This window comes from Carya illinoinensis, chromosome 11 (assembly GCF_018687715.1).
Source record: "Carya illinoinensis cultivar Pawnee chromosome 11, C.illinoinensisPawnee_v1, whole genome shotgun sequence".
NCBI lineage: Eukaryota > Viridiplantae > Streptophyta > Magnoliopsida > Fagales > Juglandaceae > Carya > Carya illinoinensis.
The window spans coordinates 25,048,915-25,121,003 of NC_056762.1; the positions used below are offsets into that span (position 1 = coordinate 25,048,915).

Below are 72,089 nucleotides of genomic sequence, written 5' to 3' on the forward strand. Positions count from 1 at the left end.
GAGAAAAAATAGAGAAAATAAATGCAAGAGAAATGAAGGAAATACATGGTTCTACAGCAAGAGGAACTCGAAAATTAAAGAACTTGAAATGAGGAACCATATTGAATGAAAATGGAGGAAGAAGCTTTAGCACACAGCTTGAAGATGAAGCAAAAATTTCCTAAGGAAGAAGAAGAGCAGTCGGCACAATAGGGAAGGAAAAGGAAACAAATGAAGAAGAAGAAGAATAAAGAAGCAAAAATATTACCAATGAAGAAGAAGAAGCAGCCAGCGTGTAGGAGAAGAGGAGGAAAAGAAATTGAAGAAAGGAGGCGTGTGGCAGAGGAGGAAGAAGGAAGAAGATGAAAAGCCCTAAGCGCAAAACAATGCCGTTTAGAAGATAAAGGGGGCTAGGTTCTTTGAGCAAATGGGCTGGGTCATGAGTTGCAATGGGCTGGGCCCGAAATATGAAGGAATTTGGCCCAAAACAAGAGAAGAACCCACTAAAACAAAGCCTAATTTGAAAATAAGAATCTAAGAAATAAAAAGGCACAATAAAATAAATAAAACACAATTAAAAACCACTACAACTCAATATGAATAAAATAAAATAGTTAAAGCCCAACAATAAAATAATTCAAGTTAGAGAGAAATTTAAATTCGAAATAATTATTAATATCAAGGAAGCACATTATTTAAATCTCATGACTAAAAAAATCATAAAACAATACAACGAGAAATATGTTTAATTTAAAATAAGAGAACCACTAATTATAATAATTTAAATCATCTTTCAATAAAAATATACGTAAATATGAGGTATCACAAATGTGGCCAATATCTGTATGCTTTCTTTACTTTGAATTGCAATGCTGAAAATTACTTCTCCATGGACCCTATTCCTTTTGGTATTCAAAATGTTTATTGCATACGAAAGCCTTACATTTCAGAAACCCAACAAACTTGACTGAAGTAAAATATTATAGACTCCTACCATTACCTTTTTTTAACAATTAATGTCTTTTACACAATAGTAAAAGGGGAGCAGTCCAATACACATGAACATAACAACTACATATCAGTCACTACAACCTATCATCCACTTCACATGAGACCACCTTAATTCAAGTCATGAATTTAGTAAGGTACACATGATAGTGCATGTTAGTAAGAAAAGCTGAATATAATACAGTAAAAAAAATGGACTGATGATGCAACATTATAATACTAACAAGGGAAGATAGATGTGATTTAAGGGCAATAGCTATGCACAACAAACTTAGGTACATGAGCCCCACGTATTTGTCCAAACAAAGCCCAATCCTTAGTTAGCATATGTACAATTATTTACAGCCTTAGCTGACTGTTAGTTTGTTTGAGCTCTAGTAGATGAATGTCAGTTAAATGCAGCAAGGTATCTACAAATGCAATGACATCGAGCGGTCCATACAAGTAGTTTACATCACTCATTAACAATTTGAAAGCACTAGGAAAATTTCTAAATTTACTCCCTATTAAAATGTGATTTTTATAATATTGTCTGGGTCTAAAATATACATGGTTGAATTGGCAACATTCAATTTTCTTTTTGATGATATTGACGTACACGCATCAAATGGGAGTTGAACTCATGAATGGTCATGATTTCTAAACTGTCCATCATTTCCATCATATTCTTACATGAATCTAATGTACATAATTCTTAGGTATGATCTTTTACTCTAAAGAATTAGTTGTCACATCTTGCTTAAAGAAATAGAGTATTTCCTATAAATATTCATCATTCTGCTACATAGAATCAGTTGTTTGGGCTAGAGGACAGTTGCTTAACGTTAATTACAAATCCACACCATTGCAAAATGCATGGTAGTAAGGTCAATTTCAAACTGACCTTACCACCATTTCTTAGACCCAATGTCTATACAGTTAGGAAACCAGAGTGACCGGTGCAAAACTGCAAGTGCACAGTATCGTAGTTTTATAGTAAAGTAATAAGAAGAGTATCGTCCTCAGGGATTGGTACCTTACTCTTGCCAAATACCAAAATTATACTAATCTCAATTTTATCTAGAGGAATCGCTAAGGTTTTTGTACTTGCAATTAAAACTAGATCAACTCAAAGAGAAATAAGCAAAGAAAATAAAACTGACTTTCAAAGATCAAATTCAATAGGGAAGAAAACTTCTAGGAAATCGATTTCACCTAATTCTTCACTATGTTTTTCTCATCCAGCTAATTTAACTTAAACCTCTTTTGTCTATTAGCAAATCTCTAATTCATCCAAAAGCCTCTTTCGATAGTCAATTGGAATTGACTCTTGGTTATCAATTCACACAAGAATATGCAAATTCAATAATCAATAACGCAATGAGATCAATGATTTAATGACTACATAGGTTCATACAAGTCTTTCGATCTCTATACTTACCTATGCTGAAATATCCAAGATCTACCCTATGATTCCCTCTTTCGATAGCAAATCACAAGATTACTTATCATCTAATCAATGGCCAGTTAATTAGAAGCAATAAATTCAAGATAAATCAGATAAACAAAGAGAGAATTGCATTAAATTAGCATAGACAATCAAGCATAGTTCGGAAATAGGTTACATCGGTTTCCTAGAATGAAGAAAATTTAGCTCATGCTAGAAATGGAATTCAACATAAACGAATTCACCATAATTGTTCTGAGAAGATGGGAAGAAGAAAATAAACACTGAAAAATCCTCCTTGCAGCCTCAACTCGTCGTCAAAAGCTCAGGGGAACGATTCAACGCTTTTCTCTCGTCCGTGCTCGTGTATGATTCCAACGTACGTGCAATAATTGGAATCCCGTCTCCAAAACAAATGAATTGAATCCTTCTAGCTGTGTTTTTCTGTCCCAAAGAGTGTTCTCCAGTCAAAAACTCGCGGCTCTAGAGTGAAAAATGGCTTTTATATGGTCCCACGGTGGAAAATCTAAAATCTGTCAAAATATGATGTTCGCTCGAGCGGGGTGTCGAGCGCACGTCGAGCGTTCGACTCTACCTGATTTCGCTCGAGCGCACATCGAGCGTTCGACTCTGCCTGATTTCGCTCGAGCGATCTTCGTTTTTCAGCAACCCGCTCGAGCTCCCTGTCGAGCGGCAGTCGAGCGTTTGAATCTGCCTGAATTCGCTCGAGCGGCCAAAAGCCTCCGCTCGAGCGAACTTGTAAAATCTGCAATATGAAATTTTGCAAATCATCAAATACCCCCAAACTTACAACTTTGTTTGTCCTCAAACAAAAAGAAAAACAAATGATAGTTTAGGCAATATCAACTCGACCCCAAAGAGAAGTATCATCACTCACCAAGCTTTTATGAATTTAGATTTCATCTCTAGTATCTTACTCTTTTAACATCAAAGATAGCAAGAAAATCAATCAAAAATTTTTGCAATTTGTTAAGTAAGAGTTAGGCGTTTACTTCAACCTAAAGCTAAGACCTTGAGTGTGTGTGTGACATAGTCAATTTAACCTCAAACCACCTGCAAACTCAGATAAAAGTAGAACAACCAAAATCAGAAGAATTCTCTTAAAACTTAACCCCATAAGTCCAATTTTCAGAAATCCTCTCCACTAATGTAGTCAACACCAAAATCAAAAATCAAAAGGTCTTTATTAAGGTTGTAATGATAGGCCACAGGGTGAGGGTTAAGAAAGAACTGGATATGAGAAATTAAATCAAACTGGGAAAATACTTAGTGAAAAGAACATTAAAAGAGAAACTCACATGATTCAAATCATAGCTCTTTCTTGGCAATATGCTCATACTTGTGGCATTATTATTGCTGTAATCACTGATGTAATACCAACACTTCCCTTAACAAAATTTGAGGTAATTCACTTTCCGCTTGGCGACTTCTTTTTCTTTTCTTTTCTTTTTTATTTTTTTATTTTTTTATTTTAATCACTTCCTTTCTTCTTCTTCTTTTTCTTTGATCAAACAGAGCAAACATAATACGTTTCATCATGAAACCAATTTTCTCTTTTAAATGTAACTCTCCACCAAAGTATTTTCTCAAACTATCAACGGTAGATTCATTGTTTTTCAGGCTTAGAGCGGGCATGGTTTATGTAGTTTAAAGAATCAATAAAGGCTCATGAAGGCTCAAGGGGGTTGACTATGGAAACACACCATGTAATGATGGCATGACATTTAGGACAGCTGGGAAAGCTTTTTGGTTATGCCAAAGAAATGCCTAGATCATTTCTCTGATATTTGGTCTCAACTAGGATTTCGCCTCAAGAACCCATCAACGGATTCTAGAGCAAAGCAAAATCGAACCTCCCTCTTTCAATTAATTCAACTTCTTCTCTTCATAAGCAAAATGGAATAAGAGAAAAACGACTATGTACTCAATTGTGTTCAAGGTCAAAGATTTAAACCAAAGTACCCACAAAACTTCACTTGACATAAAAGAAATTTTTGAAAATTTTTCTCAAAACCATCTTCAATCACAAATTTTAGAGTCATAGAGAATTCAATCTTACTCCCATGCATGCTTGGTAAGAGACTCAAACAACCCATCAACAACCCAAGACTTAGAAAACAAGAGGATCAAATGATTATAGGAGTTTACACCCCCAAACTTAAACTAAACAATGTCCTCATTGTGATGCAAAAGTAAAAAGGATTGAAGAAATAAAGGAACTTCCCTGGTTTCATGGTGAACCTTCGGAGGTTTTAAAATTTTCCAGCTCTTTATTCTTGCTAAATAAACCTGCATCAAAAACCAATTTATTAAAACTTAAATAAATAAAGATAATAAAATAAATGAAAGAAATAAAGATAGATCTATGGGTTGCCTCCCATAAGCGCTTGTTTTAAAGTCTACAGCCAGACTTTTCAATGATCATCAATTAGGATCTCCAAGAGGAATAAATGCATAGTTCCTCTCCATTTGCTCTCCATAGTAGTGCTTCAATCTCTGACCATTAACTCTGAAAATATTTCCAGTCTTGTCCTTCAAATCTACTGCTCCAAAAGAGGAAACTTCATGAATTGTATAAGGACCCGTCCATCTTGATTTCAACTTTCCCGGAAAGAGTTTGAGTCGTGAATTGAAGAGTAAAACTTGTTGTCCTGGAGCAAACTCTCACCTAAGAATCTGTTTGTCATGCCACTTCTTCGTCCTTTCTTTATAGATCTTTGCATTTTCATATGCATCATTCCGGAACTCTTCCATCTCATTCAATTGAAGAAGTCGCTTTTCACCTGCTGCCTTCAAATCAAAGTTAAACTTTTTCACAGCCCAATAAGCTCTATGCTCCAACTCTACAGGAAGATGACATGCCTTTCCAAACACTAATCGGTATGGAGACATCCCGATAGGTGTTTTAAAGGCTGTACGGTATGCCCACAAAGCATCATCAAGCTTCTTCGCCCAATCCTTTCTATTGATTTTGACTGTCTTCTCAAGGATGTTCTTGATCTCTCTATTTGAAATTTCAGCTTGACCATTAGTTTGAGGATGGTAAGCAAGTGCTATCTTGTGCTTCACACCATATTTAGATAGAAGATTCTCAAATAACTTGTTGCAAAAGTGAGTCCCTTCATCACTAATAATAGCTCGTGGAGTGCCAAATCTTGTGAATATGTTCTTGTGCAGAAATTTGAGCACTACCTTTGCATCATTTGTTGTTGTAGCAATTGCTTCCACCCATTTTGACACATAGTCAACTGCTAGCAAGATATAAGCAAAACCAAAAGAATGAGGAAAAGGCCCCATAAAATCTATTCCCCAAACATCAAACAACTCAACTTCTAAGATACCTTTCAATGGTAACTCATGACGCCTTGAAATATTTTCCATACGTTGGCACCGGTCACAAGTTTTCACCAAAGTGTAACTATCACGAAAAATGGAAGGCCAAAAGAACCCACTTTGAAGTACCTTAGCTGCTGTACGGGTGGCTCCAAAGTGTCCTCCATATGATGAGGAATGACAATGATGGAGGATGTCTTGCATCTCTTCTTCCGGCACACATCTTCTAATGATTTGATCAGGGCATCTTTTGAACAACAAAGGCTCATCCCAAAGATAGTGATTAACATCATGCAAAAATTTCTTACGTTAATGGTAAGTAAGATCAGGTGGTAAAACTTTACAAGCTAGATAATTAACAATATCAGCATACCACGGAAGCTTGATCTCACATGCAAACAACTGCTCATCAGGGAATGCCTCTTGGACCACTGAATCTAGTCTTTCTTCCTCTTGCTCTAACCGAGAGAGATGGTCAGCCACTAAATTTTCACTTCCCTTCTTGTCTCGAATCTCCAAATCAAATTCTTGAAGAAGGAGGATCCAACGAATTAGTCTAGGCTTAGCATCCTTCTTGCCAAACAAATAGCGAAGTGCTGCATGATCAGTGAACACTATCACTTTTGTACCAATGAGGTAGGACCGAAATTTGTCACAAGCAAACACCACAGCAAGCATCTCCTTCTCAGTTGTTGTATAATTTAACTGAGCTTCATTCAATGTCCGGCTTGCATAATAGATGGCTCTAAACAGCTTGTCTCGCCTTTGCCCCAACACTGCTCCAATTGCAAAGTCACTTGCATCGCACATAACTTCAAAAGGTTGACTCCAATCAGGCACAATCACAATTGGTGCTGAAATTAGCTTCTCCTTGAGTGCATTAAAGGCCTGCAAACAAACAGCATCAAAGTCAAATGCAGAATTTTTCTCAAGAAGATTACATAAAGGTTTAGAGAGTTTAGAAAAATCCTTGATAAATCTTCTATAAAATCCCGCATGTCCCAGAAAACTTCTGATTCCCTTCACATTCTTTGGAGGTGGTAGTTTCTCTATGGTTGCAATTTTGGCTCGATCCACCTCAATTCCTTTGGATGACACTCTATGGCCCAGCACGATCCCTTCTTGAACCATGAAATGACACTTCTCCCAGTTTAGGACTAGATTTTTATCTTCACATCTCTGCAAAACAAGAGCTAAGTTATGCAAACAATGATCAAAAGATGTACCAAAAACTGAAAAGTCATCCATGAATACTTCCATTATATCTTCCACCATGTTAGAAAATATAGCCATCATGCAACGTTGAAATGTTGCAGGGGCGTTGCACAATCCAAAGGGCATCCTCCTAAAAGCAAACGTCCCATAGGGGCATGTGAATGTAGTCTTCTCTTGATCTTCAGGAGCTATAGCAATCTGATTATACCCTGAATAACCATCCAAAAAACAATAGTAGGAGTACCCAGCCAATCGATCCAACATCTGATCAATGAATGGAAGTGGAAAATGATCCTTCCTTGTTGCTTTATTCAACTTGCGGTAATCCATGCATACACGCCATCCCGTGACCGTTCTTGTAGGAATGAACTCATTATTTTCATTTTTCACTACCGCCATTCCACCCTTCTTTGGTACAACTTGCACTGGACTTACCCATGAACTATCTGAAATAGCATATATAATTCCAGCATTAAGGAGTTTCAAAATTTCAGCTCTCACTACTTCCTTCATTGCTGGATTTAATCTTCTTTGGTGCTTAATTGTTGGCTTGTAAAGCTCCTCCATTAAAATCTTGTGCATGCATATGGAGGGACTTATTCCTTTTATGTCAGAAATAGTCCATCCCAAGGCTGTTCTATGCTCCCTCAATACACGCAGCAACTTTTCCTCTTCTTCGGGTGTGAGTGATGTAGCAACAATCACTGGAAAGGTATCACTATCACCCAAGAATGCATAGCGAAGATGCTCAGGTAATTGCTTCAACTCCGGAGTATTTTTCTGCATCTTTTCTTTATCATTTTCAGATTCACTCTTTGGTACCACCGGCTCTAGCTTCCCCACTTCATTACTAAGTGATGTAACCTGCTGCAATGCTCCCAAAGCAAAAACATAGTGGAGAAATTCTTCACTAACAAAAGGCAAGTCAGATTCACAAACAGTAGAATTATTAAAATCAAAAGCATGAGATGAAGAGGTGATACAGTGTTCTAGGTGGTCGGATGGCATATCTTCTTGAAAGGCCTCTTCTACACATTGCTTAATGACATTTACCCGAAAGCAAGTACTTGGATCTTCTAGAAATTTCATGGTTTGGTAGATGTTGAACATAACCTCTTCCTTGTTTACTCTCAATGTCAATTTACCCTTTTGAACATCAATCAAAGCTCTACCCGTGGCCAAGAATGGTCGACCAAGAATTAGTGGGACATCTTCATCTTCCTCCATATCTAACACCACAAAATCAGCAGGGAAAATGAATTTATCCACCTTTACCAATACATCTTCTATGATCCCACGTGGATACTTGATAGATCGATCTGCTAGTTGCAAGGAAATTGTTGTATGCTTCATCTCTCCAAGTCCTAATTTCTTGCAAACAGAAAATGGCATAAGATTAATGCTAGCACCAAGATCACATAAGACTCTATCAAAAAATGAATCTCCAATAGTGCAAGGCAAAGTGAAACTCCCCGGATCTTTCAATTTTTGAGGTAATTTCTTTCGAAGAATGGCACTGCATTCTTCAGAAAGCTTCACTATTTCAAACTCCTCCAACCTTCTCTTCTTGGAAATGATGTCTTTCAGGAATTTGACATAGTTTGGCATTTGTTCCAAGGCATCTGCAAAAGGAATATTAATGTGAATTTTCTTAAAAATATCCAAAAACTTAGAAAATTGCTTATCTAGTTTTTGCTTTTGAAAACGCTGAGGGTAAGGAAGTGAAGGAGCAAGAATAGGAGGATTGTTAGGAAATGAAATTGTGGGAGGCAAGTCGGTCTCCTCTAGTGTATCATTGACAATCTCCTCTTCTTCTACTTGATCTTTGCTTTGGCCATTGTTTGCAGCGGTAGGAGTGGACTTGCTCTCCTTTAATGGTGCCCTCTCAATTTCTTTTCCACTCCTAAGTGTGATGACCTTGCATTGTTCCTTTGGATTCACTTTAGTGTTGCTTGGAAAAGCTCCTCTTTGTTGGGCATTGATGGTAGTGGCTAGTTGCCCAATTTGCACTTCAAGATTCTTCATAGTGGCTCCCATATTACTACAATGAGTCTCAATGTTGTCCAACCTTGAATCAGTCTTCTTAAACCTTGCATTGGTCTCCTGAACAAAGGAAACCATGGCATCCTCAAGTGACATCTTCTTCTCGCTTGGTTGGCTATCAAATCCTGGAGGATGTTGAGGTTGCAACACATTCTTTGTATTTCCATATGAAAGATTCTCATGATTTCTAAGCCCTGGATGATAGTAATTTGGCATAGGATTACCACGATAATTGTAGTTCCGATTGTTGACATATTGAACTTGTTCTTGACTCGCCTCATTGCTTGGAACTATCATACTTGTGGATGCTACATATTCTGTACTTTGTGGTATCCTTTGTGTTGTCAAGGCTGAAATCTGATGAGATAGAGTAGCTACTTGAGCGGAAAGAGCTGCTATCGGCTCCAAGTCATGAATTTCAGCAACCTTCTTAGCCAAAGTCCTCTCAGTTGACCATTGATAGTTGTTTGAGGCTATTTCTTCCAAAAGTGCAGTAGCACCTTCAGCTGTCTTCGACATCAAAGTTCCACCAGAAGCAGCATCAACTATAGTTCGAGTTTGCCCATTTAACCCATTATAGAACATCTGAACTTGCAACCAATCTGGCAATCCATGTTGTGGGCAACGTCGAACCAAGTCTTTATACCTCTCCCAAGCTTCATAAAGTGACTCAAAATCATTTTGCTTGAACTGGCCAATCTCACTCCTGAGTTGGGCTGTTTTTGCAGGAGGGAAAAATTTAGCAAGAAACCTCTCAGCCATGTCCTGCCAACTAACGATGCTTCCCGGTTGTAGAGATTGTAACCAACCTCTAGCCCTGTCCCTCAAAGAGAAAGGAAACAATCTCAGTCTAATGGTGTCTTCAGTAACACCATTGATCTTCACAGTGTCGCAAATCTCCAAGAACATTGCCAAGTGAATATTGGGATCATCAAGTGGCGATCTACTGAATTGAGCCTGCTGCACCATGCTAATCAAAGCTGGTTTGAGCTCAAAGTTGTTGGCATTGATTGGCTGGCGCATTATGCTCAAGTAATTTCCATTCACAACTGGTCTTACATAGTCCTTCAAGGTGCGTGGTAGTACCTCACGATCTTCTTCAGCCATGGCTAGGATCTTATTTCTTCTTAGTGATCTGAGAGTTCTTTCAATATCCGGATCAACAGGAATAATATCACGAGATCTAGTACGGCGCATCCAATGTCAAAAATACACCTGTAGAACAAATTAAAACAAAATTCTAAATTAAAACCAAGATTACTTTGTATCGATATTGACAAAAAGAATAAGAATAAACCAATCACTGGCAACGGTGCCAAAAACTTGACCGGTGCAAAACTGCAAGTGCACAGTATCGTAGTTTTATAGTAAAGTAATAAGAAGAGTATCGTCCTCAGGGATTGGTACCTTACTCTTGCCAAATACCAAAATTATACTAATCTCAATTTTATCTAGAGGAATCGCTAAGGTTTTTGTACTTGCAATTAAAACTAGATCAACTCAAAGAGAAATAAGCAAAGAAAATAAAACTGACTTTCAAAGATCAAATTCAATAGGGAAGAAAACTTCTAGGAAATCGATTTCACCTAATTCTTCACTATGTTTTTCTCATCCAACTAATTTAACTTAAACCTCTTTTGTCTATTAGCAAATCTCTAATTCATCCAAAAGCCTCTTTCGATAGTCAATTGGAATTGACTCTTGGTTATCAATTCACACAAGAATATGCAAATTCAATAATCAATAACGCAATGAGATCAATGATTTAATGACTACATAGGTTCATACAAGTCTTTCGATCTCTATACTTACCTATGCTGAAATATCCAAGATCTACCCTATGATTCCCTCTTTCGATAGCAAATCACAAGATTACTTATTATCTAATCAATGGCCAGTTAATTAGAAGCAATAAATTCAAGATAAATCAGATAAACAAAGAGAGAATTGCATTAAATTAGCATAGACAATCAAGCATAGTTCGGAAATAGGTTACATCGGTTTCCTAGAATGAAGAAAATTTAGCTCATGCTAGAAATGGAATTCAACATAAACGAATTCACCATAATTGTTCTGAGAAGATGGGAAGAAGAAAATAAACACTGAAAAATCCTCCTTGCAGCCTCAACTAGTCGTCAAAAGCTCAGGGGAACGATTCAACGCTTTTCTCTCGTCCGTGCTCATGTATGATTCCAACGTACGTGCAATAATTGGAATCCCGTCTCCAAAACAAATGAATTGAATCCTTCTAGCTGTGTTTTTCTGTCCCAAAGAGTGTTCTCCAGTCAAAAACTCGCGGCTCTAGAGTGAAAAATGGCTTTTATATGGTCCCACGGCGGAAAACCTAAAATCTGTCAAAATACGATGTTCGCTCGAGCGGGGTGTCGAGCGCGCATCGAGCGTTCGACTCTACCTGATTTCGCTCGAGCATCCTATCGAGCACACATCGAGCGTTCGACTCTGCCTGATTTCGCTCGAGCGGCCAATGTCTCTGCTCGAGCGATCTTCGTTTTTTAGCAACCCACTCGAGCTCCCTGTCGAGCGGCAGTCGAGCGTTTGAATCTGCCTGAATTCGCTCGAGCGGCCAAAAGCCTTCGCTCGAGCGAACTTGTAAAATCTGCAATATGAAATTTTGCAAGTCATCACAGAGTATAAATGAATGGATACCACATGTATGGCAAACATCTTCTGTAGAGGAATCATTTTAAATGCACAAGAATGGTCTAAATATACCACTTAAACCACACTGGGTATCTCGATGATGGTATATTTAATAGTGAGTACAGGTCTGTTTGCTTTCCAAGTGCAAAGAGAGGTGGCCATTGTGTATATCACTAATGAACAAAGGGGAAATACTATACTGATGGCCATATATACTCAAAGTTAGTAAAACTTACAATTTCTCACATATATACTCTAAAATTTAATCTTTAACTTGAAAAATAAAGAGTGACACTGAAGTTTAAACTTTCCATACACAATATGTACTTTGGGGGGAATTGATCTCAGTCATGTAATACCATTTTTATTGATGCATGAAGCAAAAATGATGACCTAAACATTTCTATAAGTAAGAGAGATGCAGCCAATCAATGGGAATACATAAATTCTAACTCTGTTTCTCTAGTATTAAAGAAAAGATACATTCATGGATAAGGCTTTGATATGGAAAGTTTTATATATGGAAAGTCCAAGTATTAAAGCAATGGTGGTAAACTTTTCATATTTTACATGATATATGGAAGGTTTGATGCCTATGCTATTTAGGAATAAAGTCCAAGTTTGTTGTAAGACAATGTTGGAAATTATTTACCACCATTGTCAAAGCAGAAGCCAAGTATAAGGTAGAGTGGAATATATAAATGTGGAAATGTAAAAGCTTAGATCAAATAAAGAATTGGAAGTGTGTAACATTTGCATGAAAAGTTAAGTTTGAACAAATGGAAATTTTAGAATATTCTGCACTAATAAAGGGCATGAAAGGGACATGTTAAAAAAAAAACATAAACCAATAACTTATAAATAAGTGATTGCAAGTGATGCAAATAACTTATGAATAAATTACCTTCAATTCCTAAGTAGTGACCTTCAACTCTCACAAGTGTTGCTGTTATTCTTTCACACATGATGTTTTTGTAACCTCGACTCTCACAATAGATCACATGATGATAGTGCATCAGCAAGATATCACTTCAAAGTCAAACATCCCTTAAAATTTACTGGTGTCATTCGTCAATTGCCATGATCCATATCAATTTTGGGTGCAAATTTCTTTCCCAGGTAATCTTTTTGCTAGATGAAGGACTATTTATATACTCTATATAAAAAATGGGAAATGTTTTTCGCATACAGACTAATGTACCTTGTGTTTATGAATTTAATAAAAATCCAGTAAATATTATTAAGTAAAAAATACTAGTGTTTTATACTTTACACACAAAGAGATCAACAAAATTGACTCTTGTAACTGTAAACTGTGAAAAATATAATGTATGGAATGAGTAAACAAGCTTTCCCATTTCCAATACTTCTCAACAGTTTGGATCCAAAGATATATGTTGGCCTGATTTCACCAATTTATCTGAAGGTGCATGTTATAGCAATTTTAATGTTTTATTATTATTATTATATATATTATTATTATTGCATGTTGATTTTTATCATATACTTAACAAAAGAGATTCTTGTGATAAATATATTAATATACAATTCACAGTTGGCCTAGCCCTTAACAAGACCTCTAATGCTTGATGCATCACACAAAATGTGATTTATGACCACATGCTAAGGCATACATGGGAAAGTAACATTTGTAAGAGGTGGGATTTTAAAGCCTGGAGAGTGGGTGAACTCGCACCAGTCTCTAACCTCAAAGTAACAGAAGCTTTACATAAGTTCTTCGTGGGTTCCAAAGGCTAGTCCATACAAGGTGCTCTGGGTTCCAGTAGGCTGAAGGAGTAAGCAAGGAGAAGTGGATTTTGAACTGAATACCAAACTCCCAAGTACGCACATGGTAGTTTCTGATTTTTTGAAGTTTCACCACACAGTTCACCCATTTGGCTGAAGAACTAACCAACGATGACAAGAAAAAGGTACATTTTTTGTAACCATACAATCATATTCTTGCTTTCATGAAGCAAAGACACAATTTCTTGATAGTTTTTCTGTGTGATATAACAATGGCAAAAATCAGGGAATTTCCAAGAGGCATATAGTTTGCTATATTTCTAAATGCTAACTCTAAAGACTAATTTTTCATCTGTGGTAGGAACTTTGACAGATATTGAGGTATAAAAATTGATACTGGGGTTTGCATATAAGGATTATTTAGAAGAAAATAGTGAAAAATATTTGCTTAAAGTTGTCGTTGTTGGCCTAGAAGTACCTTCTATGTACTATATGCATGTTGTTAAGTGTAGTAAACCCAAGGAGTAACAACATACCTGCTGGATGGTGTGTTGCAAACACCTCATTTTTAGTTTATATTTTTTTGTCAAAGTAAAGGGCTTTAGATCAGATATTAATGTTTTCATATCCTTTAAATGTGATAAGTTCTCTGATTTTAAAAAGAGAGTAGAATGTGATAACTCCAGAGTTTTTGTTTTCACTTCCTTTGATGAAGAGGCCAGAATGTTAATGATATTATGATTATACAATGTCATCTCTGGGTTGAAAATAACTTGAAGTTTATGTGTTCACTTGCTTTCATGTGATAAGTGGGTATTAATTGGGCACTAGTGATGAGAAGTTATATTTATGCCACGCAAGGCTAAGATGGCATGTCATTACCAATTATTCAGAATAGATGACATGATTTGTGTTAGGGCCAGGAAAATTTGTAAACATGTTGTTTTTTTGAAAAGGTGACTTGATGTGCACAAGAGCAAAGTGTCCCACCTGCATTTGTATTTTGTAACCTGAGAAAGTGATGTATATTTTCAGGCACATTCACACAGTGATGTTACTTACATAGTTATGGGGGTGGGGAATTAGAAGTAGATAGTAATTATGAAAAAACTAACACAACTTGGTATAGTGTTGATAACTAGTCATATGTGGTTCTGTTCTAGGTTCCATGTTGATTGTTGTATTGTAATTACAGGAAAATACAACAGTGGTGTGATATCTGGAAAAAGAGGATAGAGGGGACGACCTCAACGTCCACTAATTGTATCAAGCCCTATTGACGAAGTTTCAAAATTGGTGCCTCCGACAAGGAGCCTAAGAGATGAGGAGGATCCCATAGTTGATGCCTCACCTGAAGCAGTACCAGAGGTAGGCGTAGAAGAGTCCATCCACGATGTACAACATGATGACAATGAGGGGAATAACGTCACATGTTTGACAGTTAAAGGTTATGATGTTCATTACATATATCTTTACTAGTTTTGTTGTTTATAATCCTTAACCATGCTTCTATGTTAATAATAGGTTTATTAATGTCGTTATGATAGTTCCACCCATTAAAAAATGAGCCCAAGGTCCTGCGAAGGGTAGTGCATTTGAAAGGTGATGACTTGCAAAATTTCGTATTGCAGATTTTACAAGATCGCTCGAGCGGAGGCTTTTGGCCGCTCGAGCGAATTCAGGCAGATTCAAACGCTCGACTGCCGCTCGACAGTGAGCTCGAGCGGGTTGCTAGAAAACAAAGATCTCTCGAGCGGAGACATTGGCCGCTCGAGCGAAATCAGGCAGAGTCGAACGCTCGATGTGCGCTCGACACCCCGCTCGAGCAAACATCGTATTTTGACAGATTTAAGGTTTTCCGTTGTCACACCATATAAAAGGGGGTTTTTCACTCTATGGCCGCGGTTGTTGACTGGAGAACACTTTTTGGGATAGAAAAACACAGCTAGAAGGATTCAATTCATCTGTTTTGGAGAGGGAATTCCATATTTTTCACGTACGTTGGAATCATACACGAGCACAGACGGGAGAAAAGCATTGAATCATTTCCTTGATTTTTTGAAGACGAGTTGCGGCTGCAAGGAGTATTTTTCAGCGTTTATTTTCTTCCAATATTCTCAGAACAATTATGGTAAATTCGTTTATGTTGAATTCCATTTCTAGCATGAGCTAAATTTTATTTATTCTAGGAAAGCAATATAACCTATTTCCGAACTATGCTTGATTGTCTATGCTAATTTAAGGCAATTCTCTGTTTGTTTATCTGATTTATTCTGAGTTTATTGCTTCTAATTAACTGGCCATTGATTAGATGATATTTAATCTTGTGATTTGCTATCGAAAGAGGGAATTATAGGGTAGATCTTGAATATTTCAGCATAGGTAAATATAGAGATCGAAAGACTTGTATGAACCTATGTAGTAATTAAATCATTGATCTTATTGCTTTCTTGATTATTTAATTTGCACATTCTTGTGTGAATTGATAAACAATAGTCATTTCCAATTGACTATCGAAAGAGGCTTTTGGATGAATTAGAGATTTGCTAATAGACGAAAAGAATTAAATTAAATTAGCTGGATGAGAAAAGCATAGTGAAGAATTAGGTGAAATCGATTTCCTAGAAGTTTTCTTTCCCATAAATTTGATCTTTGAACGTCAGTTTTATTTCATTTGCGTATTTCTCTTTGAGTTGATCTTAGTTTAATTTGCAACTACAAAAATCTTAGTGATTCCTCTAGATAAAATCGAGATTAATATAATTTTGGTATTTGAAAAAAGTAAGGTACCAATCCCTGAGGACGATCTTTTCTTATCACTTTATTATAAAACTACGATACTGTGCACTTGCAGTTTTGCACCGATCAAAAGGTTAAGAAAGTTTAGTAAAATCCCTTTCAATATAAAGAATGGGCACAAGGGTCCATAATGTGAAAATGCCACTATATTCAATAGTCGAGTGAGCCGGATAACAGTATATGCGACATGCAAGTTGGAGTGTGCTAGACAACAAAAAGAAGCACGAGCTCATCAATCGAGTTAAAGTAGGGGTTTAACATATATCCCTCGTCATTGTTATTTATGACAATACATGTGATAAAATAGTGACAACAATTATGTGATATGATACAATGCTTTGCAGAGTGACTTTGTATTGGATTGGACAAAAGACAACCATCGTGAAGCTGTAGTAAACACACTCGCTGATAAGTACAATGCATACAACTATGAACTACACAAGCACTACCTTAAATATACATCGTATAAGAAGGCATTAGCTAGTTTGAGATCGTAGGTGGAGCCACATGTTTGGGAGTGGCTATGTGAAAGGTTGGCCAGCAGGACATTCAAGGTAAGTATGAATAGTGTTATATCCATGTTGGGAAAACTGAGTGTTGTTTTTTTTTTCCCCCTCTTACAGCTGTCATTTAGATATATTTAGTTCTGTTGAGGCATTGAGCAATAAGTGTAAGTACATGACAATAAATATTTGGAATTCTTTTAGGAGTAGTCTAGTAGAAACACTAATAATAAGAAAAAATAGAAGGTGAAACATACATGTGGGAGGAAATCCTTTGTTAGGCTTATGGAAGAGAGAGTAAGATATGTAGTGTTTAAAGTGGGTGTTCTTTGTTTTTAGAAAAGAGATTGATTTTGAGCCTTAATTAACATAAATTGTAATTAAAGGATGATGAGGCACCAAATATGATTGCCTTTTACAAAAAAATGCACTGATTAAGGTAGAAGGGGAAATTCATCAATGCAGCAAGTAAACACAATTATGTGAGTTAGCTAATACAGTGATGATTTCTAATTATTTAGTTCAACTATGCATGGCTGACCTGCATGCAATGATATCTTTCTTTATGAAATTTCAAAATATGATGATAGAGAGGTTGAATGAGAAAGACACTAAAGAGGATGTTGATGATGCTGCTGGTGATGTTTTCAAAAAGGTCTTAGGGTATAAATCTAGATATGCACAAGGGCTAGGCCACTGAATCATTCCTGAGCCCTCCCCTTTTATGCAAAAGAGCAAAGCATTTAAACAATTGGCCGAGGAGAATGAGATGAATAAGACTTGTGCAGACATTTACAAGACTTAACTAGAGTCACTTTTGGGTGATATGGCTGATCTGCACAAATAGTTTTCTGAGCATGACAAACAACTGAACATGATAAACTCACAGTTGGAGTCAAGTAGGGAGTCTCAACATGAGACTCAAAGGGATGCTTAGGCATCTCTCAGATGGTTCAGCTTTTTCAGTTGGGGATTTTTGTGTTTTTTATCCCCCCTATGGAAATAGCAGTGTGTTAAATGCCAATGATTTGATGTGCAGTGTGGGCAGGTTGGGGGTGTTTTGATAAAAAGGGTGGAAGGTGGTTATATAAGTGGGCTTTTGTGTTGGGCATCGTAACTTGGTATCTTCTTGGAAGTAGGTTTTTGCAAATATTTGGTGATGGTATGCATCAGGTAATGGTTTTCACAAGCACCAGTGAGTATCTTCTTATATACAATGATAAGTCTGGTTTGTAGGGCTTTGGATATTCTTTACCTAAGTGGGTACAGTTGACAAAAATATATATGTTTTTTTTTCTAGGATATTGGTGCATGCATGTAGGTAGCTACATAGAATGAATGGTCCCAGCAGTGTATAGTTATGTGAGTATCTGGCAACTGTTCCATCACAGTTGATATTGAGATCCAGTTCACCAAGCTAGAGAAGTGAAAAATATAATTGGATATGAGCTCTAGATCCAGTGATGGTATATGTTACTTTCTGAATTTCTTGTTTATTAGTACAGTTCATAGCTCTTGATGTTAGCATATTGAACTTGGAATAGACCACATGTTTGTTTAAAATACATTGGATTTTGGTATTAACTGGTATATTGAAAGAATAAGTAGCTGGAATTAATAGGTGGTTCTGACGTTGGTGGAAGCTATGAGTCAGGTTTTGTCAAAACAATTCCCAACATGGTTGCATTTTTAACTTATTATGTTAATATGTTAATATGTCAATTTTACATCTTTATATATATTTTTAGTTATATATAGGTGATTGAAACAAGAAAGGTAAAAAATTATAAAGTCATGAACTTAAGATCAGTTTACTTTCAATTTTAAAATGAGGATTGTGCAAGAAGAAACTCTGGTCTTTCACGTGTACAGCAAAACGAAGGTGACCTTCATGATGGCCTTACTGCATCGAATACTGGTAGTATGTAATAATGTACTATTTTTGGAATGAGATAGTGGTTGCAGGAAATTATATATTGGAGCTATCATGCATATTCATTGTCCACATATGAATAATTTGTGCCATATTTCATACTGGAATATTGATGCTTATATATATATGGTATATATATTGTTTATAGGATTCCATACTAGCTAAACATGTAATCAACGAATTCCCAACAAATGGTGTTCGTACAACATTTTTCTTTTTTTTTAATCTTGTTAAGCACTCATAAATGCAATTTGATCACTTGTAAATGACCACAGGATTTTATTTAGCTTTAAGTCAGCCTATCTGTTTTGAATAGTGGGAATCATTGATTTGTTCACTTTTGAGGTAGAAAACCAAACCTGAAGTTAGAAATGGGCTATCCCTAGAACCATTGTATGATAAACATTAATTTCTTGGAGCAATAATATTTTGAGTATGATCATACTTCTCTGATTTTGGCCTTTTTACAAATCCTTGATGTTTTTTTCAACTATATCGGGAGCGCGCGCGCACACACACATATCTATATATATGTATGCCATCTACTTTGGAAGAACTTTATTGTATACTAATAATGCAAGAGGTGAAAACAGAATGTGCTATTGATATATTAGGTTTTGGCTAGGGAAATATTGTATTGGCATACTTATTATTTTTATACCCTGATGTTGGATAATTTATATATTGCAGCTAGTATATATTTTCTAGAAAAAAAATGGGCTTTTTGCCATGAAGTTCTCCCTGGGGGAAAGCCCATATTTCTTTTAGTGTTGATCTGTCTAGGTGCAAGTAGTCCGCATCTTCATAAGCATGTCTATTTTATTGATTCTCTATTTGAGACAGTGCCTAGATATTACGTCTTAAGTCTTACTATCAATAATTACATTTTTCATTATTATAATTAAATGTGTTTTATATGAATATTTCAACTTAATTAAACTTAGGCCTGATTTGGATAGTAAGTAGAAATGAGATGAGTTCATGAGATAGTTTGTAAATAGTAGTGAGAAATTTGAGTTGAGATGAGATGAGTTAAAAATAGTTTGAGTTAAAATGTTTTATGAGTTAGAAATGGTTCGAGTTAAAATGTTTTATGAGGTTTTGGGAAATGAGAGAGAAAAAGTTGAATAAAAATATTATAAATTAAAATATTGTTAGAATATAATTTTGTAATATTATTTTTGTTTTGAAATTTGAAAATGTTGAATTTTATTTGTGTTTTATTTGAAAGTTTGGAAAAATTTTAATAATTAAGTAATGGTTAGAGAAAAAGTTGAAGATTTGAAATTGAAAATATTTATATTTTTGGTATTTGGCTATTGAAATGAGATAGGATGAGATCATGAGATAATATGAAATGATATAAGATGAGATGGAAGCCTATCTCTATCCAAACGAGGACTTATTAATATAAAATTATCTAATGGTACTGTATAAAAGTCGAAGACAAAAATAGGTGGGAGACGCGTATATTATGTAGGGAGATTGAGTTCTATTGGTGTGTAATTCATTGATGATGAAAATATATTAAAGTTGATTGAGAAATGTGCTTGAGAGTAATGGATTTCCCTTGAATGTTGTTGAGAAAGTCTGAGAGATAATTGAGTAGTGGGTCAGGAACACCCAAACGAAGCTGAAAAGAGAGACATCAATAAAACCAACCCATTTTTTCAAGAGAAATGCTTTAGCTACAAAAAAAACAATTTTATAAAAATAAACCTACAAACTGACGTAACTTAATATGGTATGTCAGATTGTAAAATTATGTTTATTTTGTAATGTATCATATGAAGTCTTATCAGTTTATAAGTTTATTTTAATGAGATCTCTTTATCGCTGTAACACTTCTTTTTTCTATAATACCAAATTTGTAGAAATTAGCCATCCTAGACATCAACGCTAAAAAAGAAAAAAGTCTTTTTAGCCTTTCCAAGGGACCTCTAACATCTCTATAAATGTTTCAAGTACTCAACACCCAAAGGGCCAAAGCTCATAATGCTTCAGCAAAAGCATTTAAATTTTACATTCTTAGAACATTGTTGAGAATTATGCAAAGCTTGTTATCTTAATTAGATATAAACATGACTGTAGCCTGTAGGTGTATCTGAACAAGTCAGTCATTTATTATATCATGGTCTTTCTTGAGTACATTCCATTTTCTTTCTGTATCTCACTATGATACAAAAGTAGCACATTTTCTGCTGCCATACTAACTTAAGAGAGGTTTCTTTGCACTGTACTCACTTTCTATGTCATCCTGATCTTCATGGTGGTAACCTTCTTTCCCTTTTGCCCACAGGACAGAGTAGAGGCCAATGAACATGAGGAACATGCCAGCAAGGCTGCATTCAACATTCCAATAATGTCACATGTATATTTTCACTAAGCGGCCCCGTATCGAACAGGATGATGACTAGTTATCACTAATTTTAATTACCTTCCAATGTTAACGGTGTCTCCAATGGTGGCCACTGAGAGAATAACCGAGCAGACTGTAGCAATGGGGCTGAAGGTGGAAACAAAGACTGGTCCTCTTTTCTTCATTGCCCATCCGCTGAAGCTTACAGATACTCCATTCACAAATCCTCCCTGTGCATTCAAATGTTTACAAAAGCATTAAATTATACAAGAGCATTAATTACTCTTTCGCAAAAAATGCTGCTTAAATCATGTTTGGCTCAAGTGAAAAATCACAGGGAAAAGAAAAATCAAAGGAAGAAGTGGTATTTACCAGCAGTGAAAATCCAATCAAGCCTCGGACGCTCAGAAGTGGCCAACCCAATTCAATTTTGTGATCTTGAATTAGTTGGACAGCTGCAGTCAAAACCACGCCGATCAAGGATGTTATTGCACACAACGACATTGGTGCAGGAAAATCAATCAATGTTGTTGCCTGTCAATCAATCATTGTTACCTTATTAAAAATTAAAACAAGTAGTATCCCTGTAATTATATTCTCTCACATGATCATGTGTATAATATATAGGTGATCTTATTGAGGTTGTTACCTGCAAAACAACACCGCTGGACAAAGCAAATACTGCAGCAACGAGATAGAGGCAGCCGATGATCTTGTCTTTGTCCAAGGCAATATCAGGTGAGGGAGATGAAATTCGGGCCTCTTTTTCAGCAGTCCCGGAACTGTGCATTATGCTCATTGTGAGAGCACCGACAACGCAGAGCAACGTGCCTATTATCTTCACTTTGCTGTACAAGCAACCCAGTTTCACCCTCTCCATTCTGCAATTTAATTTATTGCATGCAAACTACATCACTAGGCAGATAAATATCATTCTCCACCAAAAAATCATTACTCTTTGTTTTTTATTTTATCATCCCTAATTAATATTGAGCGATGGCGTTACACAGTAAATCATTTCCCAATCTTGTATTACCCAAAAAAAAAAAAGTAAACAAGCCAGCTAGTACCTGAATGTCCAAGCAATGACAAAGATAAAGCCAGGAGCAAGGTTTGGCATGGCTGTAGCCATTGCTGGTGAAGTTAGCTTGATCCCTTTTAGGAAAAGGCTCTGGAATAAGGTCACTCTGTAAACAAACATATCAAAGGATACAAGCATTAGCTGCATGCATGCCACCTTGCTTGCTTTCCATTTCTTTTCTTCAAACCAATATTTTTTGGCAATTTTCGCCAGAAAAGTTTGGACATGAATTCGCATAAATTAAAGAGAAGCACACACTCACAGTACACATGATGAAATTTTTGAATATATATATATATATATGTAATCATGAGCTGAATCAGATCAGTACTACTGATCCCATAATACTTGGCATATTTTCACATATGGCTGTGTTGATGGCTACTATTACTAAAAAAAGTTAAAATTACTCAGACCCTTTTATAGTACGAGGGCTGCAGCTATTATTGTTACTGGTTACTCCGATCGCTTTGGCTGAGAAAAATTGTCACATTAATTATACATATATATTTAATTATTTATACATGCAACATAATTATTATGAGCTTGGAAGTCATGTTAAATGGCATTTCATGTTTTTTCTTTGCTAAAACTTTTGGGCAACAGGCCAACTGAGAGATTCGTAAGATATAATTTGTTAAAGGGTATTTATTAATAAGAAATGTTACAATGAAACTTTACACCAAGTACACATCTCCACCTAACTAACATGTGATTTGTCATTTTTATCCTTCTATTTAAACACACATATTTAAGCATTAAGAGAAAATGACAAAAATAACAAATTACATATTGATTAGGTGGAGGTGTGCAGTAAGTTTCTGTATAGAATTTATCTTTATTAAATAATCAAAGAAAAATTATACTTAGCAGCCCTATGCCACATGCTTGCTCTTATTTTTTTCTCTAAGTAGGTGTGTGGTGTAGGGTTGCTGAATAGAAGAATTCATAACCAACATGTAATTTGTTATTTTTGTCTTTATATTTAAGCACACATATTTTCACATCAATATGTATGTATTTAAATAGAAGAGTAAAAATAATAAATCACATGTTGGTATGTATTGTAGGGAATGACAAGTAAAATTTTTCCTATTGATATATTAATTTTTTCAAATAAATGATAATTTATCATAACATTGAAGTATGCATGCGAACTAAAATTTGCAGGCTAAATGTTTCCTACCTGCCATTTAAAAAAAAAAAATATTAAGTTGTTAGGTAGAGAGAGGAAGATCTTTCTGAAGGTATTCCACCAAAACACACTACCTAAATAAGTCATGTATATAGTCGAACACATACGGCATGGGATGAGTAGTTGCCACTTCAATCAAATTCTGGCCTTCACCTCTCAAACAAGAAATATCATGTTCTACTTTGATTTCATAACGTTTGACCGACAGATGATCATTCACTTCGTATTGTTTGACCAACAGGTGAACGTACATTAAAGTCTATGATCTTCTTTTTCTTTATCTTTTTTCAAGGATCAAGACTTTTAAAATATATTATGCATGCTAGTGCTGATTGATGGGATTATAATCTTGTGTCTTTCTCATAATTTCGTGTTAGGGGGGAGATCGTCAAGAAATAAATAAATAATTAGTGAAAAACATCACAAGAAAACAGCAAACCCAGATGCGTTAGGGGAAAAAAGGGGAAATTTTAGATATTGATGGGGGTTACGGTGCTTACGGGTTTAAAAAATAAAAAAATAATAAAAAAGAAAGAGAGAGAGAGAGAGAGTGTAAAGGACAAAACATGATCGATTCTTTGGTTTCCCCGCCTCCCCCTCAAAATAAAACAAAATCAACTTTCTCAGAGAAATATAATGCATGTAAATCAAAACCAAAAAGAGAAAAAAAACGTATAGTGCTCTCGTTACTCATTTTTTCTACATATTACCACTTTATAATCTGAATGAATGCAGTAGAACTTGTAAATACTGAAATATCTGGATCAAAATTTTCTTACCCTGCAAAAGAGATCAAAAGCAGCTGAGTTATCAATTTCAAGCTGAGTTTCTTGGGCCACTTGCTCCTGCAATTCATGCAAAAAAACTTTCACTTGAGCTCATGAAACCCTATAGGCTATAAATAACAACGAAAAATCGAAATGATCATGCCAAACGTGAGAGAGAGAGAGAGAGAGAGAGAGAGAGAGAGAGAGAGAGAGAGAGAGAACCTTTCAAAATAGATGGAAATGGGAGAGAGGATGAGGAAGGTAGCAAAGGCAGAGAAAATAACAATGGTGAGAGGATTGAGGCCCATAGACATGAGATAACTTAGCAGGACTGAGTTCCCTGCGTACACAAACTGCACCCCTATCAAACCCCCTATTATTCCCAAAGCTTCAAACATTTCCTTCCTCATCGTCAGCTCCATTTTCTATCTTCTTCTTTTGCTACCCGAAATATATACACAAAACTCAATCTTTCTTTTAAGTTCTCTCTCTCCCTTTCGTTACCAGAAACAATTTCCCATTTCTCCCTTTTCCTTCTTTCCTTGTGTGGCGGTGTTTCTATACCCTTTGTCTTCTTGTTCTATATTTCTGTTTCGGTAAGTTTGTAACTTTATTTCCTTCAACAACAACTTTTTTCAGGTTTAAGCTCAGCTAAATTTCATGGGGGCATCCGGCCTCCACATGCTACCAGTCTTTCTCCCGGGCCTCTTGTCCTTTTCTTGGTATGCTTCGGAGACAACGGTAGGTAGCCCTGTTAATTTTATTAAAACTCCGTATAATAATAAATATATAATTTCTAAAAAAAATAAGTAAAATAAAGATATTTTTTTATTAGTGGAGCTATGTTTGCCACCTCCATGTGTTTTTTAATTCAAGCGCACGTTTCATCGGTTGATCGAAGTTTCTAATGATAACTTGCTGATTTGGTTCTTTTGGAGATTTTAAACGTTAAAATATTTAACTCCATTCTTTTTAAGATTAATTACTAAGATATTATATTCCCAGTATTTTGTTTTTACACGGATTAATTCTTGTATTTAATATTTATATTTTGAATGGTTTGGTTGTATTTGGATATTGAGATGATTTGAATTAATTTGTGAATAATAATCTTTTATAGATCCGATTGAAATGTAAATAATTTGAGATATGTGTAAAAAAATAGTGAATCTCATCATGTATCATTTACATTATATAATTTAATTTTTTTAAATTATCTTTTAGATTAAATTATGCCACATAGATGACGTATTAGGTAAAGATCTTTAAATAGAATTTGTTAACGATGTGTTCCGTGCGTCTTTGGGCCAGGTCCTCAGCTATCTGGGTCTTCTGTTTCAGGGGCCTGCAACAACGAAGAAGTTATAGGGAAAGGCGGGCTTAGGGTGGCCTGGAAAACCTTCGATGACTAAGTTAGTCTAGATTTACTAAGCAGTGGGGAATTGAGGAGAACAATGAGTGTTAATGTATTTTTAGCCAAAGGATTCAATCCACTTTCCTGGTAGTCGAATGGACCTTTTATGCTCAACTCGAAGAGTCAAGTAAACATGCCCTACAACCTAGGAGAAGGGGAAATCCTCCCAGAACTAGGTAGTCCTGGCGTCGCTAGGTAGTCCAGTCTCTTCTCCTTGGCGTGATTCTTTTTGTTTCCCCTGACTTGATTTCTCGCACTTCTTCTGCAAATTCTCATATCAATGTGAGCGGTTATGCCCAACCTACACGGGTCATAGATTGATTCTGAACCATTGGGAGATCCCTCACGGGCTAGGGCCAGGCCACCTTAGGCTACCTGGAGTGCAAGGGACATGCTTGATGTTGGGCCTAGGCTAGCCTCCATGGGCTTTGAGGCCCCTGACAAAAATCTCCCGAACAAAATTATTCTAAAAATTTATATCATCCCCTTTAAAAATTAAAAAATCTTTTGTCAAATGGTAACGACCTAGGTGACACTACTTGAGTTGTGGTAGGGTATACTAGGGTATCATCTTGGATTGAGAGTAATGATATACCTACAATTCTTTTATAATTTATTTTTAAATAATCAATAAAATTATGTCACTCCATTAAAAATAAATTTAGTATTAGAAAATCAAGAATTCTATATACAGTCACTTTTGTGTACTCTTTTTCAATTGGTTGTATATTGAAAAAAATTGACATAACAATCACATCAATGGAGTGTATAAAAAATTGACTGACAAGTAAAAAGACTCGTATCCGTTTGCAAAAGATATAAAATATCAAATAATGAAACAGTTATTTTAAAAGTGTTTGTTGAGAAAATATAATTTAATTTAAGAGAAGTTTGAAATTAAATTATATTATAAATTAAATTTTACTATAATAACGGTGTAGAAGATGCTTGTATCCTCTCCACCGTCTTACAAATATAAATTTTTAAAAGATCAGCCTAGAAATATTTATCACGTAGATGGTGTTAAAACAAAGGCTTAAATGTTAAAAAAGTCGCTGGGGTTTGCTTTTCGGACAGATTAATTGTGTGCTAACAGAAGGCCAGGTTGATGCAATTTAAGTAATGCCTTAAATTGCAAGTCAACACGAATATTGGGTGCTATTTGTGATGTTTAAAGTTATAAAATAAAAATAAAAAATAAAATAATAATCTTATAATTATTTTATAATTCTATATGAAATAGAGCAAGGGTAATTTTATAATATTAAAATTTATTTTTAATAGAGTGACATGATTTTATTGGTTTTTTAAAATTCTAACTTTTAATTATAAATATATTATTTATGCAAAGAACTAATGCCGGTATTCATGCCGACATTCTGGACAAAGATGGGCGAGGGTGGCGGAGATGGGCAATGGCGGAGATGTTAGGCGACAGTAGAGATGATGGGCGACAACGGCAAGAGAAAAGGTGATTCAAAACTTTTCAAACGTGAGGGGTCTAGGGCTTGCGAATGTGATTATGTAGATCAATAATCCAGTGTGATGCACCTTCTATAACTTAATATGGAATATGTGATCTGTTAAGGTGTCATTCGTATCTGTTAATACCTTAATAGCAGCCCGACCGCATCAAATTGGGACTGATTTCACAACTCTATATGAAATAGATCAAGGGTAATTTTGTGATATAAAATTTTATTTTTAATAGAGTGATACGATTTTATTGATTATTCAAAATTTGAACTTTTAATTATAAATATATTATTTATGCGAAGAATATGTATTCCACGTTAAATTGTTAATAGAGTTTCACAAGGAAGAAACGAAATTGATGAAGGGAACCAAAGGGGGTTTGCATATAATTTGGTGCAGAAAGGGAGGAACCTTTGAGCGGGGTTTCCGGAATGGATGTCCTCGTGTAGAACAAGCGGTGTTCTTACTTTTCAAACGACGACATGAATATGCCACGCATGTTTTAATTTTGCCACGCTAGCCTTCAATTCCTCAAAAAGTGGGACAGGCAGGAAATTTCAAGTACCAAAATTTGATGTTATTTATTTATAGCCTCACTGATCACGTGATGTTGTTTCCATGCACTAAGGGATAGGAGCGCAGTGACATTATTACTACTACTTTAACATAGTTTAATGGGTTGAACAATATTAGAAAATCGATCTCATGAATATTTTATAGTTGAATAGTTGAAGACGTGGTAAGGTTTGGGTTTGTCGATGTTTACGTAGTCGAAGAAACCTTTTGGTTCTAATGTTCGGTCCAAAAGACCAATTTTACATTTAGGTTAATAAAGAAAAAAAAAAGGAAAAATAAGTTTAAATTGCCAAAATGACAAGCGCAGTTGTTATAGAGCGTAACCCTGGAGTTGGTTTAAGTGATAACAGTTTTGGGTTTGGTGGTATGCCCCACCAGGCTTAAATCTTCTGGGTTGCAACTCTTATGGTCAACAGCTCCATGGCTACTGTTAAGGACATGTTTCACATCACTAACTATGCGGATGACTTGCAACGAAATGAGAAAATAGCACGGGGTACTGCTTAGTAGAATTAAAATACTTAAGTTAGAAAGAAATGGTCTTAAGTATACGAGTGAATGTGAAAATGTGTTGCCTTCAGGTATTATTTATAGGAGTGTGATGATGATGATAACGATTAATCTCTAAAATTTATCTTGAAAACTCTGTGAGAAGTAGGGTAATTACCTTCCTGATCAATCGGAGATGTTATCTATTCTCTACTGTCTATAACGAACACATATTAATAGGACCAACCCTTGGGCTCGTAGATCAGCCCCTAGCATCTCAGACTTGGGCCTCTTAATACATGGGCTTATTTCTTCTAGGCCCTAAATATCCCTTCTAGTTATCCCGCTAATTTCCTTTGTCACTAACTCGTGCTTTCCTCCTACCCCGCTAGTTCAAGACAGATGGCAACCTCAAGGATCATACCCCGCTAAGGGTTTAGGCTACACTTTCAAAGATTTAACTTCTCGGCACATTAGAGATGTGGCACGTTTTTATTCCTCATTTTCATTTTTTTTTCAAAAATGATAACCAACGGCATTGTCATCCATTCGCCTTTTCAAGAATCCCCTCATCATTGCTTTCTTTCTTCTACTTCTTTCATTTTCTTGGGTCATTTCTTCTTCTTGAATTCTTTCTTCCCTTTGCATTCTATCCTCCTTGGCTTCCAAAGAGATTCGTAACCTCTTATTCTCATGACCTCGTTCCTTCCAGTTCACACACCATATGGCTCATCGTCGTTCCTCCCACACCCCCCACAAGGCTTCTACCCAAACCCCTTCCAGGGTTTCTTCCCATTCTGCGCCCAAATCTTGACAAAGCTAAGGTCTTCTTGTCGCATCCCCACCTTTTTTTGAAAGGTTGACATGGCGCTTTACACTCGTTGCCCAAGACTTGACAAAGCTAAGGTCTTCCTGTCGCATCCCTGACTCTATGAATCTCACTATTCCCTCCGAGGGCGCTATTGACAAGGAAGGTTTCTCAGGGAGAGTTGCCCTTCCTGCTTGTGCTTAGACGCACGGATTGTGCCTCCCATTCTGTCGCCCTGTTCACGATCTTCTTCAATTGGCTTTTGCCCAACTTAATTCACATGCTTGACATGTGCTTTTATACTATTGTGTAGTGTTCTGTACAGTTCTGAAAACCTCTAGGGGAAAGGTACCCAGACCTAACCACCGGACTCCCTTTCTTTCCACTCAATGTAAAGGTTGTTAGGTAACATCTACAGTTATTGCATTCGCTCTCAATGTTTGGCGACCTTTGAAGGTCACCATTCGAATGCCAAGTAATGGAAAAATAAATTTTACTTTATTTCAGTAAGTGGCTGGGAATTCTTGACATCTGAAATGAACATTCAGGATTTCCCCATACAGGCTAATTGTGGCAAGGTCCCTAATGATAAAAACATTCTTATAGACCACGAACATGATCACATGAATCTAGTCCTTAATTGGGCAAAAGACAATGATGACACCTTGTGGATGGAGCAACTTTTGAGTCCCGCCAATCTCGATCGATTTCTGGCTATGCCTGACTACTCCCATGTAAAGGGACGTAAATTAAAGGCTATGAAGCCCCCTTCTAAGAAAAGGCTTTCTTCCCCACCTTTCGAAGCTCTTGAAAAGTGCCTTTGCCAAACCGAGGGTGAGGCACCTACCAGCTGCCTTACTGAAGATGTCGAGGGTCTGGCTGATGATGTGGGGCCAGATATATGGCCATTAAGTCTGGTGGCCACCCCATTGTGTAGGGGGAGATGCCCTCTATTTCTCTTATGCTTGCATAATCGCCTGCATCTCTCAGGCTAAACGACCTTGATGGGCTCATGGGCCAAGCCCTTGTTGACTTGGCCACAACCTTCAACTTTGATTTGCCCACCAAGGGGTCAGACTCAATGGGTATATCCCCTTCGAGTTCCCCTCTCTCCTCTCGCAAGCCTCAACTCTTATTAGTAAAAAATTTGTGTCTGACATATAAGACGCCTTCTCAATGGGCGTGGCTGGGGTCGTGGCATCTAAAGTCATGACTTTTAATGCTAGCGGCAACCAACCAATCTAAGTTCTCTGCCCACAACTATCTCAGGGGTTGAAAACCCACCCATAGACAATGAAAGGGTCTCTATTCCCTCCCCTTCCCCTATTCTTTTGGTGGTGATGTGGATTCCTCGACCCCTAGGGAGGGGGTTTGGTCGTCTAGGGAAGATCAAGTGGAAGGGGGAGATGAAGAAGATGGAAATAGGGGCGATGGAAGCCATACATCAATTTCACATTTTTCACTTCTTCGGTCCAAGATACATATGTGCCGGAGATAGAGGTTGCTACTACCTTTTATATACCTTTGACCCATTCCCTAGGTAAGGCCTAGGTGGAGGGTTGACGAGCCATGGTAGGAGGGGCCGAGGGACCCTCTCACATGAGTTCTCTTCCTCAGGATGGGCCGTGGTAGAGATGTCTCGCCGCTTGAAAGATTTTTTGTCTCCAGTATGATACTGTTGGTTTCGTTATTATTATTTTTTTCTCTTAAAATGTATGGTCTATTCCTTAATGTGTTGTTGTGCTTTGCAGGGTGTGGATGACTTGGCAGGTTGGATTGTGAACAATCGCGTCGACTTAGAGTCGGAGATACGCACCAGGTGGATGTTTGGATTTTTTTCCAAGCAAGAAATGACTCAAGTGCTTCTCGGGAAGACTGGGGTAGGGTCCTACCTAGAGCAGGGTAATGGGCATATCCACTCCTTAGAGGGCGACCTCAAACTCCTTCGGGATAAAGCCTCTGAGCTTCGTGGTGAGCTACTTCACGCCAAGTCCCTCAATGCTAGAAACAACTTTGCCTTGCAATTGATAGAGTCTGAACATGATTCAGCCTACACCCAGTTGTCCCATGTTAGGTTAGAGTTAGAATCCTTTTAGCAGTTGTTGGCTTCCGTGGAGCAACGGTGCTTGGGGTATGTCCAAGTGCTGGCTGCTTCTAAGGAAAAATGCAGGCAACTTTCCCTTGAGTTTTTAGAGGCAAAGGCATCAAATGGTTTAAAGGCAATTTGGCCTTCAACTGTCAAAAGTTGAAGGGTCCTATGAAGGTCTACGCAGTAGGTTCACCGCTTGCAAGAAAGATGGGGAGGAAATAGATGCCAAGCAGGAAAAAATGAGCCAAACCACGCTACACTTTGATGGGAAGGTGAAGGAGCAATAGAAACAATTGTCGGAGGTGGAAGCAGAATTGACCGCTTATAGGGCTGAAGTGATCTATTTACATCCACATCTGGATGTCGCCAGGGATGTTAGGGATCGGGCCTTTTGGTACAGGTATGGGACTGGTGTGGCCCACCTACAATCTTACCTATTGGCCCATCCTCGAATTGAACTAAAGTGCTTGGACCTCAAAGCCATTAAACCTGATTTTCATGCAAGTTCGTGGACACCTTGGGGTGCAACACCATGCCCAACACCATCTTGCTCTCACCATCACCCTCAAAGTCTTTGGTCGCTCCACCTCCATGAAGATTTTCCCTATCTTTTCTTTGGATAATATTTTTGGGTTGTTGTAATATCTTAGACAATGTTGTATTGATCTATTTGTGATATCTTGGACAACGTTTTTTCTTGCTGCTAATATGTTGCTCTTTTTGAACTTTATCTTATAATCTTGGCGCTTGGTTTAAGCCATGTTATTGACATGTACATTCACCGCCCACTGACTCCAATGTGCGTGTTCAAGCATGTTAGGTAGGCCCCATCATGAGTCTTTGGACTCGACTTTGGTGGCTAAGCAAGGGGGTCGTTGAGTCTTTTAACCTCTATGTCCTTTGGTTGCATCGCGAATCTTTGGACTCGACTTTGATGGCTAAGTAAAGGGGTCATGGGGTCTTTTGACCTACATGTCATTTGGCTACACCACAAGTCTTTGGTGGCTAAGGGGTCGTGGGGTATTTTGACCTCTATGGCCTTTGGCTGCATTGCGAGTCTTTGGACTCAACTTTGGTGGCTAAGTAAATGGGTTGTGGGATCTTTTGACTTCCACACCTTTTGGCTGCACTGCAAGTCTTTAGACTCGACTTTTGATGGTCAAGTAAGAGGGTCATGGGATCTTTTGACCGCCCCGCCCTTTAGCTGCACCACGAGTCTTGGACTCGACTTTAGTGGCTAAATAAAGGGGTTGTGGACACGTAAGCTGAACAACCATCAGCCTTTATTGATCTTACTTTATTGAATACATAGGAAAAAAGAATTAAAGGTAAAACTTCTCCAAATGTTCAGTGTTCCAAGGGTGTTGCAACTACTTTTCTTGGCTATCCTTGAGGCGGTATGACCCCAGTCAACTGTTAGCTACTACTACGTATGGCCCTTTCCAACATGGCCTAAGCTTCCCTTCATCTTGTGTTGTCACTCACGTTTTTTTGAAACCAGGTAGCTTATTTTAAAAGATCTGGGCTTGACTCGCTTGCTAAAGTAACACTTCGTCTTTCTTTTGTGGAGGACATTTTGGATCTCGACTTCTTCTCTTTTCTCCTTTAGGAGGTCAAGGTGTTCTTTTAGCACTTTGTTGTTCTCAATTTGGTTAAAGTGGTGAGTTCGGTGTGTAGATAAACTAATTTCCACTAGGGTGACTATTTCGCTCCCAAAAGCTAATGTGAACAATGTTTCACCTGTTGGGGTCTTCACAGTCATTCTGTATGCCCACAACACTATTGGGAGCTCTTCCAACCACTCTCCATTCTTGTCAATAAGCTTCTTTTTTAAAATCTCGAGTAAAGATTTGTTTGTCACCTTCACTTGCCCGTTAGCTTGTGGGTGCCCGAGTAATAAGTACTTGGCTTGGATTCCCAATTCTTTGCACTATTCTTTATAATGTTCCAAACTAAATTGCTTTCTATTATCGAATATTATACTGTGAGCAATTTCAAATCGACAAATGATGTTCTTTCATAGAAACTTAGTGATAAATTTTGCCATTGTAGTCGCTAGGGGTTATGTCTTCGCCCATTTCGTGAAATAGTCTACAGCCACGACTATAAGTTACCCCCTTTCCCTGGAGGGAAGTAGTCAACCAAGTCAATTCCCCATTGGGCGAACGGCCATGGGGTAGTGATAGAGAATAACTTCTCTGGGGACAATGAGGGATAGGGACGTAGATCTGATATTTGATGCACTTTTTCGCAAATTTCTTGGCATCCTTAAGGTTATATAATAGCCCGCCCTGAGGGCTTTCCTCACCAAAGCTTTTCCACCAGAATGGTTCTCGCAGACACCCTCATGTATCTTTGCTAGGACTTATTGCACTTCCTCTTGTGAGATGCATCATTGCAAGGGGGCAACAAATTCTTTTTTTGTAAAGGATTCCATCAATTCTAACAAATCGTGGTGCACTCCTTTTGATCTTCTTCGCTGCCTCTTTCTCCTCAGGGAGCATGCCTGTGTCAGGGTATTCTAAAATTGCCTTGGCACATTCTGGCCCTGTGGGCCCTACATGGCTCACTTGTATTTCAATTGTTGGGATCTCTATCACTCTTTTGTGTACCTCCTAGAGTTGATTTACCTCATCGGTGGCTTTGGCCAGTCTGTTTGCTATTGCATTGTCTTTCCTTGGCATTTGCTCAAGACTAAAATCGGCCAGTTGGTTGTGGATCTCTAACACCCAACTCAAATATTTTTTCAACTTTTCCCTATTTCGAGGTGTACGCCCCAGTGACTTGATTTACCATGATTTAGGAATCCACCTTAGCTTCAATCTCCACGGCACCTAGAGCTTTTGCGATCAAGAGTCCAGCTATCAAGACTTCCTACTCAGCTTTGTTATTAGTGGTTTTAAATGTGAGTGTGGCCATGTAATAATGCTCTTGCCTTTTTTTTTCGAAGATGTAGATCCATATTCCTCCTCGCGTTCGGCAAGTAGATCCCTTCAACGAATACTAGCCAGAGTTGTTGGTGTGGTGTAACTTTAACTTTTACTGGGAACCCAATGAACTCGGCAATGAAATATGTAAAAGCCTATGCCTTTACTGCACTTCTAGATACGTATTCAATGTCAAATTCACTGAGTTCTACAGACCATGTAACCAGTCTACTCGAGCTGTATGATTTTTACAATATTCTCCTGAGGGAGTGTTTTGTTAATACATTCATGGAATGATCTTGAAAATATGGCCGCAATTTTATGGCAGCTGTTACTAATGCAAATGCCAACATTTCCATTCATAGGTATTTGGTTTTAGCTCCTTTCAATGCGCGGCTTGTGTAGTACATTAATGCCTATGTTATTTTATCTTTTTTTAACTAGGACTGCGGAAACGACATGGGGGGATACCACTAAGTATACATACAAGGTCTCTCCTTGATTAGGCTGCTTCAATAGTTGCGGGTTGGATAAGTACTACTTCAATTCTTGGAAAGCCTGATCACATTCCTCATTCCTTGGATGTACCATTCATAGGACATTAAAGAAAGGAAGGCATTTGTTTGTGGACCATGAAACAAACCTATTTAAGGCTGATACTCTGCTTGCTAGTCGTTGGGCATCAGTGATATTCTTGGGCAGCTCCATATTTAAGACGGCGTTAATCTTCTCAGGGTTCGACTCAATGACCATCTTAGAAATGATAAAGCCCAGGAATTTTTCCAAATCCATACCAAAAGCACACTTCACCAAATTTAGTTTCATTTTATACTTGCAAAGCACAGCAAAAGATTCTCATAGGTTGGCTAGGTGATGGGTGGGTTTCTTGCTTTTCACCAATAAGACGTATACCTCTATAGTCTTTTTGATCTATTGTTTAAATATTTGATTGACTAACATTTGGTAAGTTGCCTTGGCATTTTTCAACCCGAAGGGCATTACTCGATAGCAATAAAAACCTCTATTAGTAATGAACGTTATCTTTTCTCCATCAGATTTGTTCATACAGATCTGATTATATCCTGAATAAACATCCATAAAACTCAGCACTCAGTGTCCCTCATAGCTCAAACTACTCATCGTGGATAAGGTCAAGGTCACCCTCCAGAGAGCGAATATGCCCATCAACTTGTTTGAGGTAGGATTCTACCTTAGTCTTCTTAGGTATCAGCCGAAAAATCTCTTGTTTGGTAAAAATTGCAAACATTTACCTCTGGCATACCTCCAAGTCCAAATCAGTGCGATCATTAACAATCCAAGCCGCCAAATTCTCCACATCATGCAAAGCACAATAACACTATAAGGAATACACCATACATGTAAAAGGAGAAAATAGTAATAACGTAGTCAGCATTGTCATACCAAAGACAAGAAGTCCTTCAAGTGGTGAGACATCTCCATCATGCCCCCATCCTGAGGAGAGGAACCCAAGTGAGAGGGTCCCTCAGCCCCTCTTGTCGTGTCTTGTTGATCCTCCACCTGAACCCTTTCCAGGAAATGTGTCAATGGCACAGGAGAGGTGGCAGTGATCTCTATCTTCGGCGTGGAGAAGGTGACAACGATCTCTATCTTCGACGCAAGGGTGCTTTGACCCTAGGGGGTGACGAATACAAAAGTGTTGTCAAGGCTTCCTTCCCCTCTGTTCTCATCTTCCTCATCCCCTCCTACCACTTGATCTTCCCTCAACAACCCACCCTCATTCCTAGGGGTTAAGTGATCTACATTGCTACCAAAAGATGAGGGGGAGGGAGAGGGGATGGAGACCCTTTCATTATCTATGGATGGGGTTATACGCCTAGAAACAGTCACAGACAAGGAGCTTAGACTGGAACCTTGGTACTACTAGTAATGGTGGTCGTCACGTTATAGGTCACGACCCCATCAAATGTGTCAGACATAAATTTGCTGCCACTAGGTGTTGAGACTGATGAAAAAAAAGAGGGAAACTCGAAGGGTGGGGTACCCATCGAGTCCGACCCCTTGGCAGGCAACCCAAAATCAAAAGTCGTGGCCAAATCAACAAGGGTTTGACCCATAAGCCCATCAAGCTAGTCTAACTTAGGAGATGTGTGTGGTGATACGGGCATTGGAGAAATGGACATTGTCTCCCCCTTAACATAAGGCATCTCCCTCTCCAAAGTGGGCTCAATGCTAGAATCAATTGCCATATCTAGCCCCACATCAACAGCTGCACCCTTAGCATCTATAGTCGAGCAGGTGGTAGGCACCTCGCCCTCCATTTGGCTTAGGCACTTGTTGGGAGCTTTAGAAAAAGATGGGGAAATAGGCATCTTCTTGGAAGAGGACTTCTTTATAGCGTTTAATTTACGCCCTTGTACATGAGAGCGGTCGGGTACAACAAGAAACCTTTCATTATTATCGGGAGCTAACAACTACTCCATCCACAAGGTACCATCATTTTCCTTAGCCGAATTAAGGACCGCATCAACACATTACTGCTCATAGTCAGTGAGGCCTATAAGGATCTTTTTATCGTTAGAGACCTTTCCCCAATTAGCCTGGATGGGAAAATCTCGAATCTCCTTCTCAAACGCTGGGAATTCCTAGCCATTCCAGGAAAGAAAGAAAATTTTCCTTTGCCATTGTTGGGCATTTGAATGGCAACCTTCAAAGGTCACTAAGCATTGGAATAGACACGAAAACTACAAATGTTACTTGACAGCCAGTTCACGGAGTAGAAAGAAAAGAATTTGCGGGTGGTCAATTCTGGGTATCTCTCCCTCAAAGGCTTTGGAACCATGTGGAACACCACATAGGAGCATAAGAGCATGTGCCAAGCGTGCGAGTGAAGTTGGGCGGGAGCAAGTATGTGAAAAAAATAACGTTGTGAATAAGGCAATAGAATGAGAGGCGCAAGCCATGCATCAAGGCACAGATTGTGAGGTCAACTCCCCTTGACCTCCTCACCCACAACACCCTCGGAAGTAATAATGAGATCCACAGAATTAGGAATATGGCACAAAGTCCTCAACCTCATCAAGTCTCGGGCTGAGAGTGTGGAACGCCAAGTGAACACCTTGAGAAAGGGCAGAGTCTAGCCCTCAGAAGATTCTACTATGGAATGGGTAGAAACCCTATAAGGGGTTTGCACAGAAGTTTGGTAGGGAGTACAAGAAAAGCCAAAGTGAGCAATTCGATGTTTGGGTTGAAGGAAATAAAGTCAAGAATGTGAGTGAGTGCAAGTTTTCAGAAGCTTTAGAGAATAGGATGCAGAGAGGAAATTGAAGAACTCTAAAAGAAGAGGTGACCCAAGGAAATGTAAAAGGTAGCTGAAAGAATGCAATGATGAGGGATTCTTGGGAATGTGAATGAATGGCAGCGCCGTTGGTTATCATTCTTGAAAGTAAGGAGTAAAAGCGCAAGCGCAAGAACAGTTATAGAGGAGGTGTGTCACGTCTTGGACATGCAGAGAATTCACTATTTAGACAAGCTCATACCCTAGTTAGCATAAACCCTCAACTGGATAAGATGCCTGGGGTTGCCACCTGTCTAGAGCTAGCGGGGTTGAAGGAAAACACGAGATAATTAATTTCTCACGTGTTGACACAAAGGAAATTAGCGAGGCAACTGGAATGGATATTTAGTCCCCATGTATTAATGGGCCCAAGTCTAATGAAAGCCCAGTGGCCGAGCACAAGCCCAATGATTGGTCTTATGGCTATACATTGTGGATAATGGGATAGATAACACCTCCGACTGATCAAGAAGGTGATTACTCTAATTAATACAAAGTATCTTCAAGATAGACTTTGGAGGTCAGTCGTCATCACCATTATCAAACCTCTATAAATAATATCTAAGGGTAACACGTTCATTCATTCATTCTTACGCTTATATTGAGATCACTTATCTAACTTAGGCATCAGAGTTCCACTAGGCACTTCATGCCGCCCTCTCATTTTGTTTCAGGTTATCCGTGCTATTGGTAGTGTGAAACATGTTCTTAACAATTGGTAACATGCCACCTTGAAGGTTACAAACCAAGTTGTTATTCGACAAAGAATAGAAAGAGTTAATACGTCAAACGAGCAAAGAGGATGATCAAGCATGGATGGATCGTATGAACCTCGTTACAACATAAAAGGCCTAAGGTACCATCCATTACATTTAAGAATGACAATATGTGATATAAATCGTGAACTCAACACAAATACAACACAAAATAAAAGGGTTTGTGTATGCTATAAATGGATTTAAGTCAGAACAAGTCGACTCAATATAACACGATTAATAAACGAGTCAATAATAGGTTAACCCGCTTAAACCTTATTTGCATGAAGCATTCTACGTAAGAAGTGATGCTCCTTGTTTGAAAGGTCTTGATATTTGTCACTAGGATTCTTTTGGCTCACTACAAAAGGTCCCACCATTTGTCCTAATCTATAAAACCACCATGCATACAATACAAAACCCACTTCAATATGAACCACCTTATTTTAGGGGTGCTACCCACCATTTCCCGCACCCCATCTACTCCAATAGCATCCACGGCCCACTTAGCCCAGAAACTATTTTTGCGCCCAAAAATACATGTTTTTATCCAAATTGTAAATTCAAATTTGTAAATATGACCATAATTTAAAAACTAATAACATAATTTTTAAATTTGTTAGTGTATATTATGTGTAGTTAATATAACCTAATGCCAAGGCAATATAAGAGTCCAACATTGCTTAAGAGAGACTCTTATATTGTCTTGGCCTCTTAATAACATATATTTATAAATACGTGTATATATATATATATATATATATTTATAAGTAGAGAGGCAAGGGCAAGGCCCCTCTAGGGCCAGCCCACTCCCCACCCCCGCATGGGTGGGTGCGATTGCCCGCCCCACCATGCAAGGGCAAGGCAAATGAGGGCAGGTAGCAGGTGCAGGGCCTCGCTGCCCACCCTTACATGGCATTATTGACTCCTCCCACACGTGTTTGTAAACTAAACAGGGCATAACTTATTAGAAGTAGAAGCTTACAGTCCACGCATTAAAGCCTCATTTTTTGTTCGAAAAAGTAATTGTTTTAACACCAGTTTTATAAGATTATCAAACGACTATCTTTTCATCTTGTATGCTTCAAAACTAAAAGACCTACTGTGATACCCCATATAATAAAGATAAGGGTAGGTGGTGAATGAAATCTCACATTGCTTGGGAATGAGGAGTTACTGCTCTTTTTAAGGTTTCAATGGGTCTCCAATTGTATCATTGACTAGTCCTTTTGGAGTATATGCCATGTGGTTTGGGCCTTCTATTGAGGCATTACAAATAATATCAGAGCCTATCCCAATCAGAAATGTGAAACTTGAGCCGTGTCACCTACAACGGACAGGCCCAACAAGGGTGTCGGGAATTTAAGAGGTGAAGATTGTAATACCCTATGTGATAAGGATAAGAGTAAGTGGTGAATGAGACCCTACATTACTTGGGAAAGAGGAGTTATTACTCTTTATAAAGTTCCAATAAGGCTCTAATTGTATCAATAACTAGTCCTTTTTTAATGTAAGCCATGTGGTTTGGGTCCTATTGAAGCATTACACCTTCAATTGTAAGTTTCGATGCAAAGAGACAATCTAGCCTCTCAATCCATTTCATCTTCCCTAGCTTCCCTACCACTCTTGATACGAAAGAATCCTCCTAAAAAATAATCCAAGTATGGATCTCCTCAATCACCCTTGAAATTAGAATTATAACATGCTTGTATTTGTTATTATTGGATATTGTTGGGAGTGCAATATTGATATTATTATAAATTAATATTTCAAAATATTGATATAGCTTATTGGTAAGTAGTCAAATTTTTCAGAGATATTAACTACAGTGTGACTACGAAAATTATATAATTTTTTCATAAAATTATGTTAATTAGTTTAAATGGGTTATATGCGTAAGTTAAATCCATTTGCATGAAATTGGTTGAAACAAAGCCAAATTAGTTGTGTCGTATTAACCTAATTCTAGTTGATGATTAAATAAATAACGTAGATCATGTCATGTCACCCACTATTTATATGAGTCATATTAGTGTTTCAAAGTCTAACCCATTTAATTAAACAAATCATATTCATATTGACTCATATAGTTGAATATTCATAACTTAACACAACACAAACAAAATTTGTGAACAAGAATTGCCGTCACTAATTCCATCTCAGTGTAACACCTTTTTTCCATGGTTGATGACCCATTCGAGTTTTTTTATTCTTCATCACCTTATCCCAATGAGACTGAGAAGAGAAAGATGTGGCAATTTTTAATTTAGGGGTATCTGCCTTGATTGAATAGACGACGGAGTCTGATATATTATTTGGAAAAGCAAGCACTCAGAACAATCTAAGTTGACGTATTAAGATTAACCTCGAATGTCACCACGTATCCTTCAGGTTGCATTACTCGGCTTCCGGAGATCCATAGGCATTGCTCCCAATCTGGCAAGTTAAAAGCTTGCAAGCGGAGAAGAAAAGAAAAAGAAAAATACAATTACAAGCACCGGAAAAGCAAGGGTTTCAGAATACAGGCCTGACGATTAAACATAAATCAATGGTTACTCAAACATTTATCTCAGTCGAGGGAAGAACTAAAACCGGTTTCCTTGCTTGCAATGTTCAAGCAGCTCTTTCAAATTGACTGAAACTACAGAAAAATGTTGATGCAAGATTTTCCATTATTGTAAAGATAACTCCTCTTCATGTTGGACTGCAATAAAGTCACCTTGGAACGGACAGCCCAAGCTCTGAATCAATTAAGAACACAAAGACATATCAGAAAAAGCAAACGAGAAAAACCAGTCTACATGGAAAATAGCAGAGATGCATTCAAATCATATTCAAGCGAACAAATCCTAAGTGCAATAACAAATGTGATGATTCTGTGAATATTGCCAATGTTATGTTTTAAGATACAGCTAACTTAGCCGCCCAATCCTCTATAACCAAGTGACCAGAGACTCGAATATTCTAAAGTAGTTTTCCACATTTTTTTAATTTGAATACATCGGAGGATTGATGCAGGGCCCACCTCCAAATGCAGCACAAATGTCTCACGTGCCATCAACTCCATCTGAGAAAAGGATCAGCTATGTTACCATAGAATTCTTATTCTCTTGTATATGAAACAAATTCAAGCCAAACACCTAGATCTGAAATTTTATTTGGTTTCATACTCTGTTCACTAGTCTTGAAAGGCCACCTCTAACTTGTAACCATTTCCATTTTTTTAGGTAGATTATCTTAGGAACTCCTTTAACTCATTAAGATTTCCAAATTTTTGGTAATTATCATAGGAACTTTTTTCTTTCGGTATCACTACATTGCTTGCACAAAACTAGCTTATAACCAATGCACCATAAGATGCCTATCTCAGAACCTTAACATTTTTTAGATTGGGCATGTGCGATAAGTAATAAAGAAAGCAAAACAGAAATCAGAAGAGTTCAGAGCAGGGGACCAAAAAGGGCATAGGTTGTATTAAAGATTGCCGAAGATTACATAAAAGACATTTTGGTGACTCCCATGGCAAAATGAACCCATAACTTTGGGAGAAGGGTGCTCTCCTATCTTTTGATAAGGAAAGAGGCACATACCAGGCGGTAGTGACTGTTTATTCAGGTGTTTGCAGAAATGATTAACTGAAATCATTATTGGTAGTTCACCCACTAAGGGAAAGGATCCACCGCCACATTTACCTCCACACTTTGAGAAGTGTGTTGTCACCCACCACCATATTAATTTAGCAAGAAGAAGAAGAAGAACAATAATAATAATATATTATTGCAGCTGCCAGCTGGTAGCAATAGAAGAGCCAATCCGCTCAGAATACGGGGGACTTCAATCAATTTTATCCACCAACATACTCTAGCCACACGGTAATGCTATCTTCTAAGTTAGTCTTTAGTAGGCGTCCCATTATACAACTGGCAAGTTAGCCATAAAGGGACCAAGTTTTCATTCCATTTCTGAAAATCTGATCATTTAGGCTTCTGTTACAACCTTTCCAGAGATTAGGACATCCATAGAATGGTCTTATGGAGTATTAAGACGCTCTTTCTTCTTTCACTAGAAAAACAAATAAAGTCTAATGTAGATGAAAGCAGCATTCCAAATGTGAATTATGGTGAGATTTCATGATCACTTGCAAAATATTCTAGCGGAAGCTATCTACTATAAGGTAATGGATACAAAAGTTTGGTGTTGGCTTCAAAGAAATCAAATGCATAAAGCACAAGAGAAGAGAGAATGGATGCAAAAACCAACGCGTTGGCCTCAAATAAATGATACAAGTGAAGCACAAAAGCAAGGAAACAAAAACAATGGTATAATAAGCAATGCCAAACATCAGCCACGTTAAACATGCATAGGACAATGTCTTGCAAATCTTGCCTAATCATGATGCCAGTAAAAAAGCTGTAGAGAATGTGTGCAGGCCCAATTTCTTGAAAATAGTGCAGATTTTTTATAGTTGCCATAATTCTTTAGCGTTAGGAAATATGACATTTCTGACTTTTGCTCAAGAAACCCACTATTGACAAGAATTTAAGCTCTTCTCCACATGAGAACGTTGTGCCTTTGAAAAGAAAGATATTACTAACACTATGTTCGCAGATAATTTGTTTAGGAAGAGCAATGGAAAAGATAATACTTTTTATGGAAAGGAAAGGAGTAAAAAGAATACAGATAAAGCTTCTCCTGTCCTGGATAGTATTGATGAAAATAGAGGGCACTAATCATCCATTGGTTGTTTTAATGAGAGAGAAAAGAACAGGAAATTTCTGTTTACATGGGCTATGCCTATTGACTTCATCAATAAAATCCTTGAGTATATATCAAACAAGAAAGGAACTGACCAGAAAAGGTATATTTTAATTTTTATCATTATCCCTTTCTGTCAATCATATGTTCCGTTTAGAGGGCTATTTAGCCTATTTTGTTCAAAGAACATTTCTCCCTACCCAAAACCAGCCATTTATAGGCAGAAAGCCAATCCTCAAAAGGAGCTGTAAGTTTCCTCATTAATCCCTCCCATACAAACCCCTCCCTTTAGATACTTAAGAGCATTGCAAAGAGAAAATGCCATTCCCTACAATATTTTCTATTTCTTTCCATCGAAAGTTATTTGGAAGCATATTGTAAGGTTTCAGGAGAGACTTTTGCGCATAGTTCTAAATAGTTTTCACATAATGTTAATACTTTTTCAAAGATACCAAGGCAAATTTCTAAGTAATAAGATGAATTGTGAAGCAGCTTGCATTAGCAGGAAGTCTACCATGTGTAAGCATTGGGAATCCATGAAGATGAGGTGTAAAAGAAATATTAAATTGACACCAGGTTACTGAACACAACATTTAGACTCTTCTTATTTTGTGTTTAACTGAACTATGAGCTATAGTGACTAAGTCAAGCCCAATATTGGACGTACAAGTCACGAAGCTCACTGACTGGCATTTTTTGTGGGTGGCTGTTTTGTTTTCAGAGTGGTTCTTGCTATAATTTTGGGATCTGAGGAACTGGCTTTTTGTAGGTGTGAATTCTCTGGAGATGATTCTGGATTTTAATTTTTCACTCATGTAGGTGAATGAAAACTCTCGGGTTTTTTCTCATTTTGGAGTTCAGCTGCAGGATGCAGTAGTTTTCAACCCTTTCTCAGTAGTTTCCAGCATGTTTTTACTAGGTTAATTGGTTTTCAGTCATTGGTTGTTTCCACTGAGTCGGTGGGTAGAGATTCATGGTTCTTCTGGTGGGAGTGGTGTGCCATGTTAATAGCATGGTGAGTTTTTTGGGTTGTAAAGTTGCTACCTTGCCTATGAAATACTTGGGCCTTCCGTTGGGTGCCTTCTAAGGCTAAAGCTATTTGGGATGTGGTTGTCGAGAAAATGTTGGCTGGATGGAAAAGATTGTATTTATCAAGAGGGGGGTAGGATTACCTTAATCAAGAGCACCCTCTCCAATCTTCCCACTCACTTTCTATCTTCATTTCCTTTGCCTGCAAGGGTGGCTAACCGGATTGAGAAGTTATTTCGCACTTTCTTGTGGGGTGGAATGGGAGAGGAAGTTAAGTTCCATCTAATTAGTTGGGATAAAGCTCTCCCACCCCAAATGGAGGTTTGGAGGTTCAGAATTTGAGGATTTTTAATAAAGCCTTGTTGTGGAAAATGGTTATGGAGATATCAATTGGTAGGGGAATCACTTTGGAGGAAGGTTATATTGATTGTAAATACGGAAGTGCTTGGGGTGGTTGGTGTTCTAATGAGGGGTAGGGGGGGCGTATGGTGTGGGTCTATGGAAATTCATTAGAAAGGGCTGGGAGAGTTTTGCAAACCATGTTAGTTAGGTAGTTGGAGAGGGTTCTAGGATCCGATTTTGGTTTGATATTTGGTGTAGAGAACGCACTCTTAATAGGGTGTTTCCATCCATCTTTTGTCTGGTTTCTGATCGGCTTGTCTCTGTTTCAGATCTGTTAGTCCGTTCTAATGGTTCCTTCTAGTGAGATTTTGTTTTTCTAGAACAGTTCATGATTGGGAAATTCGTGAAGTTTCAACGTTTTTCAGTTTTTTATACTCTTTGAGGCTTGGAAGCAATTATGGGGATGGTATATTGTGGAGGTCCAAAGGGAGCAATAAGTTTACAGCTCGGTCGTATTTATAAGCTGTTGACACCTCAGAATTGTTTTTCTTTTAGTTGGAAGTGTATTTGGAGATCTCATGTGCCTTCCAAAGTTGCTTTTCTCATATAGACTACTTCTCTTGGGAAAATTTTGCCGAAAGACAATTTGAGGAAGAGCAGTTTCATTGTTATGGATTGGTGTTACATGTGTAAGAAGTATGAGGAATCAGTGGATCATTTACTTTTGCATTTTGAGATGGCAAGGGCATTGTGGGATGGAATTTTCTGTAGAATCGGTTTGGCTTGAGTGATGCCTTTGAGACTGGTAGACCTTCTAGCTAATTGGAACGGTCTTCAAAGTTGTTCTTAGGTCAAGTGGATGCCATTTGGAAGATAGTTCCTTTGTGTCTTATGTAGTGTATCTGGATGGTTTTAATGATAAGGAGCACATTTTGGAGGAACTCCAAAATATTTTTGTGCACACCTTACTGTTCTGGTTTTTTGCTTTGCTTACGTTTTCCAGTTCTTAGAATGTATTTAGGTGTTTCTTTTGTATACTTTCTGTGTACATGGGTTTCACCTATTTCATTTGCATTAATAAAACTCTCTTATAAAATAAACCAATTTCCATAAATCCACCCCATATGCCCCCCCAACCTCATCAAAACACCAACCCCCAAGCACGTCCATCTCTATGATCAATAACCTCCTTCTAAAGTGATTCCCCCTCTAATTGATACCTCTTAACCATTTCCCCAAGAGGGCTTTATTTAATATCCTCAAGTGACAAACCCCCAAACCTCCATTAGAAATTGGATAGCAAACTTTGTTCAAACTAAGTGAAACTTAGCTTCCTCTCCCATATTACCCCACAAAAAAGCCCAAAATGACTTCTTAATCCTGCCACCCCTGCATACAAAGGAAACAAGGATAAAAAATAAGTGGGACGGTTGGAGAGAGTGCTCTTAATAAAACTAATTCTACCACCTTTCGATAGATACATCAGTTTCCACCTAGCCAACCTTTTCTCAATTTTCTCACCCACCCCACCCCCAAAGCCACATCTCCCAAGCATATAAAAGAGGAAATCCCAATTCACATGATCATACCCCTTTTCCATATCAAGTTTGCACAATAAGCCTGGAACTCCCTCCCTCATTCTATTATCCAAGCATTCATTGGCAATGAGAACTGAATCAAGTATTTGTCTCTCCCAAACAAAGGCATTTTGAGGCTTATAAATAATTTGTTCCATAGTTGTACTCATGCAGTTAGCAAGAACATTCAAGATAATCTTGTAAACTCCACTCCAAGACTAATAGGGCGAAAATCCTTCAACTCCGAAGCCCTAGGTTTCGTTAGGATGAGAGCAATGAAAGTTGCATTAAGGCATTTTTTGAACTTCTTGAAAGAATAGAACTCATGAAAGACAAGCATCGCATCATCTTTCACAATATCCCAACAAGCTTGCAAAAATGCTATAGAAAAACCATCAGGTCTAGGAGCTTTGTCTTTTGCCATCCCATTAATCACCTGTTGAATCTCATCTTCTTCAAAAGGTCTTTACAACCATTTGCACTATGAGGATCAAGAGACTCAAAACCCAAACCATCAAGCTTTGGCCTCCAAGTAGCTGGTTCAATGAGAATATTCTCATAGTAACACACTATATGGTCCTTGACCTTGAACGGAGAAGAGAATATACAATTATTTGAATGAACCATCTCAATAGCATTACTACGTGGATGTGAATAAGCTGCTCTATCAAAAAACTCCGTGTATTTATCCCCTTCTTTCAAACAAAGGGCCCAATATTTTTGTAACTAAGAAATCTCCTCCATCAACAACACCCTCTCAATTTCAATCACCACCAAACATTTCCTCAACAAGGACTCCTCAGATGGAGCTCCTTTCACCTCCCTCCCCTCCAAGTCCTGTAATTCCTCCTTAAGGTAATTCTTCTTATTTGAGTTTCAAGTTATCAATAATAACTTAATAAGCACTTTAAGCCGAAACAAGCACATCCTAAGATTTAACTATACAGCGTGAAAAACTGCGTACTCTTATTGTATAGAGCTTCTAAATACATTCTATACGTGGCTTATACATGAGTAGAAACTTTATTCGAAAGACTTAAAAGGTCCAGTCCATGTGAACAAACTGCAAACTACCTTACAATCAAAATTGGCCGCCGAGAAAATGTCATGCACGTGGAAACAAGAAAGCAATGCATCTTGTGAAAATGCATAAATTTCTTTTTTTGATAAGTGAAAATGCATAAATTTTACAAGTAAATGATACTTTCATATGTTACAGTTAAGGGCCACCTTCCTCAAATACCATTTTAAGAGCATTGATATAAATCAACCATCAAGATTCAAGCCTCAAACACAAGTTCCTATCCTTATAAAACTAAGCATTCTTGACGCTACTAAGAGACAACTCATTTTCATACTTGATAATTGCCAGGTCCAGCAAATTCCCATTTTATTTCTTTCAACCAACTCATCTTATGTGCCTGCAGGAACCAAAATATTCCAGTTAGATAGTAATAAGATCTTCCACCAAAGCACTTCCGGCCACAACCATTGCCCCAATTCACCTTACTCATGAAATATAACTACTACAAAATCCAAAAACAGTGCTTCAGTGTCTCCCCCACAACCTTGACTATGACGATTACTGTATCCTAACGCAACCATGCACTACATTGGTATGCACTACATTGGTATAAGGATACAAGGTACGATACAAGGTACGATACAAGGTAATACTTTTTTATTTTTGATAAGAGGATACAAGGTACCAAATTACCTGTCACTTCAACAATCAAGCACAACAGAAATTCGCATGTACGGTATCTATAAAATACGTGACCAATTAATTTTAAGTTGACTTTCAACAGTTTAATACCCATCACTTTCTTCCAATTCAGTTCCAGCTTTCTAAACGCGATTTCAAAAGAACGCAAAGAAGACAATTGGAGAACCAGCTGCGCAATTCAAAGCAATTGAGGAATGCTTAAATTGGGTGGTAGCTGAAGCAAGCAAAAGCCACTCACACCAAAGAAAAAAGGAAAAAAAAGAGAAGAAGATAATTGTTTTTTATTTATTTTACATGAGATTAGAGGCCTGGAGAGGTGCAGCAGAGTGTACCCTGCAAGACCGCTCGGCAACTACTCGATGTTGTGCTTAGGCACGACGTCATCCTCGCGACTGCCACCGCGCTGTGCAACGGCAACAATGACTGCACGCTTCCCAATTCCGAGGGACACCTACAAAAATCAAACAAAAGAAGAAACTAAAATGAGAACAACTGAAAAAAGTTAAAAACATATGTAAACTAAAAGATAGAGACAGACCTGAAGAGTGAGAACCGAGAAAGAGGAATGGAAGTGGATCTAGAGGGGAGAGGGACGCGCGGAGAGGTGGGCGCCGCGGATTTGGTGAGAGGAGATGTGCGGAGGCTAGATCTAATGGCGGATTTGACGGATGATAGGGATGCTCTGCAGACGAATCTATTGCAGGCCGAAGCCATTAAAGGATCGAAGAAGAAGAAGAAACAAGAATAATGCGACGATGTGAAAATGATTGGGAGGAGGTTGCAAGGGTTTAAGGTTTTAGCCTTATTGGGTCGTAGTAGACTGCCTCTTAGCCATTTTTCTTATTTATTTTTTAATAAAAAAAACATACTACTCACTTTTATATTTTTATATTTTAATAGATAATAACAGACTTACTGCCACTTATTACCTATTTACTTTTTTTATTATTTTTTAATTACTTTTTATTATTTTTTAACTTAATGGTTAAATAAATAATTAAAATTATTATTATTCTATTTTAATTAATAGGGGTTGGTTCCGACTTAGATGAGTCAAAAAACCCACATCTGACTTGGAGTGGGAGGTCAGAAGTGATTTGACTAGACTCTGATTGTGATTGGGGCAAGGCCGACTTACGAAGGCCCAAGAACTAATCTGGTATTGGACTTCTCATTTTCAAAAAATTTCAAAATTTGAAAAAAAAAAAAAAAATATATATATATATATATATATAATAAAATCACCAACACCCAAATGGGCTTCCCATTTTAAAAAATTACAACTAAAAAATAGTTACAAAAAAACTTAAATACAATGAATACATAATATACATTACAAAACCAAAGACAAATAGATGCACAATCACAAACACAATGTAAATAAAAAAGGATAATTATAAGGTTATTACTTTTCTACTACCTATTTATTACTATTTTTGTATTTTTATTTTTTTAATTTTTTATTTTATTTAATGATTAAGAAAGTGACTATTAATAAAATTATATATTTTTTTAATTTTTTTTCTTTATGATTAAGGATGTTAAAAAAATACTTAAAAGAAAATGATAAAAAAAAATTCAAATATTCTATAAGTAGTAAGAGGGTAGTAACCCTATCACTACTCAATAAAAAATATAAATGAACTTTTAAACAACCTATACAACCACAACCAAACAATAACCTCCACAATCACAAGTTCACAACATGTCAACCATCTCAATGACAACCACAATCATCACCAAACAACCATGGTCTACCACAATCACAAACAACCCTTACCAACTTCACAAAAGTCCTTAACCAATTTACAATATAATAATGTATAAGAATTAAAAAAAACTACAAAATAATAAGTACAAATTGACAATAATTTTTAATTTTTCAACACCATCAGCCTACAATTAAAACCATCCTGCATTGTTTTGAAAATTAAAAAAAAAAATAGAATAAACATTATTTTGAACTAACAAAAACAAACAAGGCTTTTTTATTCTAATGGAATTTCATTTATCACCAATAAAGGGGGTTCTCCATACCATGATGAGTCTGTCTCAATCATCTACAATTATTCTAAGGTTCACAGTTAGGTCTACAAAATTATAAAAATTATAAGTTAAATAATTAAAACATTAAAAATATGTAAATAATCATTTAAAAGTGTAATATTACCCAATTTAAGCCTATATTTCTCAACATCAACGGTATCTAGTCCAATAGGCTTTGAACTTAGCTAGTTTTTTATACAAAAGAGGGCCTCCATGGTGGTTGGAGCCAATGAATTTCAATAAGTATCCAACACGCAACCACCTGCACTAAACATCGACTCATAGGCAATGGTAGTGATATGAAATGCATCCTTATGTATCTCGACATCTTTCATAAAATAATACTCAACCTCAGACTTACACTGCATAATATTCCTTGATGCACAGATTTGATGATACTTTTGCAGCAAAATAGATGAACTCTGTGCATTTGTGTCATCTAAGGAAGATGTCGAGCCGATTGGGTATGAGGAGCTACCACCTTTGGTTAAAGGTTGACCATTGTTGTTGTAATGGCTATATAAGTCATCAATATCATAATTCATCTCTCTAATAAACTTATCAGACTTCTCATCATCAAGGACGTGCCTAATCCGAAATTCTATAATAACTAACTTACATCGGGAGTCAAGAATCACAATTACAAATAATAATCTATTTATCTTCTCAACATCCCTCCAATATTTATTATATTTGGATTTCATCCTCATAACTATACATTCAACAATCCAACAATGTCAATACAAACTCTATTGCAAGTGATCATAAAAGCCTCGAGAGCTCGTCGAAGTACACATTCGCAGTAGGATATTTGGAACCAGATATTCACATAGTTATGTCACAAAATAACTTTAAAAATTTAACAAAATACCTCACATTAGCTCAATCAACTATATCCTATGCACCAAACCTCCTTCTCCCCTATTGACTACACCAAAGCATACCTTAAACCCCTATTCTCGACCTCCATATGCTCAAACACTCTTTGGTACTTCTGTGCTACATCCAACATCTTGTATGTAGAGTTCCATTTAGTCGGAATGTCTAGACTCAACATATTAGAAGGTGGGATCTCAAACTATTCGATTATTGCCTAAAACTTGCCAAGTCTTTGATAGAAAGCTCACACATATCTCACAAGGTTGCGGACTTAGGTAATCATCAATCTCCTTCAACCCCTTAGCAACTATGAAATTGATGATATGAGTACAACATTAAACATGGATAAGCTCATGCTCACGAATGATATCCTCTTTTACCATTATATTCCACCTGAACCAATCAATTGCAATGTCATTGGCACCGGCATTGTCAACTATAATATAAAATACTTTTCTAATCCCTTAGTCTTTTATAGAGTTATTCATATCTGCTCCAATGGATAAACTCTTGTGATCAATAATTTCTTTGAAACTAATAATCCACTAGTGCAATATCTACTCACTGTCAATAAAGTAGGTTGTGATACACATGTAGCTGACATTCTGTTTGGACGTCCATGTATTAATCATAAGCGACACTCTCTGGCCAATGTTATTTGGCCTTCTCCTTGGTATGTCCCTTCAAACAATCTCACATCACCATATACCATGAAGGCATAAGAAATCATGGCTCAAGAGTGTGCACAAATTTATGGAAGCCATTTTTTGTTAACAGTGGTAAAAGGTATGTCATCACAGATGATCATTTCCGCAAACAAATCCCTCAACATCTTTTCACTGTATTGAGGAATTGACAATTTTTTAATCTGCATACTATCAGTGCTCATAGAAGTTTCATAACTAAGCTTCATCTGATCATTGACCACCAACCCCTTGTGTATCTTATATCGCTGGCAACTCGAAAGATATGCTATTAATACATAGGTGCATTGCTTTTTCGAATGAAGCAACACAAAGTTGCCCATAGTGGTGGCATCTCGCTTGTGGGTTCTGACGATCACCGAGAATTTTGGTAAAATGTTCTCATTTCCACGACCTTTTTTTACTAGGTCATGGTGGTTGATCGACATCAATTATCAACTCCTTCTCCTCATTAAGCATACTCATCTTCTATATCAACTGGGACTCAACTACTTGCACAGGAAATAGTTGCTCTAGATGTGAATTTAGGGGTGGAAGTACTTGTCAGTATAGGAACTGTGGCATTCCCTTGTGGACGATTATCCCCAATAGGTTTAGCATCCATATCCAAATCAACTGTGCTAAAAATAAATAAATTAGAACAAACAAATTAGAAGAAAAATAACATGTATTGCATATATATATAGCCTATAACTATACTTCTATGTAGGCAATCCATTGTGCAGGTTAAAGTCTCAAAAATGGTGAGTTTTGGCCATTGCAAAAAATTCAACAGCACAATAGCATTTGAGAAAAAAACTAAAGTTCAATAGCATAGTAGCATTTGGGAAGAAAATTTAGTAGCACAATATATTACCAAACATGATAACATTTAGCAGGATATGAAAATATTGATATTAAGAAAAAATTTACTACACACCACACATAATTTCTTTTTCTCTTACCAGATGTGTATTGTTATGGATGATGAGTAGAAAAAAATAATTAGTTTAGGAAGAATAAAACAAAAAATAAATAAATAAAAATAAGTGTGGCATGTGGAGATGATGAGTAACAAATCTCTAATATTAATATTCAACAACACAGTAGTAGGATAATATTAATATTTATTCTGGAATAGGAAAATAAACTTGCAATAGCATGAAAAGGAAAAAAAAATAACTTGTAAGCCATTTACCAAACAACAATTTTAACATAAACACAGTCCAACCTAAAATATATCAATCCCACCAAATAAAGTAGTCACTATGAAACTAACACATTTTTAGCTCAATTGGAAGTTTAAACCTAAACTAGTATATCAATCTCACACAATTTTAGCTTAACTAGAAACCAATCCCAACAAATGAACTCTCTCAACCCCATGACAATGGACCCTCTGGAACATTATGCTCAATAAAACCTTTTCAAGAATGATATATTTTAAGTAAATCAATTCTTTATCTTTTTTAAAATGAAATTAGATACTTAGCTATGTAAGATCATTTTTAGAATATTGACCAATTTAGAGGCGAAGGCTAAAGTATTCAAAGTTTAAGTATATTTTGCAGTGACAAAAGTTGAATCATGATATCTGCCATATATTTGGCTAAGCTTAATTTGTAATATAAATATATTGGTATCTAATCTCAGTTATTTTCTGAATAATCATGTGCTAAACTTTATGCACAATAGGAGTGGGTAGCAGGGCTGCTCCCATCTACACTACTCCCACATGGGAAGGCAAACTCCTATCTGCCAGATGCGAGGGTGGGTGGCCTTGTCCATATCTGGTGCCCCCAACAGGAGTGGGGGCCAGGTTAGGCCCAACCCTACCTTTCAAAACCACTACCCCACCTCTCGCATCTATATGTATAAATAATAAATATATAATATATTTATATTAAAAAAAAAATCCCCAATAATCAAAACAACGCCATTTTTTCATAGACAAAACATCATTGTTTTGATAAGTTAGTTAACCCCCCCTTCTTACGACCCCCACTTTTAGACTCTCTCTCTCTCTCTCTCTCTCTCTCTCTCTCTCTCTCTCTCTCTCTCTCTCTCTCTCAGAGTAGTTCATCTGTTGTACACCGTCTAGCCATTCTCCATCGTCATCCATCAATCGCATGCTTAGTCTGTCACCGAAGGTAAGTTCCCATCGCAGACTCAAACGCCAATTATGTTTTTTTTTTTTTTTTTTTTTGAGTTATGGAGGATGGGATTAAATTGAGGAGTTGGAGGATGTGCATGTATTTTGATGTTTCTAATTTTTAAATTGTGAATTCAAAATTGGGGTTTTAGGGTTTCGGATTGGAACCCTAAATTATTTTAGGTTTCAATTCGAAAGCTTGAATTATGTTAGGTCCTAAATTAATTTAGGGTATCAGATTGGAACCGGTTTCAATCTAAAACCCTTAATTAAATTAGAGGTTTCAATCCAAAACCCTAATCTATTCTAAAATTTTGATATGAAAACCCGATCTGTTTATATGAAACCCTAATTTATTTTGAGGTTTCGATATCAAAACCTCGTTCTGTTTTAGGTTTCGATATTGAAACCTCAATCTATTTTGGGGTTTCAATATCAAAACCTCAATCTGTGTTTGGGTGATTATGATTATTGCATGGTTTTAATTGTTGATGTGATGTTTGTTTCATTTCATAATTTTTGTCAATTTTGTAGAATGGCTAGTCTGTAAGATTTTAGTGCTAGCTCTCCTACCCCTACCCTAACACCTAACCCTACCGAATCTACCCCTACTAACCCTTTTGACCCTACTCATACAAATGCTACCCTTACGAACCCTTGCCCTCCCTCCTTGCCCCTATAAAGTAAGAAATCTGTTTCAATAGTTTGGACTCACTTTACCAAACTAGAGGATAGTGACCCCAATAACCCCAAACTAAGTGGAACCATTATAGTAAAGTGTATGGGTGTCATGATAGGAGATATGATACATCCCAATTAAAGGTACACGTAGAAGAGCAATGCAAAAAGAGTCCAATATTAAAATCTTTACAAGAGAAAAGTTAATCTAGATTAGAGATTAGACTTAAAAAAATATGGATGGGAGTAGTGGGGGTGTAACATTGAAGGAGTATACTTAGTATGATTCCGAGAGGTGTATGAGACACCTAACTCGTATGGTCAAAATGGACGAGCTATATTTTCAGTTTGTGGAGAGGAAAGGGTTCCAAGCATATTTCAAGTACTTGGAACCTAGGTTTAATCTTCTTTCTCGCCACAAGGTAGCAAAAGTTACAAGAAAACATTATATGTCAAAAAAAGATTTGTTGAGAGGCCAATTGGCTGGTCAAATAGTTTGTCTCACCAGCGATACTTGGACATTCATCCAAAATTTTAATTATATGTCTTTAACTATAAATTTTATTAATTGTGATTGGATAATACACATTTGGTCTTAAAGGGCACAATAAAGGAGTGGAGATTGGCATGGGTTCTAAAAATTACATTTAATAATGTCTTATCTAATGACGTTTCATTGGGTCATCTTAAGACTATCTTAACGAGGCAAATAAGACAATCTTGTGTGGTAAGTATTTGCATCTGAGATGTGTTTCACATATTTTGAATCGAATTGTCATTGATTGTTTGAAGGGCCCTTGTACTGATGTTCATATAAGATGAAACTCAACCTTCTTGATATTGGAAGTGGCCCAAGAATATAAGTTGGCCTTTGCATTATTTGGTGACGAAGACATTCAATATATCAAATATTTTGATGAGTATGAGGGATTGAGGAAGCCTATTGATGATGATTGGGAGGTTGTTGCTAATTTTGTAGATTTTTTTATGCTTTTCTACAAGGTCAGAACGTGGCTATCAGGTTCTTTGTATCCTACATCCCTCCATTTCTATCAACAAATATATAAAATAAAAAAAGAATTGGATGACATGTGCCCAAGTGACTATATTAGGATACAGGAGATGGCATTGATGATGAGGGTAAAGTATGACAAGAATTTGGGAGATTTCAATAGGACTAATATTTTGTTATATGTGGTTGTTACTCTTAACCCCTAATTTAATATTGATGGCATGGCATATGGGTTGGGAATTGTGCAAGGGAATGCATCGGCATAGCTTCTTATGACAAAGGTTAAGAAAATTCTTATTATATTATTTGATGAGTTTACCGTATTCAAGAGCAGTAATATTCTGGCACCTACGCCTAACCCCCCCTGGCTCCTCCAAAAGCTTGGGCTGGGAAATGGTGTAGGTTGCAGCACAACGCCATAATCCGTTATTCTACAAAAGCCCAGTCGGAGTTAGACAGATACTTGACAGCAGATCGTCAATCATTTGCATGAGACTTTGATATATTAGCTAGGGGCGTAAAAATAAACCGAAAAATCAGAAAACCAGCTCAGACCAAACCAGACCCATTGGTTCGGTCCGGTTTCTTACCGTTTGGTTCGGAATCAGTTTTTTCATTTTAAAAACCAGTCAAATTCTGTCCGAAATCGATTTTAAATTTTTCAACACCAGACCTAACTGGTTCACATATTATATATATCTTTATTAATTTTTAATATTATATATAATATATATAATTATGTATAAAATAATATATTATAATTTATAACATAACATTTTAATCTTAAACATGAATATTTATTTGATCATATGTTTTAAATATAAAAAATATATATTAAATATATTTTATTCCCTAATAAATTCTCAATATATTTATTTTGATAAATATATTAATAATACTAATTCTTAATATATTAAAACCGAAAAACTGAACCAAATCAGACCAGAAGCGATAAAACCGGACGTACCAGTTTAAGGGGGTCATGGGTATATAATCGGTTTTTGAAAATACAAAACTGTTACATACTGGTTCGATTCTAAATTTTGTTCAAAACCTAATCGAACTGGACCCGTTATACTACTAAATTATTAGCTTGGTGGAAGACCAATGCCATGAAGTATCCCCATTCTTAGAAAGATAACTCGCAGTATTTTGGTCATCCCTATTAGCACCATAGACTTAGAGTCAGTTTTTAGCACCGAAAGGCGCATAGTAGATCCATTTCAGAGCTCATTATCTGCTATCACTGTAGAAGCATTGATTTATACATAAAATTGGATCAAAGGGACCCCAATTCATGTTCCTAATATTCTTGACTTTGAGGATGCTAACAAGAATGAGGGTGGTGATCAGTCTGGATCTAGTAATTGTGGATTTCAGTATATTATTTTAATTTATGTATATTCATTTTATTAGTATTAATTTCAAATTTAATTGTTGTAATGGTAAATTAGACGACGTCTATGTCTACCTTTGTTACAGTATGACTTTGTCTATATTAGACCCACCATTGCCATTTGCTATTGGTTTGTACAATTTGTCCCATAATTATTTTTTATATTTATATAATATTTGGTATCTAATTGTTTTGCTTGTATTTTGTTTTTAGCTTTTATAATTATAGTGTCATATGCCCAATCCTAATCTCAAGGACCCAATAATCTATTCTAATTTTGATCCCAATGACCCAATCTCATTTTGGTTAGTAATTTTAATGTTTGTAATTTTTACATTTCTAATATATGTTTGTATTTTTAGTTTTTATTTCTTATTTATAATTCTAATTTGTTTTCCTTTTAAATTATTAGTGTTTCAATTTTTATTATCTCATTGTCTCATAGCAGTCAACATAGCTCACTAACTTTTTTACCACTATAGCCACCCCAAATTTTGATGAAATGTTATTCTTCTGTTAATTCACTTAATTAGTTAACTGTAATGATATTACAATAGTACAATTTTTAATATTTTTAGATGAATTTTTAAATTTCCAATAGTTTTCTCTTAATTTGTATTATTGTAATAACTTAGTTATGATTATTAGTTAATAGTTACAACTTAGTAGTATATAATTTCTATTATTGTAAATTATTTTTTAGTATTTTTAATTTTGTATTCTTTTTTTAGTCAATTCTTGGGCCCAAAATGGCCCAGAAATAAGTTCTATGCCATTTTGGACCTAGAAACGTGCTCTCAACCAATGACCTATCTATGCAAATGAAGGGCAGACGAATAGGATGTTTGACCCCTCACCTCGGTACCAGGACAAGGTACCCCACCCCACATTTGTGGGAGAGGGTTCTGAGGGGGTAACCAACACCCCCCGCCCACATGGGGATGGGGGGCGAGGAGGGGCCTACCCCGCTCCATACAGTGTCGGTAGCACCCCTAATACACAATGATAAGCAAAGTTTCTAACACAATCAATTTAAACAAACAAAAGCTCATAACCACAAATTTGTAAAATTTTGGATCTTGAATATGATATGTATATTAAGGTATATTCATTAATAGATTTTACCAATTTTTTCTTATTCATGCAAGGATATAGTAGATTTTACAATATTTTCTCCATAGAAACAATAAAATTGTACAATTGGACCCCAAACCTATGAATGAATAAGCACGAATTCCCTTCTATGGAGTTAATAATTAAAGTTATAGCAAAAGTAGATCTTACAAGAAATGGGAGGAAAATCCTAAAAGTTTCAATATGGCTAACTTAGACAGTCAATCAAATTTCAAGATGGCTAACTTCAATTATGATATTTGTATGATTACTTATTTGCAAATCAAATTTCAAAATGCATGGTCATTACACACAGAATCAAAATTGGGAGAAAAACCCTAAGAATCAAAATTTCACAATAAGGCAACAAAATTAGGCAGCCCTCAAACAATAAAATCACAAGTATCATTAAATTAGATTTACAATGAAGTCATGGCAACAAAATCCCTAAAATTAAATTCATCACAAATCAAACACTAAATACCAAATGCGAATCAAACAAATGGAGGTGGTAATATACTTACGACATCACGAAGGCTAACAAGAAGTAGTCTATGGTGGAATTGGGCTCATGATGACGGTAAGACAATAGCGAACGGTGTGGCACGACATACAAGAAAAGAAACATAGAGAGAAGGCACGTGAAAAAGTGAGAGGGAGAAGGGGGTCCTACGTTTTGGACCCCCTTGTGTAGAAAATGACGTCATTCCACTTGAAATGGAACAAAGTCGTTTAGTTAGTTTTGTTAAAAAAAAGTCATATGTAAAACAATGTCATTGTACATTTGAATTTTTTTCTTAAAAAAAGTTGGAGTTTGGAGTTGAAGTTTGAAGCCCAAATGGACTCCAAACTTTGACTCTAACGTGAAATTTCGGAGGAACTCCAATTTTGACTACTTCGACTCTGTTGGAGTCAAAATTGGAACGAATATTAGCCAGAGTCAAAGCAGTGGAAGATTTGCATAGCCCTAAATTAAAGGATATATTGCAAAGAATAAATAATGATACATCTTACAATATTTTATAATTTATTTTCAATTAATTGATATAATCATGTCACTCCATTAAATATAAATATCAATATTACAAAATTATACTTCATTTTATATAGAGTTGTAAAATAATTACAAAATAGTTGTAAGTGAATTATTTTTTAAAAGAAATGAGGATTTAGAATATATGGTGTAATATCTTTTTTGTTCTTTGTCTTTTCGGAATATGTAATATGATTTTTAAAAGAGAAAATTGAACATATCATTAAGTTGTTTCAGGAGCACAATTAATTAATTGGATTAATTATTTTCAATTGCAAGCCAAACTAGAATGTATTCCTTTTTTATTTTTTTCTTTTGGATTAGTTTCTTACACATCTCCTTCTCTTTTTATTAAGTTTTCTTAATATTTATATTTTTTAGGAAGACTTTCATCCTCAAAAAGCAATCTCTACTGATTTAGTGACATATCAAATATCAATTGGCAAGCTACATATATATATATATATATATATATATATATATATATTATTTGTCATTAATGGTGACAAAATTTAACCTACTAGTGAGATCTATCTAGTGAAAAAGTAATGGGATGCGTCCTACGAAATAATGGATGAACGAGATCTATTTAGTTGTTCATTGTAATAGGTCTCATCCCGTTAGTTATTCAATGGTATATACTTATAAAAAATCATTTAGCATTATATATATTCAAATTAATGTGATGTGATGTGATATGATGAGAGAAGATGGTTTTAGACGAAAATAAAAGTTAACTAAAATATTATTATTATTATTTTGAGATTTGAAAAAGTTGAATTGTTTATTATATTTTATATAAAAATTTTAAAAAAATTGTAATGATGAAATAAAATGAGATGATATAAAATGGGATTACTTCCCAATCCAAATTAGGCCTAAATATGATAGCTAGGTCAAGTATGTCACTACAACAAATAGTAGTTTTTGGGACAGAAATTTTTCCCACAAATACTACTTGGCAACAAATAATTAGATTTTTTTACTAAATTCACGTTGTTAAATTTTCATAGCAATTACTTATATTAAATCATTTTATTTGTCATGAATTACAATTTGTGAAAACTAATGACTTTTTCCTACAAAATTCAGATTATTGGAAAAAGTTTGTTGGTAATATTCTTTTTTGTGGTGACATATGTAGCGTCTAGGGGTGTAAAAAAATCGGTGAACCAGTAAACTGGACTGGACCGGACCAAACCTTTGGGATCGGTCCAGTCCCAAGTTTGGTTCGGTCTGGTACCGATTTTCTTTTTCTTAAAACCGGTCAAAATAGGTCCAATTCCAATTTTTCTTTTTCGAAAACTGGAGTGGACTAATTTATATATATTTTTTAATTTTTCTATTGTATGTAATTTTTATATGTAATATATAATTATATATAAAATAGTTTTGTGTTATATGATAAATTACTAATTAATATAATTTTAAATTTTAAAATCTTATTTAATTTTGTTTATTGTATTAATATTTAGAATAATTCTTCTTGCAGGCTGATTAAGTGGACTGTATTGCAAACATAATGAAACGGAGCGTTTCATTTTAATGAAACACTACGTTTCATTTCATTTAACGGAGACCTCCAGCAAAACATGTCTTTCACCCCCAGATACTCAAGCTATTTTAAGGAAGATACCCAAGTCTTTCACCCCCAGATACCCAAATCTTTCACCCCATACCCAAATCATCGGCAGAAGCTATTTGACCTAAAAGACCCAGTCTGATACCCAGCAGCTTCGGCACCGTCGTCGTCACCGTCACGGCTCCCCATATCCGTCGCAGCTTCCAATCGGCGTAAAAAATTCAACACTTTTCTACTGTAACGTATTCTGAAACTATAGTCCATCTTATTTTTCTTTTCCCTTTGTGTTTTGTGCTGGAAAATTGGTGGGGGGTTATGGTAATTGGTGTTTAATAATGGAAAATCGTAGATTTGTGTTTAATATTGTCACATTGTAAATTTGTGTTAAGATCTTTAATTGTAATTAGAAATTTTCTGGTTTTGATTGTGTGCACTCTAAATGTTTGTTAAAATGCCTCTTTGGTCATTAACAAAGAAATTTTAGCAAATTGTAAGTAATATGAACTTCAAAACTCTTACTCTATGTTATTATCTAAAACTCTTACTCTTACTCTAATGTTGTAATTAATTTTAGTACAAGATCAAATTGATGGCTCATCCAACCGGGGAAGTTACTCATATTTTGCACTAACTGTGTATATTGAGGCCTAAGGCTTCGAAGTTATTTGAATCCAGCTACTGAACATGTACCAGAATAATAAATGGTGCTTAAATGATTAAGCTCTCTTTTAATTTTTGTCCAAACCGAAAGTATTTCAAGTGAGAAGGAAATAGAGAAATAAAACAAATCATATAAAATTTATTGTCATCGGTATAAATATTCTGGGCAACACTAAATGAGTAATAAATGTTATAGAACCAATTTCATGTATCTATATCTCTCAAGTTCTGGACAATAAGATTTTTCCAGCGAGCTTATTGGCATACACTCTTAGATTAACTACATATTATTACTAAACACATCCATGCACAGACACCATATATATAAGGGATTGAACTACATCTTATTGCTACCAATTCATCTCATGTGGTCAGATTATGCTTTCACTACACTCCCACCAACTTTCACTTTTTTTACGTAATAATATTTTACATAATTAACTGCTGTAGGCATATAGCAGGGCAGCACTACACAGTTTCAATCGAGAGTTTTTGTTCTTGATACGCAATGTCTTTTTCATCGAATTCTTCGAATTATGCTCCAAAATGTTTATGCGGAGAGATGGCACGCCTAAAGTTATCGAAAATACCAAAAAATCCGATGCGACCTTTTTACTCCTGTCCAAATTATAATAGAGAGGTAAACACTAATTAGTCTTGTTTGTGCAAACATTCTTGTATTAATTATAATTTTCCATTAGAAGGAAGGAATTAAAAAAAGTGCTTTCTAATATAGAATCTGACTTAAAAGTTGTCCCTCAACCAGAGAGAGCTGAAAACCGTCCGAGGGAGGAGGGGCTCCAGCTCCTCCCTCCCTCCTCCTCCAACCCTTTCCTTTCTGTTTTTTTCTTTTTTATTTTTCTTCTAAAATAAGAGCTGTGTTCTATGGCCTCCACCAGAGGCTGTGTTCCGTCCCGAGGCCTCTTCTTCGTTTTTACACCCAGCTGGGCGGAGATTGATTCTTTTTGGGGGAGGAGGTTCTCGGTTCCGTTTTGGGTGATGCTCCTGACTGTTGTGGTATAGTCTTCTGTGGGGTTTGCTCAGGGGATTACGGTGTGAGTTGATTCGGGTTTTGCTCATGCGGATGATTTTTGCATGCTGGTTTTGGGTATTTCCCGCGGGGAGAAGGATCTCTGTTTTAATCATGGAAAACAGAGGGTTTTTTCGGGTGCTATGCCGAGCTGCATGGAGGTTTCAAAGGGGTTTTGGGGTGGAGTCCGGGTATAACTCATGGCGATTCACTCCTTAGGATGGTGGCCGGAAATCGGGTGTCGCAGTGTTCTCCTTGTTTTTTATTTTCGTTTTGGTTGTTTTTTTCCGTTTCGTTTTGGTTATTTAGATCTGCTAGATATGGTCTTTGGTTTGGGTGTTTGGAATAAGCCTCTCGCCGGCTCGATTGGTTTTGTCTATGGCTTCTGTTTAGTCTAGCCGAAGTGGTGGAAGGATGGTTTCGGTGGTTATGGGCTGGCGATGGTGACGGGGATGAACTTGGTATCGGTTTGAGAAACCCTGGTTTTGGCCGGGACGAAGGAGCTTGCTGATCTGGTTTTTGGCGTGTGGTTTTATGGGTTGCCTACCCATGGCTACCGTGCTTTCACCTGGGTCAGTGGTGCTCTCCATGCATCGTGGTGGAGCGGCCGGCTCATCTGCAGGATGGTTAACGGGGGTGGCGGCGGGAGAAGCAGGCGATGCAACCGTAACGGGTTGGCTTGGGCTGGGCCCCCACGTGCATACAAGCCATTATCAGTTTTTTAGCTTTTGTTTTTTTTTTTTAATATGTTGTTCTGTTTTAGGTTGTTAATAATAAATAGGTTGGAGTCCCACTCCTTTTTGGAGGAATGTGGGTTTTTGTCCTACTCCTCTTTGGAGGATGGTAGGTGTTGGTACTCTTCCTCTTTGGAGAGGAGAGGGTGTGGATGTACTCCTCCTCCTTGGGAGGATGGAGTGTGGGTGTATCTTTCTTCTTTGAAAGAAAGGTTGTTTAGCTCTGTTTTGACAGAGCGCTTTCTCTTTTGACTGTTGTTAGGAGAGAAGGTGTAGAAGTTTAGAAAATGTCCGTCACAAAGTAAATTGTTGACGGGGAAGCTCCTGAGCAGTTGCGTTAATTGACTTATAGTCTGGTTTTTCCTGTATTGATAAGTCACAGTTGTAACTTCGATTATGAATGAATACAATGAAGCATTTTCCATCAAAAAAAAAATTATAATTTTCCACACTAATTAGATGTTTGCTGCAGGGAAGGCCCTACTACGAGTACTTTTTATGGGCAGATATTGAAGTAGAAAATGAAGACAAAGTTATCTGCGAAAGAGAACATCGCTTCCAAAAGAGAGATGAAGAACTCCAAAAAAAAGAGGAAGAACTCCAAAAGAAAGAGAAAAAACTCCAAAAGAAAGAGGAAGAACTCAAACAATGGGAGGAATATCTCCAAAAGTGGGAGGACAATTTGAATGATCGAGACATAAATCGTACACACATACGACCCTGCATGTATTGGGGACTTGCAATTCTAATATTTTGTTGTTGGATAGGATCAAGAACAGTTACAAATTAAGTATCTTTGTATCAAACTATGTAATGTTGTTACGTAGGTTGTAATAGATAGGTTTACAGCCTTTATCAATATTGTAATATTCAAACCCATCAGTTGTATATGGAACTTTGTGAACCTGTGATATCCTATCAGTTATTATAAGTGTTATGCTTTTAGACAATTTGGATTGCCATCTTTTCAATACTAAAAGTGAGGAAATTATCTCATGTTAAAACTTTTCTCTACCAATCTCATGAACATTACGAACCTGTAATAATTTGAGAATGAAGAAACATATCTCAATACACAGAGTTTAAAATGGTTGCAATATCCAAGCTTCCACAATACATATCGATTTAAAATGGTTGCAATATCCAAGCTTCCACAATACATATCTATTTAAAATGGTTGCAATATCCAAGCTTCTTTAATACACCAATGTCACAACACTACACCAAGTTTACAAGAATACAAAATAGAGTTCTACAATTGAACTCTAAAACATCGTCCACATGAACAGTCTACGACGTTGTCAGATCTTATTAATAGCTTTTGGCACAGCAGTCTTACATGTCTTTCATCAATTATCGAGAGGGCCATGAGATACGATGTTCACCTGCAAGTAGATTAAAATATGGTTGAGTAAAAAATCATGCAAAACTTGGACTCGCAAGGATGAGGGATTTAATATTTACCTGAGAAATAACACTTTGTTGTGTAGCAGGTATTTGCGAATTACCTCGTGGTGTGCCATGCAGTATTACCTCATCTGTGGGGTTTAATACATCTTTCGTATGTGATGTTGCCTACATTTAAATACACAAACAAATTATATAGTAAAAAATAAATGCGTTAAAACAAAATGACATTATTTAAATTGCCTACATTTTTTCTTTGTCGCTTGCTACCAGCCTTTTTGTTTTTGGTTTGCAGCTTCTCTATTGTAGGTTGTCTCCTCTTTGATGGGGGCCTCCCTTTGCCTCTGACAATACGAGGACTCAACACTTTTTTCAAACTACCAATTTCGGCATAAATGGAAGTATGAGTGCTTGCAACTGTGGCCGGGGCTTTGATTTGGTGTAAATTGAATTCATTGCCTTTAGCTTCTGTGTCATGTCCAGGGAATTATCTTCGCTTTCACATGCATTTATAGCTACTTCGTAACATAATTTTATCAAACTAGAGTACCGACTAGCAGCTGGTTTACCACTCAAGTCATCGTAACTGCTGCGAATGAGAGCATATCTACGTTTAATGTCCTTCCTCCACCTCTCCATAATGTATTTTTCTGGCAACTCTTGGACATCTCTTGCGGCAAAAATAGAAAGAATGTGCCTACATATAATTCCTCTCATCTCAAATAGTCCACACATGCACTTTGCCTCACACTCTTCTTCATTGAAGTACGCCTGCAAAGTTTACTTCTTGATGCCATCTTCAACTTCTCTTTGGTCATTAACTTGATACGTAGTAATTGCCCCTTTTGTTTTTATGATAACACAGTGAGAGTAGATAATCCCCATTACTTCTAACTACACTTCCTTAAATTTGGAATTTGTGTACACTGCTTGAAATTTTTTCTCCATGGGTAAATGAGATATACAAGGGACTGTACAATTAAATGAATGGAAATCCGCTGTCATCTCATTCTCTTCTTTCTTCCTCAGTGCATTGTCGAATTGATCTACGAATTCTTTCAATGTAGTTCCTGAATGTACATATCCATCAAAAAAGGCATTCATGCTCTCACTCCTCTCAGTTGTGCTCATCCCAACCCAAAATGTATTTTTCAACTATACCGGAACCCAATACGTGCGCTCACTATAGAGACTCTGAAGCCATGCATTTTCATGCAATTTGTAAGTGTCAATAAATACCTCCCAAGACTTCTCAAACTCGTCAGAAGTCTGAGAATCATACACACATCGCTGCAATGCACTTTTCAAACAACACTTAAATTCAGCATGTGAGCCCAACTTCTTTGGCAGTTTTCTCATTATGTGCCACAAATAGTGTCTATGCCGGGTATTTGGAAAAGCTATTGCAATAGCATTTTTCATGGCTCTGTCTTGATCAGTGATAATAGCTTTTGGCGCTCTCCCATCCATACACCTCAACCAAGTGTCAAATAACCAGACAAATATTTCAGTATTTTCACTTGATATCAAGCCTACTCCCAAAAGTATTGACTGTCCATGGTGGTTCACATCCATAAACGGGACAAATGGCATGCCATATCTATTTGTTAGGTATGTTGTATCAAATGTCACAACATCTCCAAAATACTCATATGCCGCTCTGCTGCGTGCATCGGCCCAAAAGACGTTTTTTAATCGACCATCTTCATCCAAATCCATCGATAAGTAAAACCCATCATTCTTATACTACATCCTCTCAAAATAACCACGAAGTGCATCAGCACCTCCTTTGCCAAGTCTAAGGTGTCGAGCCTTATCAATATAATTCCTTGCATCTTTTTCAATAAATGGAAGTTTCTCAAAGCCACCTGCCTTAACAACCAATGCATTAAAACTTTTGGCCATACCAATGCTTGCTTTGTTGTTAATATCTAACTGCCTCTTCACGGAATCATCAATTGCACGATTACATCTAAAAAATCTTGCCTTTTGTGGACTTCACCCATGATTGTGCACATTATAGACAGTAGTTATGCGTAAGACACCATCAACCAAACTTGCATTAATTCTCGCCTTACAATCAGTTTTCGTTGTCGGGCGTAGTTTAGAAAGGTTGGTAATACGTTTCCTTGCCTTACCACCACGAGCACAACCAACTGTTATATATCAAACAGTCCCATCTTCTTCCCTTTTACTTCTTTGGGTCATTATGCCGAATCCAGTCTGTCTCCCATATTGCTTGTAGTAGTAAATGAGTTCTTTCTCAGTTTTAAAAAACATCCCCGGTGTTGGTTCTAAAACTCCATCATCATCATTTCTTGGTGTTGGCTCTGAAACCCCATCATCATCATTTCCCGACGTTGGTTCTGAAACCCCATCATTATTATTTCCCGGTGTTGGCTCTAACACCATATCAGCATCATCATTCTCCAGCACTACTTCCTCATCATCTCTAACATTTGGGGTATCCATATCATTATTGATTTCATCAAAAAACAGCGGTCGCCTAGTAGATGTGCATTCTTCCCCTTTCTCCATCAACAATAATCTTGATATATTTAAACACAACACAACATGAAAGTAAAAAAAAATTAAATAAAGGCAATATGAAAACAACATAAAGAAAAGATATATAAAAGCATGATGGAGTAGATATATTGATATATTTCTTCAAGTTTGTTGGGATAAAACATGTACGTAATATTTTCTGACAACTTTGAAACTAGACTTCTGATCATGAACCCATGCATATTACTAACATTACCAATACACTATCCAAAGCAAAGATTATATGTGCACGCATGATAACAAATTATATATATTTATATAATGGTGCTTAAATTATATATTTGATCAAAGCGTTTAATGAATTAATTAAATTTAAATATTGTACTCCAAGAGTTTAATTAATGAAGAAGCTAGGTAACTTTTCAAAGTTAGCAGCTGGTATGCAATATATATTAAATGGCCATTATACGGCCCAATAGCTTTTCCTTTTATTTTTTCTTGATCCCCTGAGTTGGATTAATGCTTGATCTTTAGGGGGACGGGAAAAAGTTGGAAAGGAGGGAGAGATCAGGGAGGTAGATGAAAGGGGGAGGGGGTAGTCTGTTGTTTCTTGGATAGGCTTGAAATCAACAAAAACACAAGAAAATCAAGGCACACGCATACTGAATTGAAATCAAATGAATTTAGAGTAGTAAAAATCAAATGAATGCCTTCAAAACAAGAAGAAAGTTGATAAATTCCAACCAAGACCAGGCACACACATACTGAACTGAAAGGCACAAGCAATAATATTTAGAGCAGCAAAAATCAAATGAATGCCTTCAAAACAAGAAGAAAGTTGATAAATTCCTCAAAAACACTAGGTACACGCATACTAAACTGAAAGGCACAAGCAATAATATTTAGAACAGCAAAAATCAAATGAATGCCTTTAAAATAAGAAGAAAGTTGATAAATTCCTACCAAGACCAGGTACATGCATACTGAATTGAAAGGCATAAGCAGTGCAGCAAAAATCAAATGAATGCCTTCAAAGCAAGATTTTAGTTCATACTAGAAAATTCTAACCAAGACTCAGTAAAATTTACCTTGAAGGAAGTCTTCGGCAACTTCGTTGTGTCCGTCGATGGTGGAGGGGACGTCAATGGTAGAGGGGATTTGGGGGGAACGCACGGCAGGAAGGGGAATATATTTGCTGTATTTGAAATGTGTGGGAAGATTTAGGTAATTTAGTCCATTCATATTTGAAAGTAGGGATAATTTCGTAATTTTTATCATGGGACTACAATACAATCCATTTAATCGGCCTGCATATAGAACTACTCTAATATTTATACTAATATTATATAGTGCATATTAATAGTTATACTAATAATATATCACTATATATTATAATATATCACTATACCATATATTATAATATGTTACTATAGTCTGTAATACAATTATAATATATATTATAATATATTACAATATATTATCATTATAGTATAATATACTATATTATATAATACATATTATATAATATAGTACATTAAAACTGCAAAATCAGACAAAACCAGACCGAATATCGGTAAAACCAGAGTACCAGTTTAGGAAGGTAATCAGTGCGTAATAGGTTTTGAAAAATGAAAAACCAGTACATTCTGGTTTGGTCCTAAATTTGTCCAAAACCGGACCGGACTGGACTATCTACACCCCTAGCAACATCCTTTCGTGATGAAATTGGTTGGTGATATTAACTCACTACAACAAATAGTGGTTTTGGGAGTAGAAATTTTTCTTGCGAATACTATTTAGTGACATATAATTACATTTTGCTACAAAATTCACGTCGTCAGTAAATTTTTGCCGCACGTATTTATATGGGACCATTTTATTTGTCACGAGTTATAATTTGTGAAAATAATTAGAATTTTGCCTGCAAAATTCAGATAATCAAAAAAAGTTTAATGGTAATATTTTTTAACAATAACATATGCATCCTTTCATAATAAAATTGGTTGGTGACATTAACTCACTACAACAAATAGTGATTTTTGGAAAAGAAATTTTTCTCGCGAATACTATTTGGTGACAAATAATTACATTTTGCTACGTAACTCACGTCATTGGTAAACTTTTGCCGCAAGTATTTATATTGGACCATTTCTTTTGTCACAAGTTACAGTTTGTGAAAATAGTTAGACTTTGTCTTGCAAAATTTAGATCATTAGAAAAAGTTTGCAGGTAATTTTTTTTGCGATGATATATGCATCATTTCGTGACATTACCTCATCTAACCCCCTTGAAACTGAGAGATTCCTACATGGTTTGGTCCCAAAAGTCACAAATGAAATGAATCTTAGATTAATGTTGTAATTCACTGAAGAGGGAGTTAGGGAGACAGTTTTTCAAATGAATCCATTGGGATCCCCAAGTCCTTATGGGTTCCCAGCTAAATTCTACCAAAGTCACTGGGATGAAGTTGGGAATGATATCTGTAATTGCACTCTCCATATACTCAACCAAAGTGGGCCCTTTAAAGTATCAGTGATACTTTCATCACCCTCATTCCCAAAGTCAATAAAACAAAGAGACTGGCTAGCTATAGGCCTATTGGCTTGTACAATGAGATTTATAAAATAATTTCTAAAACACTGGCTAATAGGCTTAAATCTGTGCTACCTGAGATCATATTTTTTAATCAAATTGCTTTTGTTCCAAGAAGGCTTATAAATGACAACATTCTAGTGACTTGTAAGACTCTTCATTCAATGAACTCTCGATGTGATGACCCGCTTTTACGTGTATTTTCACTGAAGGGTTGTTTTTAATTTAATTAATATATTGGTTTATTTATTTTAAATTATTGTGTTTTAAATTGGTTTTTAATTTATTTGATGCGGTGTTTATTTTATTTAGTCGTTTTACGGTTTTTAATGTCCTTTTCGGCGGATCTATTTTGGTTTCTGGAGTGAGGACTGGACATCATTTCTTCCCTCCATCTTTTCTTTTCCCTTTTTCCTTTTTCTCTTTTTTCTCTTTTCTTTCTTTTTTTCTTTTTTCTTTTTCTTTTTTTTCTTCCTTTTCCCTCCCCTCCCGTGCGACCCCCTCCCCCGTCCGTCTCTCTCTCTCTCTCTCTCTCCTCTCCTTCACGCCGAAAGCTTCATCTGCCCAGACCCACTGCCACCGGCCACCGTGCGGCACACCACCCCCACCAAAATCTTTCCCTCCCTCCGGTGAACCACCCCACAAAATTCCACCACCAACGGAGCCGCCATTTAGCCGAAAAAGCCCATCAAGCTACACGGTTTTTGCTCCGATCTGCCGCTGTCGCTCCACCTCCGGCCAACACCTCTTCACCACTTCATCACCGACTCCTTGCCATCCTAACCCACCCATTTCCGGCCTCTAACAGTCACCAGAACAGCTCCTACGAGCTAGTTTCCGTTTTGGGCATTTCGGCCCTTCCTCCGCCGTTTTTGTCGCCACCCACGGCCAAATTCCACTTCCTTTAGCTTCATAAATATCCTTAAACCATTCCCTATCAATCCCGAGCCTTGGTTTATCCCCGTTCAAAAGTGGGTATTTTACAACCCACGGCCACAGTGAAATTTCACTGTTACGTTGCTTTCCTTCAGCCATTTGCAACGCCGCGAGCTTTCTAAAAATACCATATAGCGCTGTAAGTATTTTTCAAACCCTACTTTTAGATTTAAATATATTTTACTCATTCAATATATATTTGTTGTTGGTTGGCTGATTCCGGACTAAGTCCGAGGAGTTCGGGGGTCGGATGGATTGATGACGGAGTGCTTGGTTTTGGTTGTTTGTGATTACTTGATTATTTGAACCATGAGGCATGAGTTGCATATTGTGTTTATGTGCATTTTGTTTTAATCGAGAAAATCTCGTTTTATTAGCGTAGATGGTTTTTGGGTGCGTGTGTCTCACGAGCCCAAGCTGGGATGGGTTATTATCTCAGTGGAGCTCCTCTAGTCACTCGGGAGTGGATAATACTAAGTGGCATCCCCTAGGTTGTCGCAGGGCGACGACCAGATCGCACGATACGGTAACGCTGTAGTGTCGACTCCGTGGTCCCTAGAGTGGCGGGGAATAGAGGATGCCTGGCCAGGTACGTGCGAGGCGCGAGTCTGGGCATCGCTTGTTTAGGTGTCACACGCGTAGTCGTTACCTGTGGTGTGGCACAGAACCAGTGTGTGCGGATGATCCCTAGGGGAGATCATGGTGCATGCATAACCGGATTGTTTTTATGGTTTTCGGATGTGGGCCATTTTCTGGGAAAATGGCGAGATTTGGTTTCGAGGCTTTTGATCTATTTTCTGGGAAAATGGTGGTTTGGGCCATTGTCTGGGATAATGGCGAGGCTTGGTTTTAAGGATTTTTTTTTTTTTGTGGGCCAAATGGGTTTTTTGGCGTGTGTGGAAAAATTATGATTTTATGGCGCATGTGCATGGGTTTTTCTTTAATGCATATTGTTTGGGTTTTATATGTTTTTATCTAGTGGTGTTTGGAGTATACTTACCTGCGGCACCATTTTTAGTTCCGTAGATTTTGGTGTAGAGTTCGAGGAGGAGGAGGAGGCTGAGCCCGAGAATGCGGCTCCGCCAGAGTTCTGAGTGGAGTTTATGTTTTCTATTTGACTTTAATATTATGTTTGTGTTTTGTAATATTTATTTATATATGTTTGAACAGCTTTGTATTAAACAAGAAAAATTCTGGTACTTAGTTATTGACTTTGCTTTTCGCTGCGTATTTCTCGTGCACATTCGTCGCTTATACACACACTTGGCACACATCGATAGGGTGATGACTCGTGATGTCATCATCCGGACGTCTCAATTTTCCCGTGTTCGTGCGTGGGGATTTGGGGGCGTCACAGGTGGTATCAGAGTAGTTTGGCTCTGGGTAAAACCACATGTCCCGTAGGTAGTATTAGGATGTTTTTAAAGTTGTGTTTTAAAAATTATGTTAAGTAAAGTTGTTATTTGATTTGTTTTATTTGTTTGAACTCGGTTGCTTGTTTTTATTTATTTAGCTATGTTTTTACAAGCTGGTTTCTTTTTGTTTCTTGTTATGTGTTGTTGGTCTTTGGTTTATTTGTTTTTGTTTGTTGTTGGTTTTATTTGTTTTTATTTTCTTAAAGGGGGTCAAAGGTTGTGGTGGCAGGAAAAATGGTGAGACCAAGGAAATCTACCCAGGAGCCACGGGACAATACATCAAGAGATGAGTCCATAGCCCAAGCAATACGGTAGATGACGAAGTTTATGCAGCAGAATTTTAGGCCACAGCAGACAGGGCCTTGGCCACAACAAGGAGGACCTTGGCCACAACAAGGGGGTCCCTGGCCACAACAATGAGGGCCTTGTCCGCAACAAGGAGGGCTTTGGCCACAACCAGGAGGTCCTTGGCCACATCAGGGAGGGCCTTGGCTATACCCAGGAGGATCTAGTAGCATGGTGCAAGCCGAATGCACCTATGAGCGCTTTCTGGCCTTAGGACTCCACACTTCACTGGAGAAGAGGATCCACTTCAAGCTGGAAAGTGGATCAAGGACTTGGAAAGAACTTTTGAAGTGTGTGGTTGCACCGAGGCGCAACAAGTACTCTACACCAGCTATCTATTGTAAGGCACCGCTTCTGATTGGTGGGATACCAAGAGGGTGATGCTGGAATCAGAATTGGGATCTTTCGCCGCTGTGACCTGGCAGCGCTTCAAGAAAGAGTTTAATGATCGCTTCTTTCCCGCATCTGTAAGGAAGCAAAAGGCAAGAGAGTTCTCAAATTTGGTCCAAGGGAGCACGACAGTGGAACAGTACGCCCGAA

The 72,089-nt window shown here is 36.9% G+C and overlaps 2 protein-coding genes and 1 non-coding gene across 10 annotated transcripts; 1 reads left to right on the forward strand and 2 right to left on the reverse strand.

The window, feature by feature from the left end:
• The first annotated feature begins 9,632 nt into the window (after positions 1 to 9,632).
• On the forward strand, positions 9,633 to 9,739 carry LOC122283512. Its single transcript, XR_006230913.1, has one exon. It is a non-coding gene; the product is annotated as a small nucleolar RNA R71 (small nucleolar RNA).
• A 10,974-nt stretch (positions 9,740 to 20,713) lies between these two features.
• LOC122280404 (WAT1-related protein At5g47470-like) lies at positions 20,714 to 24,766 on the reverse strand. The gene is made up of 7 exons (XM_043091292.1): positions 24,292 to 24,766; positions 24,082 to 24,147; positions 22,097 to 22,213; positions 21,676 to 21,907; positions 21,399 to 21,560; positions 21,105 to 21,256; positions 20,714 to 21,009 (listed from the first exon to the last, which is right to left on the reverse strand). Exons 1-7 carry the CDS (start codon positions 24,489 to 24,491, stop codon positions 20,877 to 20,879), a joined length of 1,062 nt encoding a protein of 353 aa, XP_042947226.1. The 5' UTR covers positions 24,492 to 24,766; the 3' UTR covers positions 20,714 to 20,876.
• A 15,613-nt stretch (positions 24,767 to 40,379) lies between these two features.
• LOC122281889 (protein NONRESPONDING TO OXYLIPINS 2, mitochondrial-like) lies at positions 40,380 to 48,186 on the reverse strand. 8 transcript variants are annotated; one of them, XR_006230341.1, is made up of 5 exons: positions 47,887 to 48,185; positions 47,681 to 47,799; positions 46,981 to 47,043; positions 40,945 to 40,986; positions 40,380 to 40,660 (listed from the first exon to the last, which is right to left on the reverse strand). XR_006230341.1 is itself a non-coding variant. In XM_043093749.1 (4 exons), exons 1-3 carry the CDS (start codon positions 48,060 to 48,062, stop codon positions 40,967 to 40,969), a joined length of 315 nt encoding a protein of 104 aa, XP_042949683.1. In that variant the 5' UTR covers positions 48,063 to 48,186; the 3' UTR covers positions 40,380 to 40,660; positions 40,945 to 40,966. The 8 variants fall into 8 exon arrangements, 4 of the variants coding, with proteins under 4 accessions (XP_042949683.1, XP_042949680.1, XP_042949682.1 ...); XR_006230339.1 differs by having other exon boundaries at positions 47,643 to 47,799; XR_006230340.1 differs by lacking the exon at positions 40,945 to 40,986.
• Positions 48,187 to 72,089: the final 23,903 nt, after the last annotated feature.

Coding starts and splice junctions, on each gene's coding strand:
- LOC122280404 (XM_043091292.1), bottom strand. CDS start 24,491: ATGGAGCTGACGATGAGGAAGGAAATGTTTGAAGCTTTGGGAATAATA. Junction 24,148..24,291: donor ATTTCCATCTATTTTGAAAG/GTTCTCTCTCTC, acceptor CATGAATTGCAG/GAGCAAGTGGCCCAAGAAAC. Junction 21,010..21,104: donor GACACCGTTAACATTGGAAG/GTAATTAAAATT, acceptor TGTTGAATGCAG/CCTTGCTGGCATGTTCCTCA.
- LOC122281889 (XM_043093745.1), bottom strand. CDS start 48,062: ATGGCTTCGGCCTGCAATAGATTCGTCTGCAGAGCATCCCTATCATCC. Junction 47,800..47,886: donor TCTCGGTTCTCACTCTTCAG/GTCTGTCTCTAT, acceptor TGATTTTTGTAG/GTGTCCCTCGGAATTGGGAA.